General features: G+C 43.9%; 1 protein-coding gene and 1 long non-coding RNA gene across 7 annotated transcripts; both read left to right on the top strand.

The window, feature by feature from the left end:
• The first annotated feature begins 14,069 nt into the window (after positions 1 to 14,069).
• Positions 14,070 to 56,424, top strand: LOC140695113 (uncharacterized). 6 transcript variants are annotated; one of them, XM_072958019.1, is made up of 9 exons: positions 14,070 to 14,318; positions 15,648 to 15,769; positions 16,206 to 16,266; positions 16,425 to 16,522; positions 16,800 to 17,024; positions 53,664 to 53,851; positions 54,050 to 54,248; positions 54,845 to 54,935; positions 55,824 to 56,424. In XM_072958019.1, exons 4-9 carry the CDS (start codon positions 16,471 to 16,473, stop codon positions 56,146 to 56,148), a joined length of 1,080 nt encoding a protein of 359 aa, XP_072814120.1. In that variant the 5' UTR covers positions 14,070 to 14,318; positions 15,648 to 15,769; positions 16,206 to 16,266; positions 16,425 to 16,470; the 3' UTR covers positions 56,149 to 56,424. The 6 variants fall into 6 exon arrangements, 1 of the variants encoding a protein (XP_072814120.1); XR_012070799.1 differs by lacking the exons at positions 14,070 to 14,318; positions 16,206 to 16,266; positions 16,425 to 16,522; ... (2 more) ...; positions 54,845 to 54,935; positions 55,824 to 56,424 and adding exons at positions 23,561 to 23,687; positions 25,467 to 25,734 and having other exon boundaries at positions 15,494 to 15,769; positions 16,800 to 16,920; XR_012070798.1 differs by lacking the exons at positions 14,070 to 14,318; positions 16,206 to 16,266; positions 16,425 to 16,522; ... (2 more) ...; positions 54,845 to 54,935; positions 55,824 to 56,424 and adding an exon at positions 35,621 to 35,747 and having other exon boundaries at positions 15,494 to 15,769.
• Positions 56,425 to 61,459: 5,035 nt separating this feature from the next.
• On the top strand, positions 61,460 to 68,527 carry LOC140695115 (uncharacterized). The gene is made up of 7 exons (XR_012070802.1): positions 61,460 to 61,731; positions 63,462 to 63,590; positions 63,934 to 64,066; positions 64,454 to 64,507; positions 64,782 to 64,978; positions 66,747 to 66,856; positions 68,253 to 68,527. It is a non-coding gene; the product is annotated as an uncharacterized lncRNA (long non-coding RNA).
• Positions 68,528 to 71,076: the final 2,549 nt, after the last annotated feature.

Raw genomic sequence — 71,076 nt, 5'->3', positions numbered from 1 at the left:
ATAAAATATTTAAGGAAGTCTTTGGTGTGGTTTCTTTGCTTTCTGAGCTAATGTGGACTTAGAGCCTTTGTATTACTTAATAGCACATCCTTGTCAGTATTTAAAGAGCTGTTAGTGAGCACCCCAGGCCCCACCTCTCAAAGAATCGTTAAAGTTTGCTCTGAAATAGTGAGGTCATAAACGTCTTGTTTTCAGAAATCAAAAGGTTTAAAATACGCACCATAGCTCCATTTATAAAACAATAATAAGTTCAAAATTAAGAAAATGGAGGATAATTGATTTTTTTAAAGCCTAAACATAAACTTTCTTGTGCTAATTTTGCAACTGGAAATTTTGAAAAGAAAAATCCTACTGCAATATCATCTACGTGGTATATATATATGAGTTTCACGTTTGAAAAGTAACTGCGCAGTGGTTTTCAAAGTCAGGAGCATTCCAGCTCAAATACTGGCAGTGGTGGCTGCTGGTTTTCAATGGAAGAGCCTAAATTTGCCTTCTTAGCTTTTTTTTTTTTTTTGTACTGAGAAGGTTGAGTAGTGCTTTGCCAGCATGATTTTCGGGCAATTTGAGGGCAGATGTCGTGTTCCAGCAGTGAGATATTTCCATGCATTTTATTTTCTGGACATCACCAGGGCACATGTGGGGTTTGTGCCTGCAGGCTGGAATGCTGCAGGACTCCCTAATCCATCACCATTATGTCCTGGTGCTGCTCCGGTCAGTGAATGATTTTCTGTGACTTGGAGGTAATGTGGTCTGATGGTGATGATCAGACGTGCAGTTAAATGCTATTAATTGAAATAAGAGTAACCTAGAAACATTGCTCTAACAATACAGGATGAGGGAGGAGGATTGGCTGAGCTGCTTGCAGTGGGATGTCTTCTCAGGTGACTCCCTCACCGTGATTCCTGCCAATATCCGCCCCAGCCCTGCATGGTAGTCCTGCCGAAGCAAGCAAGCACTTTGCTCAGAAACGCACTGAATTTCCTTGCGCCTCTGTTTGTTGGCTTTTTTTTGAAAACACATTTTGCCCTTTGCTTAAATGCCATCCATGCTAGTCACCCCTTACACTCATTCTTCTGGACCTCGTCCATACATAGCTGCTGAATGGATGAACAGAATGTAGTATCTCCATGTAGTGGAACATTATTCACACGTAAGAGTGAATAAAAAAGAAAAAAAAAAGAGGAAAATGAAAAATGCCACCTGTTTTGGGAAGTCCACCCTGACTGTTCAACCCACACTTTTCCCTTTGAAACACAATCACTTATGCTCCACTCTACTCTTTTTGATAGTACTTACCACCTTCTAATAATCTTTAACGTTTCCAAAAAAAATAAAAAATAAAGAGATGCTGATGCCACTTCAAAATATACAAGCCTTGCTAACAGCATGTTAATTGAAAGGAAGCAGACACAAACGGCCAGATATTGTTGATTTCAGTGATCTGAAAAGCCCAGAAAAGGCACATGCAGAGGCAGAGAGCAGGTGATGGTTGGAAGGGGCTGGGTGGAGGGGGATTACGGAGTGAATGCTAGTGATAGGGGGATTCTTTTGGGCTGATGAAGTGTTCTGGAAATAGAAGGTGTTGAGGGCTGCACAACTGTGATTGTGCAGAAGACTGCTGAGCGCTGTGTCTGGGAGTGCCTGTTGTTGGGGCATCTTTATTTTGTTCACATCCTGCAATGTGAAGGGCCATCTTCTGCTGTGGTCATTCTACTCCTGTGAGTGGTGAGGGTCAGGACTTTGTAGAGTCCTGTTTCTTTTCTCCCTCTGGCTGAGTGTAGGCAAAAAAATTTAAGCCTGAGAAAGTGCTCCATCTACAGAAATGTCTTTCAGTTTTGCCTGGTGTAAAAATCTTGAGAGCTTTTAACCGTTGAGGCTAGTCTGTGGGGGTAAATAGCCTATGAAGCCTGGGTGAGCCCGGGAAGAGCCGCGCTTCCCTCCCAGACACGGGTGGGGATTTCACCCCCTTTCAGGCAGTGAAGGGCCCAGACCCGTGGGCAGACTTGACAATCGTGAATATTTACGTGTATCCGCTGCTTCATCTTGGATATTAATTTCAAGCTGAGTCAGTTTGTGACGGCAGCCTCATCCTACATCAGGAATTTATAGTATCTGCTCTTTGAGGTGAAGACCTGACAGACTTGATTATTTAACAGTCTGCTTTGAATTGATATCTCAGATTCCTTTGTCAAAAGCAAAACAGCAGAAATACAGACGTCCTTTAATTCCAATGTGGCCTGGAACGGGTTTAGTGTCTGTGCCTCAGTGGCCTTATCTGCGGGTGGGGAAGATGATAACAGTGCTTCCCTCAGAGGAGCTGGTGAGGGGAGAGTGAGAAGCACAAATGGAGGACTTACACGAGATGCTCATAAATGACCGAATTTAGTGCTCTCTGCCTGGTGAGGCCTTAGGGGTAGAGATGTCAGAACAGAGCAGTCCTAGCCGGAGCTCGATACGTGATGGTAGCTGTTATGATCAGTATCACCACTGTGGGTTATCAGGTAGTTTTAAGACTTGGTAATATGATTTCATGAATAATGTTAAAAGACTAGACATCTCAGATCCAGTTTACATAGTCCTCAAGATTTCTTCTGAGAATTGGATGGTTTCTTCCCTATCTTAAATCTGAGATGAGTCTCTAAAAATTTCCGTATTCCTCCATCCTTTTGCTTTAATTCTCTATTTCTTAAAAAACAAAGTTTTTAGATGGAGTTACTGGGGACTGAATTGAGGGCCTCATGCATGCTAAGCACATACTCTCCCAAATGAGGTATAATCTCTTCCCTGATATTTTTTTTAAATTTACATCTTAATTTTCAGAGGTTAGAGGCCTCTAATTATTTTTCTGGAGACTTGTCCATGAACCTGTAAATCTACAATTAATGGACAAAATTTGGTTTATTAAAAAAAAATCTATAGAATATTCTACAGTCCACCCAAAAGGAAATACTCATGGACTTAAAATGTTTCTCCTTTAAGGTGATTTCTCCTGTTTGGTCGAGCTTAATTTGTTAACAGCCATCCTCATCATCATAATGACCAAACTCGCTGTGAGTGGACGCCTAACTGAGGCTAAAATGCTTTGCTCATATTTTACTTCATAGCAAGTGTTTGATTGTAGGTATCAGTGTCTCCTTTTTTGTAGCTGAGGGATTGAGAGATGGGTCAGCTTGCCCCAAATGACACGCAGCTGGCGGTGGCTAGCTCGATGCTGGAATCCAGGCTGCACAGGATGAATTCTCAATTGCTCCTCTAATCAGCTTCCCGTTGAGTGTTTTCCTGAACTCCTGTGAGCCCATAAATGACCGATTTTAGCTATCTCAGCCTGATGAGGTCTTCAAAGGAGAGACACCAGTGAGAATGAGAGGCAGAGTGGCATAAATTAAAATTGTACATTTTCACAAATGTTTTATTCTCAGGTAATGACTGTAAAGGAAATAGTTTTTTAATTTAGTGCTTTGTGAGAACTAAAAACAAAACATTTAAAATAACTATTGTGCAAGAGAGAAGTGGTCTTTGAAAGTCCAACTGTTGCTAATGATGTTACTTGTTTTTTCTAGTGGTGCTTATTTACTGAAAAATTTCCAAACACTGAATTTGTTTTATGTAGTCTTAGTATGAAAGAAAACTTTGTCAGTGAGTATTGTAAGTAAAATCCTTACTCTTTTCTTTCCTGATGATGAATATCTTAGTTGTTTACATGGCTTAAGTATATTTCATCATTTGTGAAATTTGAGTAATATGGTTTACCTTGTCTGACTGTGAGAGCTGGACGCCTTGTATACAAAGCACCGTAGAGGTGCTTAATAAAAATGTGCTTTCACAGTGACTGATAGTTTAGAAGTATCAACTCTGAATACTAAAAAGGGTAGCTTATTTCTGATGCATATTCAATATGTGTATATATGATATACATTAATATGGCTTAAAGTAACTAGGATTGTTTTTTTTAAGTGCAGTATGAAGCTTTAATGAAATCTGTGTCATTCTAGTGAGACAGGGACTACTTAAATTGCCTTAAGCAGACGACCTTGAAGATTATTTACACAGAATGTAAGCTCAGAATTCATGTTGCCGTGTAACCATCCATCAGACATTTAATTTCTCGGGATTCTGACCAGAACCATTAAGTTTAGAAAAATCCACATTGATTATTATCAGGGAATAAGCTTCTCTCTTTTGTGACTAAAGAAAATTTTGATTTTTTTCTGCACTCTTTTCAGGTTTTAAAATTTCAAAATTTTGATTTGACCTGTCACTTTTTTAATAGAGAGAATAAAGCTCATGCTGTTTTAATATGTAAATAAATGTTTTTGTATTTCAATACCCTTCTATGATTTCCTGGCTCTTTGAGAAGTATTTTGCAAGATACTTAGATTACCTACTGTTGGAAAAATACAGACGTGACTTTTATGAATATAGGCGTAGTACAGTTCTGTTGGTTTTTACTACAGTGCAAGACATGAGACCTAGGAGAGCTTTGCTGCTGATTGCCAGGAGGACAGATCTCAGGTCTCAGTCTCCCCTCGTGTAAAATGAAGTGGCTGGACTGGATTCTTTCCTCTTCTAAGATGAGCTTCCATGAGCCTATGTCTTTTGTTTATATTTAGGAGTATTAGCAATATCAGATTAAATACTGAATACCCCTCCATCCCCCCGAAGCAAAGTGCAGTATATGCTACATAAGCTTCTAGTTATCTGATTCTCGTTTCTCATCTTACAGTCAATTTTTGTGTTGCATGTTTCCCGGCAACCTGGAAGGTCTTTTTAGCCATAGGTGGCGCTGTTGCAACTTTTTACAGTCTTAATTTTTCTGTTTGTAAAATAAGGCTTAAACAATGTGATTTTATTTTGATTCCTTTGCTTAATGCTTCAGAATAGCACAACGTCCATTATGTCTTTCTACCTGGAAAATTTTTTCTGCTTATATCATAGTTTTATTCTTTTATCTCGCTGTGAACATTTCAGACTTGCTGTGCAAACAATGGCAAAATCGGGCTTTTCTTCTAGTGTTAGAAACCAGTGAGCCGGGATATTATAAAACAGCTAGAAGCTGCCTCTGGAGCACCATAAAGCTGAAAGGTGTGTTGAGTTCCCTGAGTATTGACCCCGCCGCTGTGTGTTAATTGGTGGGAGTTGATTTGGTACATATATGATGGGGTGTAGTTTCTTGACTTGGGTTTGCCTGCACGTGCTGACACTGAACCATGTGATCCTGAGTCAGCTCGTTCTGAGTTTTCCCCTCGTCTGTGAGAAGGGGACACTCATATCTGCTTTGTAGAATTGTGAGAATTAGTAATTATGTAACATGTTTACCACAGTGGGTATGTCAAGAGAGCTCATAAACTTTAGCTGCTGTTTTGTGTGCAGCCATCATTTTATAGTCTTTGGTAATTACAAAGAAACAAGAAAATAAGAAAAGCTGATTTTATGATGAAAGATATTTGAGGACGTTCCATAATTCCTACACCCATAATTTAGCATCAGCAGAGTCAGAACTGTTACACAGTCGCCCTGGACCAACGTTAAGCCACAGAAATTTTTGTTACTTCATATATGTTGGGGCCTAAGGGGAACCAATACTTATACACATGTTGTCTCCAGCAGCCAACTGAGAGATGACACAAAAGAGTAGGCAGGCGATAAATGTCTTCTTTGTTACTGATGAAGCCACGTTCTCCATGAACTTCAGGGCTGTGGATAAATGAGTGTCATGATACTGTGTCCCAGAAGTAGAGACTCACCCTGTCCCAGGTATCTCTGGGCCACAGCAAGCCTTCCCTTGAGAGAATGAGCCCCATCATGCACAGGGCTGTTCTGCAATGGAGCTGAGCATCCAGGGTGCTTCCCTAGGGTAGTCAACACTGGAGGGAAAGGAAGGGTTTCACATGCCCTGCTTGTCTCCCCGGAATCACAACTCAATCTGTTAATGTGAGGAGGGCTAGCTGTGGGCCAGGGGTCAGGGCTGTGAAGGGAGTAGCACTCTGCATGGCCCAGAGGAGTGGGGAGGAGGTATCCCTTCCATCAGTTTAAACAGGTGGTGGGATGGAACAGAAGGGTTCATCCCATGAGTTTATAAAAGGAGAAATAAGAATTTCCTTTGGGTATTAGTCTAGCCAGGAAACACAGAAGATGATTAGGAAGGAGACTTGTAAACCACTGTAATATTAATTTGACATTTGTTGAGCACCCAAAATGTGCTACATTCTTTTCTGAGCGTTTTACAGAAATGAATCCTTCAATCTTCTCAACAAGCGAGTAAGGAAGGTTTGATTGTTATCCCAGTTTCACAGTGTGGAAATTGAGGCACACAGAGGGTAAGTTGACCAAGGTCACAGAACTAGTAAGTGGCAGAGCAAGTATTTTAACCCTGGCTGTATGGTATTGTGGCTCCCAGAATGGGCTTTGGGTGTTTAGATGTATCTGCATCCCTCGATTTCTGTACGTCTGTGCATCAATTAGCCCAGAAAGGACAGGGAAAGGAGAGTTACACAGGTGCTCACAGTCGTGTCTCGGCAACTGTCCACGAAGAGTGCACCGTGATTAGAATTAATTGTTTTCCAGGCAGCAGATCTGTTGGTATAACAGAAATTTAGTCCATTGAATTCATCTAGAAATCCTTCCTGCTCTGCTTCTGTCCACACTTGCCATGTGACTGCCTGCCCGTGTTTGGGCCGTGGAGGAGAACATATACTCATGGTTGAACTCTGATATTGCAGTCTGGTTCATAGTTTCACATCTTCTGTTACATTAATAAGTTAAATTTCTGGTTTTCTTGCATCAGTGTCTCATGAGTTTGGTTAATGTGAAACCAGTCCATGGGAGCCCAGGGGTTATGATGGTATAAATTTTTAGCACGTTGTGGCACTTCTAGCCATGCAGACATGACTGGGGGATGTACGCCTTTCTCACTGATTTCTCCCAACAGCAGGGTCCTCTCACGGATGTGAGGCTGGGAGCTCTCTGAGTAGCTCAGTCAGAGGCCAAGTCCACCAATCCGAAAATGATGAAGTACCTGGAAGTGGGCTTCCAGGTAGTCCGATGGGCTGTTCAAGAAATTTGGTGAAAAGCTGTCCACTGTCTGTGGTTTAGCTGCTTCTTTGCTATTGAAAAGTCTGGAGTAGATGAAGGGATTTTAAAAAGCAGAAAGGAGTGATTTCAGGTGGTACATCCACACCGGTGAGAAGTGATGGATGACCGCCTGTGTGAGGCACAGACAGAGTCTTACAAACTTCATAAAACAGCTTCAAATGCTCTGCCATCTGAGTGCGCTTCATATGGGGTCCAGTTCATCACTGGTCACGCTGTGAGGACAAGTAACTGACGATGGCAGAAAGGACACGGAGGCATCAAAAAGGTCTCACTCATGTTCCCTGTTTAAAGAATGTGGCACAGTGTATTATATTTGAGCTGGTTTTTCACTGAACAGTTTTTAGTGTTTTCTGGGACTCCCCAGTGCCCCAAGGTTCCATGCAGCTGGGTGTCCCCTCATTGCAGCTCCGTCAGCGCTTGCCCTGGGCTGATGTGGTGTCACGGGAAGCAGGACGGTCAGCGTCCCCGGCTCCTCTGAGCTCCGTCTCCTCATCTGCAGAGCCTGGTTTCCCATCCGTGTCTACTTAGTAGGGTTGCTGAGAATCACACGTGATGGTTATCAGGTGTGATTTCTGGTTGTCTCTGCGATTGGCAAATAGCCAATAATTGATAGAAACTCTTGTTTTTTTTATTGTAATTGTGTCTCCTAGATTGCAGTGGTTTTTAGTCTGCATTTTTTTATAACTTTACTCATTTTTAAATATGCCCTTATTTTATTTATTTTTTTTTGAGGTACTGGGGACTGAAGCCAGGACATTGTGCATGCTATGCAGGTGCTCTACAACTGAGTAATACCCACCCTCCTTTTCTGCACTTAAAAATAAATATTGCAATACACAAAATAGCTCTTAAACTCCATCATGGGACCTGGTCTCTGTATAGGCAAATGAACACGTATACTATTTCAATAAGAATAAATGCTGTTGAGACATAAGTTTCTGAATCTGTTAATGTGCTTAAAAACGATCATAGCTAGTGATAAACACGAGACTTAGATCCAGGACTTTTTAGGGTATGTTTTGCCATCATGGGAAATTACATTCTACCGAGAAGGCTAATTGGGTCTCTTTGATATTTGGATGGTTTAGCAGGTGATCAAGGCTTTCCAAAGCTGACAGTTTTGTATTTTAAACTAACTACAAAGTTATCTTCTAGAAGATGGAAATCCTAAGCTTGTGAATTTCCCAGTAATCCAGGGGGTATGTGTCTGTGTCTGTGTCTGTGTGAACGTTTGTGTGTGTGATTTCAGGAATGTAGAAATAAGTTCCATATAGACTTCTGATATCTTTCTCTTCCAGTTCAAGGTTTAAGCATATACTTACACAAATAAATTGATTTTCTTTTGTCATTTGGCATATTGGCGGGAATAAGAGGTTCTCATACTTGTTTCAGAAGGGTTGGGAAGCATGAGCTTAGAAAACTGGAGGAGAAAGAGGCAGGGAGACACTTCACACTTTGTGCAGTATATGAGAAACGGTAGCTTTTCTTTTCTCTTTTCTTCTAAAGCAAACTGGCTCTGAATTGTAACACACTATTACTCAGAATTGCTTTTCTAATCAGATACAAGTGCCTCAGATTTTTCAAGGCAACATGAATGATGAAATGTGTTTTAGCATTTATCTTTAAAAGTAGTTTTATTTCTCAAGTAAAAGACTATAGCCTGTTTCTTCCAGCGTCTCAAGAAATTCTCATTGATCTATGTACATGTTCTATGTGCTTATTTTCTTTTCTTTTTTTTTAAGTGCTTGTTTCATTGTGGTGTGAATCAATGTTTAAAATTTCTGGATTTTGATCTTTAGAAAATGCTGATATATCAGAACTGTTAAAAACCTGATTGTTCTTTGGTCCTTGTTTGGTGGGGCACCCTATTGATTACTCTTGTCTGTTAAAGAGAGAAATTCTTCCTCTAGCCTGCAGATCATTAAGTGTATGGTTTGCAGTATGCCTTTAAATTTCATTGAATGCATTGAACATGATTGTCCAGTGAATTTTGAGTTGACTCATAGTAATGACTTTGCTTTGATTCTGTGGCTTTTGCTCCTCTCCACAAGAGCTTGAATTCTCTGTTGCATTTTGTATACGTGTTCTTCACAGTGGAAGAAATTTTGCATTTTTTACAGAGGTGGTTTTTCCTAACACCTCTGAATGCCTTCTGTAATTGATACAACAAAAATCTGTTATTTCAATGCTTAATTATTTCATAAACTAGTTTTTGGCTTAATCAGAAACAATGACAGAGTGATAATAAAAAATAGGAAAACTTTCCTTCCTTTGAAGAATAGAAATCAGGTGGTCAGGCTCACCCATGCTTTGGGCCTGACACACTTAATCTCATGTCATTGTGTATCATGATTCGGAGATGGAGTTGCTTCAGGTTTATTGATTTTTGTTTTAACATTTGTGTTGAATTCTTTCTCCAGGCTTATGTATCCTGTTGGGTTTGTTGAAACTGTAGAAGGGAAACAAAAGCTTTTTTTGGTTTCCGGAGGCCTGAGTTGCTGATGATAAGGGTTGAGGGTGGGCTGAGGAACAGAGTGACACTCCCTCTGCTCCCAGCTGAAATTGATGAACAATGAAATCAATTAAGTGTATCGGTATTTGACCAATAGAAGTTAGCGAGCCCAAACTGGCTAGTTATGCCCAAAGAAAGTACTGAATTCACCTGCAGAATTAGGTGCTTTACCAAGAAGAAGCAGCTTAGAGCAATCAGAAAAATCAGTCCTATGATGAGATATAAAGTAAATATAATATCTTTTATTTCTGAAACTTTTCTACGTTAAGTTGTGTAGAGCTAAAATTAAGTTTCAAGCACCAGGAGTTAACAGTGTGGGTGGTTCTGTATGATCATTATTCAGGAATGTGCCTAGACTCTGCTAGAGTGGCTGAAGCTGGCAGGAAAAGACCCAGAGCCAGGATTTGTCACCTTAGGGTGTCCTCCATAATGGTTCCATGTGGGAGCCCATGATTGGGTTAACAAATTGTAACAGACCCCAGCCGCCTGTCAAATTTAAGAAGAAAACGTATGCTTAGTAACTGCTTTGCAAGCAAGTGCCTGTGCATCCTCACTCCTGTCTCCTTGCCTTAAAAAGCAGAGATAATGCTTTGCTTGCGTAGATGATGTTTTAGATAGCACTCTGCTCATCGCAAAGCAATGACCCAGGCCCACAGCTATAAAGGCTGGGCTTGTGTGCAGTTAGATACTCTATTATCCCCCAAGCAAGGACCTAGCTGGTCTGGTGGTCTGCTTTGTAATTCACATGTCTAAAGGATGTATCTTATTCCCCTCACCCCATGACTTACCTAAAGATACACTAAGCCTTTGTACTCATGGTGGATTCTACAATCTCTGTCTCATCCTTCTTTCCCCAAGTTCCTGCTTACTATCACACAACTGTTAATGACGTTTTCCTTTGATTATACACAATAAATATGGGATCATTTGAGAGGCTCGTGGAGTTGGGTCCCTACGCCCTCTCTCTTTCGTGACTTTTTCCACAGAGTCTTGAGTATTCATTCCCTGTACGTAAGACTTCTGCCAGCCAGAACCCACAGTTCCAGGTGAGAAGGATGCAGGCTTTATCTCTCCTACCTCTAGGGAGAGAGAGTAGAAAATTGAGATCTGCTCTTCCGTGGTCCCTTCCTGCCCCAGGTCTGCTCCAGTTCACCTGCAGCCTTCTGGCCTCTGCTCACACTGCCTCTGTCCCAGGACTGACAGCAGCCTTTTCTTCCCTGGTAAACATTTCCTGTGCCTTTTAGAAGTTGGTCTCTTCTCTGCAATACAACCCTGGCAGATGTGATGGTGGTAAACGTGCTGGAGGGCAGTCACTTGGGGACTGCCAGGAGCCATGCTGATTCTCCTGAGTCTCTCATTCGGGGTTACAGAACTGTCGAGCAGCAGAGGAAGCCCTTTAACGTGAGGCCAGCTCAGCATTGCATCACTTTCATTTTATTTTTGAATTTTCAGTGGAGAAATTATTTGTAGCAAACTGTTCCAGATTTTTGGCTGCCTGCTTTCCTCACCACCATTCCCTTGTTGGCTCTGGTGCTTGTTGTAAGAACCAGGTTTCTTCTCTGGTTATTTCTAGCAGCTGGGCTTGCCGAATCCTTGATCTGCCTTTGAAGCAGAATGCTTCTTCGTGATGTCAAGCTGATTTTCCTATTTCTGAATATTTCGTGTACACTCAGCAACTCTTTCAAGTGAAATGCTCTTGTCCAATTCTGTTAACCCATATTTGCCGATCTCCTGCTTTCATGCTGAGGGCAGTTTCTTCTTCCTGTAATAAAAGTTAGCAATTTGCATTTACTATTTGAAGGTTCTGGCCCTAGGTGCTTTTGTCCTTAACAGTTTTAATACAATTCACCCATTAAAATGTGCAGCGGTTTTTACTCAAAGCCCAGAATTGTGCATCGCAGTCAATCTTAGAATATTTTCATCCCCCAACAGGAAGCCCTGTATGCACAAGCAGTCATTCCCATCTTCCTCATCCTCCCCCAGCCCCAGGCAGCCATTGTTCTCTCTCTATGGATGTGCCTGTGCTGGACATTTCATGTAAAACAAGTTATTTCATGTAAATGGAACTGTCTATTGTGACTGACTTCTTTCACACTGAGTAACTTTTTCAATGTATTTCCAGGTTGTGGCCTGGGTCAGTACTCTATGCTTTGCTATTGCTGAATTATATTCTACTGTATATCTGGGCCCTACTGTTTACCCATTCATCAGGTGATAGTCGTTTGTGTTGTGTCTGCTTTTTGTTTGTGAAGAGTAATGGCGCCGTGAATACTCCTGTAGGAATTTTTATGTGGACATTTGTTTTCAGTTCTCTTACTTGTGTGACCAGAGAGCAGAAATGCTGGGTCATTCATAAACCAAATGTTCAACTCTCTGAGGACCTGCCAGGCTGTTTTCTAAAGTGGCCACCCTGTGTTACATCCTCAAAAGCAAGGGCTGCGCGCTCCGCTTCCTCTGTGTCTTCATTAGTGCTTGTTACACATTTTTTTTATTATAACCTATTGTAGTAAGTGTGAAGCGGTTTCTCCTAGTGGTTTTGACTTGATTTCTTTTACAGCTAATGATATTGAACATCGTTTGATTGTGCTTATTGGCCATTTGTATATTTTCTTTGAAAAATACATTTTCAGATACTTTATACACATTTTAATTGAGTTCTCTTTTTCTTGTTGAGTTGTAGGAGTTTTTTCTTTTATTTGAAGATACAAATACTTAATCAGATAAATAATTTGAAAAAATTTTCTCCTCTCAGATGTTTTTTCACCTTCTGGATGGTGTCCTTTGAAGCAAATTTTTAACATTTGATGAACTCCAATTTATCACTGTTTTCTTTGTTCCTTGAGCTTTTGGGGTAATATTTAAAATCTGAGGTATTTTATTTAAACTTTTATATAAAAAATAACTTAATTCTTAAGACTGTTCTAGGAGATGGGTGCTGTGGCTGTCCCCAGTCTATGGATAGGAGACTGAGGTGCAGAAAATTTCACTGAAATATCAGTGTCACAGCTACCCAGTGCTGTGGGATTTCAGACCCTCATGTTTGTCCCCAGCATTTGTGATCTTCACCACCATGCTCCACTACTGCCTGGAATCATTAATGAAAAAGTTTTCCTTTTTTGATTTCTTGATTGTTTGTTTTCTCATTGGGGAACTCACCTCTTCATTTTCCTTGCAGAGATCTGTGTAGGTTTATTTTAGATCTCATGTACTTATTTATTACACAGGCTCCAGCGATGATTGTGCCTAGTTGATCTAATCAATTCATACTCAAGTCTTTCCTGCTCATGACACTAAAAAGAGAGTCATGATTTACATAATGCTCAAAGAAGAATGTACTTGAGTGATTTTATTTTTCTAACCAATCAAACAAATCAAATAAAAACCCGGTGTTGGAACAGATTATAAGCCCTGCAGAATAGGGTCACTGTCTTCCTTGTGTTTCATTTGATTTGTCACAGTGTCTGGATAGTGCCTTGCTGTCCAGCAGTTTTGTGAGTATACGGTGCTTGTGAATCATTGTAAGGAAAGAATTTTGACAACAGACTGTGTTGTTCATTTCACAAGGGAAAAGATCATATAGAAATACTGCTCAGATTTATTTTAAAATTAAGCTTGGTGTTTTGAGAAGGGTTCAAGAAACCATACAAAAATCTTTTTCACTAATTTTAAATCTATCTTAGACACATTATGCATACATGGCAGAGTAACTTATCAACTAGTTTTGACAAGTGGAGTGTATTATTGATTATCTATTTTAGTTGAAATATTCTACCTGGGATAAAGTAATCAGTGCCCATAAATGAACAAATATGTTTGTATTTCTATGCAACATGGGGGCAGACTTCATATGTTTTTATATAATATATATGACTGTGTGTTTTAATCTGTCTGTCAGTGTTTTTATAGTTTTTCATCAATGTTGTAACTTTAGAATTCTTCTATGGAAATCACCCCCAATTCTAGTGCAGTTTGTACTGTGTATCCTGTCTTATGCATGGGATTCCACTGTCCCCTCACTGAGGAATTTCCTCTCCTATTGAGTTAGTAGCAGAGTTAAAGGAACTGTGATTTCTAGGCCTTTGCTCTCCATGTGTTTGCAGTTGGCTGTCAATCAGGATTTTGTCTTTCGTGAGTTTTCATTGTTCAATTAGAATTTTGGAAATAACAATTAATATGTTGCAACACTCTCCCTAGAAACTTGATGTGTTTGTGCTTTTCAGTTTCCAATTTACAAAAAATGTAAATGCACTCTTGTTTTTAAATAGTCCTTTTTCACTAGATATTTGTTTACTTCTTTATAGTCAAAATATTTTTTTCCCAATGAATGAATAGGTTTGCATGTTTTAAAAGATACCTTACTTTTTAAATTTCTTATTCTAACAGGTATATTCGTTGTACAGAATTTAGAAAATAAGGATAAACACAATTATAACTTAAAAATGGCCTCTAATCTCACCTGGAGATACAGTTGTAAGGTTTGAAATTGAGAATTACAAGTCCTCTCAAACTGTTCTTCTATTTCAAGTACGGTTTGGTTACTGAGATCCTCGAATTCCCATATGAATTGTAGCAGCAGATAGTCAGTTTCTGCAGAGGAACCCACTGGGATTGTGATCGAGTCCACGTTGAATATATGGATCGCTCTGGGGAGCACTGCCATCCCAAGAATGCTGTCATTTGATTCAGGAATGTGCGTGGTGTGTCTGTCCAGGTATTTAGGTATTCTTTAATTTTTTTCAGCATTGCATAGAGTTTACATTGGATTATTTTACTATATATTTTGCCTTTATACTGAGGACAAGTGTGCAAGGTACCGGGATCAGAAGTGTATTGGAGCTCCGCAGCTTGCTGCCACCATGGACGCTGTGCTCTTGCTTCGCCCACTGTACAATGTTGCACAAAATAGGACCTAAGTAACTCTCTCTTGAAAGAATGATTATATGATTGCTGGATGATGCTTGAGAGTCCTTGTGATGATGTCTTTTTCCCAGAATTTCCCCTCTTCTTTACTATGCCCTTTCCCTTCCTTTCCTCCAGCCTGTGTTTCAGCCTGCCTGTGGCATTGATTTTCCTTGTCTGTGGACTCTTCCTTTCACTAGTTCGTGATAATGTTACATGTGAGATGTGGAAACTTGCTAGATGTCAAGAAAGAGGAAATCCATTGCATTCTAGTTTTTTTAGAGTGTGCTATTGTATTATCGATTGAAATGAAATCAGGCTGACCCATTGAGCCATCCCCTGAGCTCTTTTTGCCTTCCTACAGGTGATACTGCTCTCGTTGCTGCATGTGCCCTTCCCCCAGACTTGGTTTTGGGGTTGAGTAAGTCACCGTCACTGGAGCCCTCTCTTTAAATGATGAAGAGAACATTTGCTCTTTCTCCCTGTTTGGGGACTTGGATGAGATGAGGCAACAGATAAAGAATGGAGCCCCACCTCATTCTGACCCCCGCTCTTTCCGTTCCTTTCTCCAGGGGAAGAGTACAATTCAAAAATATAAAGATTGTGAACTAATGAGATAGACAAGACAACCGATCATTTATTAAATACCCTTTCATGCCAGAAACAAATGTATTATACACACAAAAAGCACATAAAATACGGTAGTACTGTGGTTACAAACGTGGGTCCGAGTTCGAGTCCTGGTCTGGAGTGACAAGTCCTGTGAGATGGAGAATTGGTAGGTCGGCTTAGCCTCTCTTGGACTTGTCTTCTGTCCTGCAGAGATGGGGCTCGCTAGGCGTCCCTCCCCCGTAGAGGTGCTGAGGGGTGTAAAAGACACGTGTAGGCAGACCGAGCACAGCTGCTCTTTCCTCGTAAGTGCAGGATAGCATCGCTTTTGCGGTGATGGCTTTATGACTGCACCGTGTAGACTCTCAGTGCTCCAAAGGGATGCCTTGCAGATTGGAGATGGGATTCTCACTTCTGTATATACCCAAGGATTGTGTTATTGGGCCTTGCTAATTTGACTCTATTCTTTAGAAAGTACATAATGTAGATATATTTTTCAAACATGCATGATTTTTTCTTTTATTATTTATAGTTCTACCCTCTCATCTCTTGGTGTGACTTTTCATGGAATCCAGGAAACAGTCCTAAGCAACCTGCCTCTTCACACTTCTCCGTGGTGGTTTCCTTCCCTGACTAGAAGAGGGTTTTGCATAGGTAATTTTGATTGCTCCCCTTCTCTTGGAGACTCTCTGTTTTTCTGCCCATCTCTCACCTGTCCATCTGTCCATTTCTCTACCCACTCATTCTTCTGACTTGTTTCAATAAGCATTTCAGGCAGCTTACAGAAGAACAGGTACCAAATAAACAGGTGAGAAAATGGGGCCAAGTTCATACAGTGAGGCTAGGAGTTGAGCCTGTGTGAGAGTTGCCAGCGTGAGACACACGCCTCTGCCTTGTGACTTATAAGATAGACAACATCAATGTGCCTGAAGCTCCCAGCAGACACAGGGAAACAGGGTTTGTGGGAGATGCTCATTGGCTGTGAAATAAATAAGTGGCTTAGTAGAAGCCCAGCCTTTCCAAGTACTAAGGCTTAGGAGAATATTTTAGTGTCTTCCAAAATCAGATTATTGCATCTTTTCTTTTTCAGAGTTTTATGTATAGTTGGTTTACATTCTATACCTGGAAATTTCTCCAAAACTTCTGCCCACGTGAGTCCCATGACTCGGGAATGGGGTGGTTCTGCTCATTGACGGGTGTTGGCCAGAAACGGAAAATGACAGCCTCAAAGGAGCCTGGGATTTATCAGTTATGTTTTGTCAGTGCTGTAGATTTCAGAAAATGCTTTCACCTTTTCTTTCCATCTGAGGCAGCAGCGTGCTCTCTTACCAGCATCAGGAGCTCAGGGCCACGGGATGGTGGGGGCTGACTGCACTGCCGTCAAGACAGCTGAGCTAGTCACTGCAGGTGTGGTTCTTTTACATACTGCAGTTCATGCTCTTTACTAGAATGTTTCAACAGGGAGTTAATTAACTGAGTTAATTAACATTTTATAAATATGATGCTTTGTTGAAAAGACAGTCATAGGCAGAATATAAGTTGTGATCACTTTAAAAATGGTTTCATTACTGAAATTTCAGTAGGAAAGATCCAGTTTATCTTATTTCCGCCTCTCTTTAAAAGTAACAAAGAAACAAGACAGAAAAAGCAGAGGATGATTTCTGTTCTTCCTCTCGGCTTGCAGGTGCCCTCACCTCCAGTGGCATCCATCCAGACACCAGCACTGACACTGGCCGTGCTCAGAACTGCCTCAGCCCTGAAGACACATCTGACAAATGGAAGGGGGCCGCGCCCTGTTACAGCAGGTGCTCTCACTTTGTGGGTCCTTATGTAACTGCGCGGTGTTATTCAGGATCGCCCTTTCTACACTTTGTGACGCTGCTGCGGTGTCTCCTAGTTATTTGTTTCTGTAAGTACTCGTGTAATTTTCCAATGTGTGGTACTAGACATCTAAAAATGCATTTTTCAGATGAAAAATAGTGTGTATTTAATATAAATGTATGAAAAAAGGGTCAAATGGATCTATCCTGGTGCCAGTACTCAGAGATAATAATTAACACATTAACATCTATTTTCTGTTCTTTTCATCAGTGTGTATTACCTCTGTCATAAAAACCAGCGAGCAATGTGTGCCTGTATACTGTGTGGAGACCTCCATTTTCCATTCGGCTTATTACACATTTCTCTACAATATTCTATCTCCCCTGGCATGATTTTTAATGACTAGTATAGCATTCTGTCTTGTGGAGTCCTCGTCCATTTTACTTTGGACTTAAATAAACTTTTAAATTCCAAGTATACTTAACTGAAATTCTGAAAAGAGATCTGTTGTGGTACCGAAAGTCCCCTACATCCCTTCCCCTTTTTTCCTGAGAGTAAAAACTGCTGACAATGTGGAGTATATATTTCATGACCTTTATGCCTATGTCATATAAATAAACACATACATACACGTATATGAGAAATCTATGTCTATGTGTGTGTATATATGCTTTATTGAAAAATAAGGCCATACTATATGTTTTCTGCAGCTCGGTTTATTCACTCAGGTATATATCACAGACGTCCTCTCTCTCCAGACTCACCCGGTCCTTTCAGATAGAGTAGAGGGTTTTCCTGATATGCAGGTTTGGTCTCTTGTGTAAGGACACCTTTCGTGGGAGCGTACTGTGGACAAGGCCTTGGACCACGCCGAAACACCGGAACTTTAGTGCCCACAGCTCACCGTGATTTACCGCATCATTGTCTTGATGGTGGACACTTAAGTTTTCTCCATTTTCCACTGTCAGAAAGGGTGTTTGACTGGCATACTTCTTATACAAACATTCCTGTGATCTTGTATGAGTATTATTTTCGTTAAGGTTTCTGGAAATTTAGTCCTTGGATGTGACAACTACATAAATCACAGGCTCCTTTCAAGTGAATCAAGAAATTCCTTCTCCTGTGGGGCATGAAAAGATGTAGAATAACTTATGTAACCAATTCTCTATCGCTGGATATGATTTCACTTCAGCTTTTCTTCTCACCATTGTAAACAGTGCTGTGTAAATGCTCTGATAAGTACATCTTTTTGAACTGAATTTTTCTAAATGAAACGATTCCAAAATGTGGAGTTCAGCCTGTGTGTACACACGTTTTTCAGAGTTTACATATCCATTGACATGTCATCCTCCAAAAGATCGCTCACAGTTTGTTCTCTCAAAGATGGACACTAGCTAGAATATCTTTTAAAAATATGTGCCAATATGATGAGCAAAAGTACTTTTTCATTGTTTTAATTTGCACTTGATGACCAGTGAGGTATTGAGCATTTTTCACTCATTAGCCATCTGACTTTTAAAAAGTGAATGATCTCTTTTGTCCTTTGCACACATTTAAGTGAGGCAGCTTCTTGTTGCTTTGTGACAGCTCTATGTATATTATGAACATTAACCCCTTGTCTTCATCAACATGTATCAGAGAGCTTTTCCTTGTCATATTTTGCCTTTCATTTTGTTCAGTAGGTTCATTTTTGTTGTGGCCCAAAATAATCTTAAGATTGTAAATGTCTTCTTTTTGGGTTTTATTCCTGATATTATTCTTAGAAATACTTTCTTATAATGGTATAAATTTCTTCTGTAGGTTTTTTTAATCTCTAAGATGGAGATGATGATGGTACTTGTTATAGTGAAGAGAAGTTGAATTAATATGAGCAAAGAATTATATTCGCTGTTATTAGTACTTTCTAATATTCACATCACATTCTGTAATTTTTCTTGCGGTCATTATGACTGGAATAGAATTTGTTTTTTCCAGGGGATTCTCTGATTGTCCCAAGACAATTATTGAATTCCTACTTTGCTTTTTAACTTGAAATCCCACCTGTAAAGAATACTTGTGTACACTAGAGTCTCTTTTTGAGCTCATGGTTTATTTTTATCAATCTTATTTTCTTACACTAGCACTATATCTTACATATTGTAAACATTTATTTAATATCTGACAGTGCGATTTTTTGATTCTCTTTTCGATCCCAAATTTTCTTGGTTAGTATTATGACTTTATTATTCCTGAAGAATTCTAATATAATTTTTCAAGTTAGAAAAAAAAAGAAGTGCTCTCGTGGGATTTTTTAGTACTTTTGAATTATCTTTAGGAGAACGTACATTTTTACAAAACTGCTTTCCTGCATACAAAATGTTGATGTCTCTACTTTCACACCTCTTACTTTACCCCACAGTACAGTCCTGTACTTCCTCCATGTACAACATGGGCATTGTTTTTGAGTTTATTCCAGATTATTGTTGATGTTTTTGTTAATTATTTAAGTCAGAATTTTTTGCTATTGTATAATTTAACTGTTAAAACTGACACCTAGGAAGGCAGATTCGGTTTGTAAATACTCACTTTGTAACTTCTCATTTAAAATTGTAAGTATTAAGTACTTGTTACAGAATCCTTTCTTTTCTGTTTTTAAAAATTTGTTTCCAAGATTCTCAAAATGGTCATAGCAAAGTAGTATAGGTGGGGACAGAGATGGAGAGAGGTAGTGTGGCTCATGTACAAACTGTGAGCACTTTCATGGCTGCGTTTACGCTGGAAAAGCCGCTGAAGAATCCAGGATAAAACGGGTGGCTTTGTATGCAGTTGAAAGCCAGCTTTCTTGCCTGGTGAAGCCTGGTGGGCGTGACAGGTAGATGATCAAGGTCGAATGGAGGTTATTGGCTGCACAGAGCGCTGTGTCTGAGAACTGGAGAATATCGCCATGGGAAATGCTTGCTGCCAGGAACAAAGCAGAGGAGCTGGGGACCCTGTGTGTTAAGGAATTTCCAGCCCTCGGAGTGGGAAGATCAGACTCTGCATTCAGATCTGAGTTTGAATTCATCTTCTTTAGTTTACTTGTCCTCTGACTTTGGTCAAGCTATATAACCTCTTTCACTTCTGTTTTCTTATCTCTCAAAATAGGAGAATTACAGCCTGCTGCTAGATTGTTTGATCAGGTTAAATAATTAGTGTCTATAAGATGCCACGTACAGTCACAAGCTCAGTGAGAAATGGGCTGTCACCTGTTCTTCTGCAACTCAGTGCTTGACAAGACATGTGGGAAAGCCAGTCCCTAATTTGTGTGTGATGCAAGTAGGAACAAAATTAATGTCTTGCCTTTCCCTAGCAGTATACTTACAGCTTTGCTTCATTTACTTCTTTCCTCCTTTCCTTTCCCCTTTCCCATCCTCCACCAAAAGATCCTGAGACTCTCTCAGAATAGTAGATTCAAATTACTTTAAAGGTTGGCTCATCCTCATGAAATGATAGTAACATAAAAAAAATCTGTGCACATCCCACAATACATTGTATTTGATTTACACACACACGTGTGCACACATACACACACACAATCAGGCTACCTTCCACTTGCAGAGGGATAAGGACCACTTTTTCTGAGTTTTCACTCACTGAGCTTGAGAACAATGTCTCTTACACAGACTTTCACCAGGCTTCGTGCATGGTGTTTTTAATTGAATTTCGGCTTTGTGGCCATAGATATAGTCTCCTAATAGAAGAGAGAAAGTGGAGACATAGACATTCCGCTGAGATATTGGTGTCATCATATTTTAGTTGGAAAGGACTTAAGACAGCATAGAGTCGTAATATTATATGGGTGAGAATCCATGATGTTGTAACTTGGACAAGAACATGGACCTTCTGCCGTCTTGTCCACAAAGGTGAAGAGGCAACTGGGCAGGGGATGGTAGGGATCCTTCTTGCTTGAGTTCCATGTTCTTGCTAGTTTTCATTGCTCAGTTGCCTTTAGTTTATGTCCATGAGGCCTCTCATGGGAAGGTCACTCTGTCCTGATAGATTGAGTTTCTTATCAGCAAAAAGCTCTGGACCCACTCATATTTCCCAGAGTTTTCTGCTGACCTGCTGACACTTTATATAATTGAGACCTAAGAAACTACTGAATATAAAATCCTTATTGTTATTGTTTGCCCTCGAGTTCCATAGGAAGGGGTGCTGTCTCAGGCTGTCTAAAGCCAGATCTGAACAAAGATAGGGTGACATGCTGTGCTGCTGGTCCTCCACAGTTGAAGGGGATTTCCAACTTAGCTTTATATTCAAGGCAGATGAGTTCAAATCTTGCCTTTACCAGTTATTATCTTTGTGAATTTGGGGAGAAACTGTACTTTTTTGTGTCCAAATTTGTTTATCTGTAAGTAAGTTCAGTATTTATTTTAAGGTTTCTGTTTTAGAATTGAATGAGCTAATACTCTCATTTATACCTAAACTAGTGATCTCATGGTTCTATGCTGGTGCCTTGGTAGTTGATTACTAAGGGACTCCGCAGTGAGATTGGGGGTGGGGGACCCTGGATAATAGAGCTTATATTCCAGGATATGCTTGTAAAAGACTGGATGTGCAGTGGATTTTTAGTAAATATCTACTCCTTTCCTAATCTGCATTGATTGTGTATATATCTTTATACTAATATATGAACAATTTTTATTGCAATTTAAATATCTTTGTAGTATTTACAATATCTAGTTATAAAAATACGTGAAATAAAAAGATTTGAATTTATTTTCTTTTCAATAAGCAAAACAAAATAAAATAGAAAAGAAAAAAGTTTTGAAGGAGTAGAAATAATTTTATTTCTGTGGAATCAATTCCTTGTAATAGGTTTTTTGTTCATGTTGTTAAAAAGCATATAAAATTGATAGGTGGTGAAATACTGGAAATGAGGAAACAGTGGAGACATACTACCTCTAAGGCAGTCAATTTGTTACCAAGTCCAAACTCGTTCTGCTTGCTGCATGACAGGCCGATTAATCGGGAGATGAGATGTTGGAGTAAGGAAAAGAGACTTTATTTGTAAAGCTGGCAGACCCAGAAAATGGCATATTGTTATCCAGTAGAACTCTCTTCCCCAGGGCAGAATTCAGTCTCCTTTTATACTAAAAAGCGGCAGGGATGTGGCTGGTTGTTGCAAACTTCTTGCTGTATGAATTGTTTGTCCTTGAAATCCTTTGTTCCTGCAGCTGTCCATGTGGGTCAAATTATGGTGCCCCTGTAAAACCTCCAAAAAAAAAGAAAGGTTATTCACTATTTTACAACTTGCCATCTATACATAAGTGTAGAAGAGCAAATATCCTTAAAGATCAGAGCCCGGAGAATAGGCCCTCCTGGATATTTCAGGCTAAAGGCAACTTTCTTTTACAAAAGGTGCAGAGATAGCAAGTCTGAGCCTAGAAAACAAGGTACAGGATTAAAGCCAAATGAACACATCTAACATGGAGTGAAATTTGTTCTTTCTATTACAATTTCTTTTTCTCCCTCATAAATAATTTTAGTAAGAAACATGAGCAATTTTTTTATTTTTGCTTCTTAATAAAGGACTACAACTACAATTTAGTGAGCAGGGATGCTGTGCGTGCCTTGGTGTCACAGCAAACTCTTGTTGGTGGTGCAACATGCCTGATGCCCCGTGAGTGTTGGTGAGGGTCCCCCTAACCAGGGGCTCTATTCAGGAACCACCATATGCGCGTTGACCTCTGGCACCTCTTTTTCAGCTGCAGGAAATTTTTTCAGATTCTATGATAGAAAAATCACTCCAGCTAGGGATAATCAGGGAATAAAGGAAGAGGAAAAGGGCTTGAAGTAGAGTAGAAGAGAAAGACAGAAGCTCAGGGAGCCTGGGGGCTTGGCAGCGCTGCCTCGGGAGAGAGAGGAGCAGAGGTGTGGATGGGACCGGCTACGGAAACAGCTCCTGCAGCTTTCCCTGCACCCAAGCCACACAGCTTTTAATAGGGCCCAGGACTCTCTCCTGGCTGGATGTCACCCTGGGCAGAACCTTGAGAATCGAAGGTAAGGGGTGGGCAGCACTCACCTAGGGGGTCACTGAGGACTTTGGTCAAGTCCACATTGACTTTTCCAGTCAAGTGCCTTCACCTGTTCTTTATCTCAGGATCTGAGAAGCAGGAGCAAGGAACTCAGGGAGAGATGCAGGAAGATATCTGACTGTGTTAAGAGACGACAGTCACAGTGACACTGGGAGCGAAGACACTTGCAGCAAAGTAAAATAACTTCACAACTATTGCATCAGAGCTGCATGTGTGAGAGAGCCTAAGCCTGTCTCAGAGTGCAGGGGACAAGCGGAATGGAATGGTAAAATTAACACTGACAATTGAAATTTTGTTAAATAGCCTGCTACTTTTAATTTTATCACTTCAATGTATGCAGGTGTATTTCTATGAGCATTTATAGGTTCACACAACCCCACCAGCCCCTCTTGCCCCCATGGGGGATGGGATTTCTCAAGCACAGTGCCCCTCCTGCTTGCTTGGGCCACGCTGCGGGTCCTCACCTGGGGCCGGACTGCTACAGTACACTGAGTCCCCGAGGCACGGCCTGGGATACATGACAGGAACAACTGTGCTCTTGGCTGAGGGCCTCCATTTCCCCCTGCAGTGTAAGAATGCCGGTGACTCAGTTAGAAGCATGCATCCAAGCCGTCCTTCCGTGTCATCACCATCTAGAAGCGGTGCCTGAATCTTCTGAATTTCTGCAGAATGTGGTTTACAATCACCTTGAACAAGTGAGTGTGTGTCCTCTTTCAAGTGGAGGAGTTACTGCCGTTTTCCTGGAACTTACTCATCACTAGTCCATCTGATTTTTCTGTGCTAGGATTCAGTATGGCCTGCTAATAACTCTGCAGTCAGATCTAGAAACCCTGATGAAGAGGATTATTTATTTTCTTTCTTTATATGATAGTATTTTACTTTCAAATTTCTGAGTTTTCAGTTCTTGGAGGAATTTTTTCGGGGGTTGGAGAAACAACTTTGCTCTTACCATCTTTGTGACCTGTTGCTATATGCGTCTCACCTGTCTTCTGTCACTTGTGAGGCGGTTCTATTTTTGACCCTGTCCGGGTTGTTCATATATTAAAACATAAAATCTGTAAAAGTACAGTCCCTTTTACTCTGAAGACATTCCACAAATACTCCTTTAATCTGGGTATGGTTTTAAGAAGACACAATAATTGGAATATATACTTGCAGGTTGCCAGTGCAAAATCCCCAAATTAATAGTCGAGCTTAACATCTAAAATCTTTCTAATCTACCATGGATTTGTATGGATAAGTGAAGTAGTTTGCTAAGAACTCAATCCTCCCAAGCTGATGCTCTGCCAGATGGTGGAGCCGAGGGACGAGGGTGTGTCCTGCCCTTCCTGAGCTGACAGTTTCATGGCAAGGACCTTCACCAGGTGAAGAAATTGAAGTTTCTTCTAAGAACAGTGGGTCTGAAATGAGTCCAAAAGCGTGGGAGAGACACAATCACATTTGTCTCAAGTAGGGGAGAGTGGCTGTGGGGCCACTTGGGAGACTCATGAGTCCAGGTGGGCAGTGTTGTTGGCTTCCACTTGAGCGGTGGGACGGTCAGTGGGTAAAAGCGAACAGATTGAAGGCATGTTTAGATGGTAAAGAGGAAAGGATCAATGATTTCTGTGAAGGTAGGATGGAGTAAGGCCCAGGTTTCTGGGTGGATTAATGAGTTAAATAATGGTCCTGCTGTGTTCTGAGGAGGGAAAGCAGCAGAGGGAGTTCTGGGGGAAAACTGATGAGTTCAGCTGTGGGTAAAGTGAAAGGCTGTTAGATGTGTGGTCTGGGAGCTCTGGTGAGAGCCAGTAGTGAGTAGGGGGCGGGGAGAGAGACTTTCAAATCATTTTGTCTTGTGAAAATACATACAAGAATGAGTAATGACACAACCCCTGTATATTCTGGATTTAAAACCCAGTAACATTTTGCTATATTGACTGCAGGGGTTCTTAATTTTTTAATAGAAATAAAATAAATAGAAACAAAATAGTGGAGTTAATGAATATCTTAGAGTTGATGTGTGTCCTTGTATGTATTTTCATACCTCATCTGTTTATAAACATAATCTACAAAAAGTTAACTTGCTTAGCATTAGAGTTAAACAGAGGGACGTGACACACTCTGTTGGTGGTTCAAGGTGATTTCTTGGGCAAATTATGTAGCCTCTCTGTGCCTTAGTTGCATCTTCTGTGACTGCCCCCATGCCCCTCATCACAGCTGATTTCCTAGACTAGAAGTTGGGAGGGAGGCTGCTGAAGGGAGTAAGAGGTGGCAACTGCTAGGGTCACTGAAGAGAGAGACAAAAACAGATTAAAGCCGAGAAACTGAGTGCTAATACCCTCAAAGGAGAAAGAATCCCTTAGTTTTTTGAGCCACTTAGCCTAAGAGAACGAAAATCATGTGGATCCAAAGCTCTTGAGCATATGAGTATTGTGGGTGGGAGGGTTTCATCAGAAAAGGGTTGAGAAAAGGCCTTTGGTTTCCCTTTACGTTTCCAGTAAGGATGAGGCGCAGAAGAAAAACCACCCGTTTCACAGTTGAAGGTGCTGTTTTGTGCGAAACTGACCGAAGGTTGGAAACCATTCATCAGTGGTGCTGGCAAAAGAAGAGACTTCTGGATTGGGTGGGGCACTTGCTGTGACTTCCAGGTGACCTGCTGGCTGGGGGCTGTGAGGCGGGCAGTAGGTTTGCAGTGTGACCTGGGTATAATCCCTGGCATTGAGGCTGCTGATCTGACTAGCAGAGCTGGGCAGACACCGTCCTAACGGGGCTGCTCGGGATGAGGCCTGGGACACCTGCCATGCTGAGGGCGAGAGGAGAGCTCCCCTGAGGTTGTGTCCCTGTGAAGATTAGAAACGTCCTCCTGCAGGGGAGGAAGAGCCTCTGAGCAGCGGGCCGGATGCACAGGCAAGACCAGCCTGAGCACGGAGATTTCAGGAAGCCGGAATTCATACAGGCCCGAACAGCCTTGTTCCTGAGAAACTGGAGGGAAAAGATGCTGCAAATGCAGGCTAAGTTCAGACACTATTGTGTGTCATGAGTGATAGGAAAAGACTGTTCAGGTAGCCACGAGAGAACCCTGTGGTTGTCCCAGTTGGGCGTCACACAGGAGGGAGGAGCAGAGTTATATACTTTGCCACTTATTAGCTGTGTGACTTTGAGCAATATCACCCCACTTCTCTCTATATATATCTACATCTGTAAAGAGACACAGTGACAAGCTCGTGTCATCAGAATGCTTTGTTTAGCTCTGATCCCCTTTGTCCAGTCCTGTCAGTGCTGCCCTGCAAGGTTCTGCAGCGGCTGCTCTTGCCCTGTGATGGGAGGGCATAAAAGGGCATTGTAGCACCCGAGGGCAGAAAGGGGTTGCTTTAAAAGCAGACATGTAGCCTCCTGCAGCTGCAGACCTGCAGGCAGTTTGGTTCATGGTCGTGGAGAGGACTTTGGAGGCCTTAGCGTCGTCTTAAGACTTGTTTTCCCTTGGGGACCTGATTTGCCTTTGCAGATTAATGTTGAAGATTTGGGCTTCTGGCAAAGCTGTTTTCAGAGATGGGTATATACGTAAAATATCATAAAATAAAATGATTTATTTAACGTGAGCGACTTTGCAGCTGTTGGGAAGAGCTGTGTTGGCCTGGTCTCCACGGGGGACACCAAGGGTCAGCAGAGCGTGCGGGAGGGAAGGCAGCCTGCAGTGCTTCTGCGGGGGGTTCTCCCCAGCATGGTGCTCTGCTGAGTTGACTCTTCTCTGAGTTTGGTTGCCAGAGGAGCAGACAGCAAAGTAATGAGTTCTGGAGGGATTGTATAATGACAGGAAGAAATAGGAACCTGGAGATTTTCTGGACTAAAACACGCTTTTGGTTCCTGATTCTCTGTGTTCCATTACAGAATTGATGAGTTGTGTCTATTCTGGGACTTCATTGAAATAAACGTTCAGCCTAAATGTTAAGGGATTTGGTTTATTTGGCTGGAGGACTCGAGCCGGGATGACAGCCTCTCAGATCACTCTGAGGGACTGCTCCCAAGAGGTAGGGGAGGAGCTAGGATAAATAGAATCTTTACAACAAAGATCAGGTAATTGGAACAATAAAATATTGCTTGTTATCTAAAGAAAACCAGATATCTCAAGTTCAAGTATTTACTGCTTTTCTATGTATGGTGGGAAGCAAACATTTGCGTCATTGAATTCATTCCTTTGGCAAGCCCCTGGCTATCTAGGGCCAGTATCCTGTCCTTTCTTACTCTGAGTCTGCTCAGAGGGCACCACTGTGAGTGGCTGAGAGGCCGGGCTGTAGGCATGTACTCGCTGGGGTTTGGCAGCAGCCGCTGATGACTCGGATTCAGCATTCTTTGTTTACTGTCATGGTTGCAGTATTTTCATGCACATTGTAGTATTTTCATTCACAGTGTTCCCCCTTGGTCCTAAATTCGACCAATATTTTGAGAGAAATTTCATGACCAATTTTGTCCCACATTGCTAGGATGGCTCATTCCTAGTTCAGGTGAAGAATCTTCTGAGTTGCCATTCAAGGTGTTAGTTTTTTTTATCAGGCCCTGTTGATACTAAAAGTTCTCTGGATCACCTGTCTTACTACTCTATTATGATCCAGGAAGTGTTTAACCTTCTTTGCTCATTCCCATACCTAGAATCACACTATTATATTTATTTTATTCAGGGTTATAAATTTTATCTGTTTCTTCAAGATGTTTAGCCATCATCAATCTTGTGGGCCTAGTTACATATTGGGAAATGTAATAGACAACAATTTTGTAAAATAGACAGGATATAAGTAATACAGCTAGTAACGTTAATAAAGTCACGAGTAAGAATTTAATAGTCGAGAAGTTGTATTTTTGGGTTAAAATTTTGCTTGTGTTTCTGAGTTTGATCCTATGAGAAAGTTCATATTTATGGTCAGGGTCAGAGCAGGTATTAATTGGCCAGTTGAAATCTCCCACCTTGTAAGATCAACAGTGGCCTAAACAGAACTATAATTTCTTTTTAGAATAATGTTTCTGAGGGCTATCTAGTTAGAGCCTTGGAGTAGGGAAACCCACCAAGGTAACACAGAAGTACTAGACATAGGTAATTTATCATAAACTTAACAATTGGAGTAGTTCATAATCAAAGGTTGGAGAAATTATCAAAGTAATTGGTATACAGTCCTGGTCCGGTGTCTTGGGTCAGCAGTCTAGCTCAGATGTCGTCTTCTTCTCATCCTGGTATGGAAGCTTTTTCTCCATTTGGGCATTGTTTTAAGGTGAGCAGCGCTCTATAGGCCAGTGCACTGCAGGGGCTGTTTCAGATAGGAAATGAATCCGAGACTCCGTTTCCTTCAGCTTTGGTGTGTATGGTCTAGTTAAGAGTATCTGAAAAAGGGTCTTTCCATTCAGGTTGGAGACAGTTCTTTAAGTCATGCCTGTTGCAGTATGTATAATCCCCTGGCTGCAGGTCATGGGGCATTGGAATTTTACCCAAGGATAGATTACTGAGCTTCAGAATCAAACCTAGAGTATTCTTTTCATAATTCAATTAAACTGTACAGCAGTGTGACATAACAGCAAGGAATGATCTGGGAAGTGTCTTAGTAAATATGGACCTCAATTAACAAAACTAGAATTTAATATCGACTAAAATATAATTTTTTTCTCTCTAAAGTTACCCTCAGTTTTCTCAAATATAGCCAAATCAAGATTAATTTCTTTACAAATTAAATCTGATTATTTGATCATATAGGCTTTTTAAATTGACTGTGTTGGAAGTTTTAATACGGAGTCTCAGGGTAGAATGTTAATAAGGTTTTCTAAGGCCAAGAAAGCCACGTCAAGGCTTTTCATGGATTTTTGCCTTACAGATTTAGGTAAATTCTTTTCTCTTTAAAATCCTTAAAATACCTTTATACTCCTATATCTCTTAGGAGATGATCTCCCTAATTTGTCTGATAGAGCCACTGGGGACCTAAGTATTTTTAGTCTTTTGAGGGATCAGATAGAGAGAAAAGATAACTGTTCCAAGTCTGTATACATAGTTATAATTTATCAAATTGCTGTGAACCATAACTAGCTTAAGGAGAAGAGATTCTTTATGTCTGGGAAACAGGTTAAAAGGCAGTAGTATTTCAAACAATATCAAAAATTATAACCATATTCAGCTGGTTAATCAGTCCCATGTAACTAATTCTTTTAATGAGAGTTTTCATTAGAACTTTAAAATGTCTTACCCAGTTTAGTTCAGTGCTGTAGTTTGAAATTTATTAGAAATCAGTAAATCTCCTTGAAGAGAAAGCATTTTGCAAAACCATCAGAAGAAAACAATTAACTGTCTATAAATGACAAAAGATTTAAAAGCATGGTTAAACACCGTTACACTATAATCAATAAAGAAACCTGTTCACTATACCCATAATTATCACTGGTAACATTTCAGATAAACCAGAATTTTAGGGAGTCCATATAATTTCTACAATACCTATATTAATAATATTTCTCATTCAATATAACCTTAGAAGTTTTATGATTCATTTGACAATTCCATGTTATTTAAAATGCCAAATGAAACTTTATAGTTAAAAATCTCTCTTTGGGATGTTTCAGGGGCCTTCTGTAGCATCCCAAACTTAACTGGAGATTAAAAGAATTTTAATTAATTAAATTAATTTTTATTTAATTAATTAGAATTTTATATTTGGGGAGCTTTTTGAAAGATTTCAGAACACTTGATCAGATAAACATATAGATCACTGTAATGTAGTACTAATTCATTAACAAGAAAATATGTCAAATGTAAAGGCAGAACAGATCAGCTAAGTGGTATAAGAAGTTTTACAATCTGTTACTGAAGGTGGATTAATATTTTAAGAAAAATTTTTCCTCTTAACAGAGAGAAAACCAAATCTAATCTTGTTCCAGCTAACTTCTAAGATTCATTTACGTTGCCCAATTTGATTCTAAACTTAGCCAATTCTGACCACGTACAAAACTTTCCTCAGGGTTCCTTTTCCACAAGCCTTCCACAGCTTTCTATACTTATATTAGTGTGTCCCTTATTTTGTCTTCCATTCAGAGGTAACCAGCTTCAGGAGAAAGTCACTATTTTTCATTAACAAAGTATTATTCCATTCTTACATCTTCCTTTACGCATTTATATTACTTTCCTAGGATACTGAGATCATTCCCTTACTAATAGAGACTATTTCTGTGTGATACCAACCATTTATTAATATTTCTAAACACCTTTAGTTTCACTGTAAGAGGAAGTTAAATGTTAAGTAATTCATATTTCAATCTTATTTTATCTGAAAATGGCATAGATATTTAATAAAATCTTGTCATTTAACTTAATTTAGCACAACTCTAGAATTTAAAGATATCAAACATTTAGAGATTATTTTAAGCATACATTTTAAAAATATATTTTAAATATTTACCCAAAGCTCTCATCTCATTTGCATTTAATTTACTTAAAATTTTACCACAGCACATTACTGTTATTTTTTTTTTGACAAATCTGCAACAGATATAACAGGATCTTATTTGACTTTCATTAAACCTAGGTACAGTAACGGTATTATAGTTAAGATGGATGATTTTAAAGATGTCTATATTTATTAGAACATACTTAAACTAAACAATATCAAATATTACTTTAATACTGAATATTTTCCAATTCACATGACACTGAAAGTCAATTTGTTAAGTTTTTATTTTAAAAATACTTAATTTTTAAGCTCTTATATTTTTACATCAATTAAGCAGAGCTCTTTGACTTGGAAATTTTTTTTTTTAGCAGTAGAAATATCTCACTTCTATAATCTGTATGCAGGCTTATAAACAGACAAAAGCTAGAGATCTCATAGCTTCACTTTAAAACTTACTTATATTTATAATAATAGTTGGAGTAAGCTGAATTTGCTTGCTCAAATCACTAAGGCTTACTATTTATGAAACAGATAATTAAGATTTCCTCACAAAGTCTGAAGGACCCGTCAGAGTTCTGAGTTCTAAAATGCCAAAAATTTCATGGCCTCAAGTTTTATTTCGTTGAGCTAATTAGGCTCAGTCCTAGGTCACTGTTTGTTGTATTTATATTTCTGATCTGCAAGACAAAGACACTCTCTTCCAGGTCCCCAGATAAATGCTCTGTCACCCAGACCCAATTTTATCTCCTTAATTGGCATTTTTGTATCAGTGAGAAGAGCTGTAAACAAAGAATTCCATGTTTTAAAACTAAGGTTTTCTTTATTTTGTCTTCCAAAGCTTGCATAAGACATTTATTAAGGTCTCTTTTCCTTGAGTTATAAGTTAAACCCAGGGTAAACCTATATTTTTTTTTTTAGCTACTCAAATTACTTTTTAGATTTACGTTATATTGGACGTCTCAAGTAACTATATTGGTTTCCTTTAATTTGTTCAATTAATATTTTCAGAGGGATAGACATGTGCCCAGCCTTATAATACCAAGAAGGGGAAGCGTTTTTCCACTGAAACATATCTATCCCACAACATAAGCAAAAGGTTTATATAAAGACCATCTAAATATACCAATTTCACAAACTTTTATCTCAATTTTATTAAATCTTATACCTTTAATTTTTATATTTATTAAGTTTAATCAATAATTCTTATTTCTAGAAGGAGTGACAGAAACCTTTTTTTTGTGGGTGTACATTGTATATAATTTTATAGAAGTCTCTAGGATGCCCAAGTTTCAGCCTAAGAGCTTAGGCCCTTCTCGATTTTTAATTTCATTAATTGGTCTGTTGTCCCAATCCTTGATCAAGTATTTCAGTCTACATATAAATATATTTTAAACTGTGGTAAATAAAACGGACTTGTTTGAACTTTAATGTTGGGGGGGAGTAGGTGAACTCTTTGGCCCTTTTTTTTTAACTTTACGTAGTGTAGTATCAAAACCCTGTATGTAAATCCAAAAATGTCCATTTTATTTATCTCATTCAAAATAACCATATAAAAATATTTATCCTTTTGGGATAAGCCACTTATCTGTTTTTTTGACATTTTTACAATCCTTTTTCCAGTTATTCAACCTAATTAACATTAATTATACTAAGTTTTTATTAGCATCTCTAGAAACATTTATCAGAAAGGAAAAACAAAAATGTAGCTTTTCAAACCAGTTATATTTTTATATCTGAGTTCTTAGGTTAACCATTAGATATATTTTTCTGCATTTAAACTTTATTTTAATAGGTACCAATAAAACAGCCGTTTATAATGAGATCTCTTTAAACTTTCACCAATTTAAAAGTTTTTCCAAATTAAAAAATCCATCATATGGCCATCAATTTATATATATATAAATAAATATATATATATATATATATATATATATAGTGATTTTAAACCAATAAGATGAAGAGGCCCTTCCACATGAGAGTCAGGGTGTTGCCTAAATAAAATTCAAAGGTTTACTCTCCAAAAGCTTAAAGCCTTCGTGGTCCAGGCTGATGCAACAAAGTTTAAGATGGCAAAATATCTGAAAATTGGTACAATCAAAGAATTGCTTAGAATCCCAATTTATTTGCGTGGCCACCGTATGTACACAATACTTGAACTTTTGTATGGCAGAGTCCAAGGTTTCCTTTAAAAACTAAACTAAACATATATATACTTACATGCACACACTTAAAACATCTAGAGAAAGATAAAACGTTTACATTTCAAGGACACAGGAAGAGAAATCCAAGTTCCCACTAAAGGGGATTTTGTTTTTATAAGTTCAGAATGCCAAAAAATGTTTTTATCAGGCCTGGTTATTTCCAGAGTGAGTTTTTTTTTTTCTTATTCCCGATTAATGTTGTAAGTTTTGTATGTACATAAATCTGGCTGGGGTTTTACTTGGAGACTGGCAATCTGTCATTTCTTTTTCTTTTCTTTTCTGTTCTTTATTTTTTTTTTGAATGTTCTATTCCCCATTGTAAGGTCGGGTTCTCAGAATAAATTTGCTAGTAAGATTTCCCACAGGGACAACTCTGTGGCATGAAGTCTTTGTGTCTACCACTCCTGGAAGATTCCCTGTCACCCGAGAATGCTGTTACCAGCCAGGAGGATGGTCCAAAATTTGGAGTTGAAAGTTTCCTCATAAGAGTTTTACTTTTATCCTGAAAAATTCAATGGAGGTAACCAAATTGAGGAAAACATTAGACCAGCCTCTTACCTAACCACTCAGTCCTGAACCCAGTGTCTTTCAACTTGGACCCACTCGGGATGTCTCCACTGGGTGGGTAATTCACCTCAGTTTCTTTCAACTGGAGGGCCACGTACCTGGATACACCACCAGATAAAACTTAGGATCATCAACCAATATGTGAGATCTGAGAACCAGGAGAGACTCAGCCAAATTCATCTGGACCCCCCGAGGAGGCGGATGAGCACAAAGGGCCACTGCTGGTACCAAGGCTCTGGTTACTTGGAGAGTTCAGGTGGAGAGAAATCTGCTGTGGTGCTTCATGGTGCCCAAAACTGTTGACTGAAATAAACGTGCAGCCTAAAAGTTAAGAGTTATGTTTCATTTGGCGGGAGGACTCGAGCCAGGATGACCGTCTCTCAGAACTCTCTGAGGGCCTGCTCCCAAGAGGTTGAGGAAGAGCTAGGATATATAGGAGCTTTACAACAAAGACCAGGTTGTTGGAACAATAAAAGATTACTTGTTATCTAAAGAAAGCCAGGTATCTCAAGTTCAAGAATTTAGTGATTTTGTATGAATGGGAGGAAGCAAATATTAGGACTCACTGAATTCATTTTTTAGACAAGCACCTAGCTATCTCGGGCCAGTAGCCCGTCCTTTCTTATTCTGAGTCTGCTCAGAGGGCACCATTGTGAGTTGCTGCAGTGGCTGGGCTGCAGGCCTCTCCTCGCCGGGGAGTGGCGGAAGCCTTTAATGACTTGGTATCAGTATTCTTTGTTTACTGACATGGTTGCAGTATTCTCATTCACATTGTAGTATTTTCGTTCACAGACCGAATATGGATAATCTGCAAACTTGGAAAGCAACTGAGATGGAATTACTGCAGATACCTTCTGCTTTAATAAGCCGTGTGCAAACATAAACACGGAGGAAGCATACACTTGGATTTGGAGGTGTAGGAAAGGGATCCTGCACATTGCAGGAGAACGCAATGCAGAATTCCTTAAGTCCACCTTTCTTTACTGTAGTGGTTTCTGAGAACAGTTTATGGTAATTAAACAACATTGACAAACGGTGGCACACATTGCTTTTAAGGGATGGCCGGCTGCAAACTTTTATATTGGACAGGTGGAATTCATAGGCAAGTGGTCAGGTGGATGGGAGAGAGATGGAGCCAAGGCCTGGGCCCAGATTCCGGTTTAAATTGCCATTTCTTCACCATAGGGCCTTGGAATAGAATGCATACTCTCAACCTGTTGGTGAATCTGTGAAATGGGCATGATAATATTCATTTCTTCCTGGGATTGTTGTAAGATCTAAAGAGTATTATAGCACACATGAAGCATTTAACACCCTGGCACTTAGCAGTGTTCACTGTGTGGGGCCGCCCCGCTTAGCGTGCGTCAGAGCCGTAAAGGCAGCATTTGTCTGTTGAGGATGCACTTGTAGCCCCTTGGCTAGGTTGTGAATTTGTTGATTTCCTTTAATACTTGTAACTCTGTGTGACATGGGCAGTTATTTTCATGGACAGATGAGGAATCTCAGGGTAAAGAAGACTGTGTAATTTGCCCAAGGTCAGACCATAATTTTGGGTGCAGGCGCCTCAGTTCAGCATGGGCCCCTGGGCCTTCTGCTCTCTCCGTTCAGCACCAGAGCCAGATATGGAGTTGGCTGTTTCCCTGCCCAGAATATCCGGCAGGACCCAAGACACACCTGGCCCTGTGCTGCTTGAGCAAAAACTCCGGAGGAGAGGGAGTTACAAAAGGGATAAACATAAAAACAGACGACAGCAAACTGTGATCAGCTCTGAGAAGGAAAGGAACACGTCTCGCCGTGCAGAGCTGGGAGCTTTCCCGTCTGGGCTGCTCTGGGGGTGTTCATCTCAGCTAAACAAGTTCTGCTGTTGCAGCAAGGCAGGAAGGCAGGGCGCATGTGGGCAGGTAGACAGGGCCTCATTGATCGTACTCATTCCCCATTAAGCGGCAGCTTTCACGGGCACTTACCTAGTAAACATTGGCCATAATCTTCACGCAATTTGCTTGGTAGTTTTATTGACCCCAGCTTTGAGATGAGGTCATTGAAGCTGGGGAGTTTGTTGCATGCCCGTGATTACCTTGCAAATACCCCCACTGGTCTTTCAACCTAGACTGGTGTGGCTGTCATGCCCCATCCCTGTGAATGGCATCGTGTAGCTTCTCCCAAGTGGCCCAAATGACTGACATTGATATGCTTAATTCGTAGGAAATGGTATGTGGCAATAAGAGAAAAAGATAGTAAGAAATTGTTTGGAAAACAAGAAAAAAACCTATTCTTCCCCAGCTGGGGGAGCGTAACCTGTATCACCCACCCTAATCACTGCCTGTCACCTCCTCCCTGAGGATTCTGTGTTCAGAAGCCACTCTGAGCCTTGGGAGAACATTTTTCCTCATGACACTTTTGACTAGGACCCGCGACATCTCTGTCCCTGGTTAACACTCTCTTCAAAGCCGTTTAAATTTTTTGCAGGTTCCTCCACTCTGATGTAAGAATACCCTGTATAACTTCTTGATGCAGTTCCTTAATGAAGATCTTGTGATGGAAACCTAGCCAAAACTGGGATGTATGCACATAGTGACTGCAACTTCAGCACATTGTGAGTTCATAATCAGAGGGGTGGGTGACTCAGGAAAGGCTTTTTTAAGGTAACAAGGGGAAAGTGAAAGGACGCTTGCTGTGTGAGAAAGAAACATCTCCGTCACAGCCAGCAAGACACCTGTGTTCATGATGGGGTGTGGCGAGTGCAGAGTTCTCACAAAGAAAGAAGTGATGTGATGGGAGGGAGGACAGTTGGGTAATTTATTGGGGAGGAAAAAAGTGGGCTGAACATTTCCTGGTTGAACAAGAGGATTGTGACATGACGTGCTTGTATTTTGGAGAGAAGGGTTTTGTGGGGACAGGCCTAGGAGTACGCTGTATGGCTGGGGAGTCAGCACAACAGAGAAACACAGAGAACCGGGCAGACCCCAAGGCCCAAGCTGGGGGAGAGGCTGCCCGCAAATTGGAACCCTGGAAGCTGGTTCTGTCCCTTAGCTGGGGCCTCAGACGTCACTTCACAGCCCAGTCCTGTTGATACAAGAATAAAAAACGTTGGGCATGAGAAGGGCTGTGTCCCAGGCTTTCGTTGAGCCCCTGGGATGTGCCCCACCAGATTTTGTTCTTTGACTTCATGCAGTAAAGAATTCAAGAGCAAGCCAGTGTTGAGTAAAGGTATATATATTCAGACAGATACATTGAAATGCAAGAGAAACGTCACGAGGTGTGGGGGTTTCATGCACAGATTAGAAGTAGGTACACACCCCACAGACAGAAGGTCTGTCTTCTCCAAAGAGGGACAGAGAGTGGTGACCGCGAGGTGGCGCTGTGTTGCTTGTTTTCTTGGGCTTGGTGGTTTCATATGCTAATAAGTAGAAGGACCAGCCTTAGGGCAAGGGGCTAGGATTCCCAGGGAGTTGGCCATTTCCCACCCTTTGACCTTTTGTGGCTATCATTGGGACTGCCATGGTGCCTGGGGCATGTTATTCACCAGGTTACTATTACAATGGATGTTTACTGAATCTCAAGATCTGCTAGAAGTTAAATCTCTTCATCCTGAGCCTCAAGGCCTATTGGGGGTTGAATCCTTCACCATTTTGATGTCAATTGCTGCGGCCTTCCTTGAATGGCTGTGCTCTTCCCCCTTCCATCCTGTATCACTGTGATGACACAAAGACAGCAAAGGCCGGGCCCTAACCGTGCTCCTGCATTTAACGGCAGGAGGTGTGGTGTGGGCTTATGATGACTCTGAGTGGTGAGAAGGATGTTTCAGATTTTCCCACGTGAGACATGGCGACTTACCAGCAGCCTCCCCAGATTTATCTCACGGGCATTATCGCTTGTGTTGTTATGGAAACAAAAGGCCAGCCAAGAAATAAGAATCACACAGAGGGTTGGAGTACTGAGATTTATTACGCTGGCGGGCTCAGAGGGGTTTCATTTCCAAAGCTCTGAGCACCTCCAAGACGTGCACATGAGGTTTTATAGGGTTAATTACAAGTATGGGGCTAATACCCAATAAGGCTCAAACAACAAAAAGCAAGGAATCAGTACACTGAAGCTTATCAATTTGGAACAGATCACGTTACTGACAACTGTTGACCTTGGATTTTCGGGGTAGCTTATTAGCCCAGTACACTGACACTAAACTTCAGATTTACCAGGTAGCCCAGCAAAACTTAGATCAGGAAACCGACACTTATCACACTTTGATTTGTGACTTAGCTTGTTAGGCCAGCTGTGGTTTTCCTTCAGTGTCACTTATCTTTTGAATTTTTCTTTTTTTCTTTTTTTTAATATTTAATCCAAATTTAATATCAGGGTTCTTTGGGAAAGAAATTTCTCTTTTACTTTTCTTTGGTGATCTTTTAGGGGGGCAGTTAATTAGATGTATTTACCTGTTAGTGGAAGCCCTGGGGCTTCAACCCAGGACCCCGTGCACGCTAAGCACACGCTCTACCACCCGCCCCATCATCTTTTCTTTTTGGTTTCGCTGCCAAGAATCCTACAGCTGAATTTCTAGTCAGCCTTAACCCCTTCCCTGACTTCATGGAATCCATTTTTATGAGTTTATCTCCCCCTGGTTTCATTTAAGTATTGAATCTCCATTTTCTCTTCACTCTCCGTTTTGCCTTTTGTTGTTATGGTTGTTAAGCTGTGTTTAACAGAATTGTTTAAATTCTCTTTTAGCAAGAGGCTGAATGTAAATAAATATGTAAGCAAACAGCACAATTAAATGCTTTTATACATTCTGAGCTGTTTAGTAGTAACTTAAAAACCGAATTGAATATTAAAGTGATAGCATTTTAAAAATATTTTTTAATTTTTCATAAAAATATAGCTGATTTAAAATATGATATTAGTTTCAGGTGTACAATAGATGCTCCATTTATAGTTACTGTAAAACATTGTCTGTATTCCCTGTGTTGTAAGATACATCCCTCTAGCGTGTTTACATTACATGTTGCAGTTTGTATAAGAAAGTTGGGTAACGCAGGGTCTGGAACGTGGCTGTGTATGACTCAGGTTCACGCTCACCCTGCCTGTCAGAGCTCAGGCCTTCACTCCTTTCTGCAGGGGAGCGAGTGGAGGCAGCTCTCATCAGCGCTGTCACCACCCTCTGAGTGGCAGTGACAGCAGTGACTGTGTGTGGACGTGCAAATTGTTTTTCCAAGAGCTTTATATGCGTTTCTGCATTTAATAATTAAAGCCCTCCTGTGAGGAAGCGTTTTAAGTTTTTAATGCATAATACATTTTATTTTGATATTGATAGATTTCAAACCTCTGGAAAATTTACAGGAGTAGTACAATAAACGCTTAGATACAGTTCACTTTAAAGGGCACTATTTGGCTTTCTGTGTCTGGCTTATTTTAGCATAAAGTTTCAAGGTTCATCCATAATTGTAGCCTGAATCAGTACTTTATTCTTTTTGCTTGATAATATCCTTTTCCTTTGTTTTCGTTTTTGGTCTATTTAAAAATATTTTCATTGAAGTCTTGTTAGTTTATAATTTTGTGTTAGTTTCTTGTGTACAGCACAACACTTCAGCTAAATAGGAACCTACCTGTATTCATTTTCATCCTCTTTTTAAACATAAGATACTATAAGATATTAAATATATTCTCCTGTGCTATACAGTATAAACTTGCTGTTTATTCTTTACATACTCAGTATCTGCAAATCTTCAACTCCCAGTTTATTCCTTCCCACACCCTCTCCCCACTGGTAACCATAGTTTGGTTTCTATGTCTCTGTGTCTGTTTCTGTTCTGTAGATAAGTTTATTTTTTTGTTTCTTTCTATTTTTTTTTTTTAGAGTCCACATGTGAGCAATCTCATATGGTATTTTCCTTTCTCTTTCTGGCTTACTTCACTTAGAATGACATTCTCCAGGTCCATTGATGTTGCTGCCAATGTCATTATTTTATTATTATTTTATGGCTGAATAGTAGTCTATTGGACAAATATGCTACAACCTCTTTATCCAGTCATCTCTCAGTGGACATTTCGGTTGCTTCCATGTCTTGATATTGTAAATAGTGCTGCTGTGTACATTGGGGTGTAGGTGTCTTTTTCAATTAGGGTTCCTTCTGGATATATGCCCAGGAGTGGGATTGCTGGGTCATCTGGGAGGTCAATTTTATGTCTTTAGAGGAACATCTATACACTTTTCCACAATGGCTCCACCAAACTGTATCCCCACCACAGTGTAGGTGTGTTCCCAATTCTCCGCAGACTTTCCAGTATTTATTGTCAGTGAACTTCTGAATGATGGCTATTCTGACTGGTGAGAGGTGATACTTGATTGCAGTTTTGATTTGCATTTCTCTGATAATGATAATGAATATTTTTTTATGTGGCTACTGGCCATTTGTACGTCTTCATTGGAGAAATGTTTCTTTAGGACTTCTGCCAATTTTTGAATTGAATTGTTTGTTTTTCTTTCTTATTAAGTGTAAAAGCTGTTTACATATTCTGGGAATTAAGCCCCTAACAGTTTCATTTATTGTAAATATTTTCTCCCATTCCATAGGTTGGTTGTCTTTTTGTTTTGCTTACTGTTTCCATAGCTGTGCAAAAGCTTGTAAGTTTAATTAGATCCCTCTTGTATATTTTTGGTTGTTTTTCTATTGCTTGAGTAGACTGCTCTAGGAAAACATTGCTGAGATGTATGTCAGATGTTTTGCCTATGGTTGCTTCTAAGAGGTTTATAGTGTCTTGTCTACATGTTTAAGTCTTTAACACATTTTGTATTCATTTTTGTATATTCTGTGAGGGAGTAGTCTAACTTCAATGATTTACATGCAGCTGTTAAGTTTTCCCTACACCATTTGCTGAAGAGGCTGTCTTTACTCCATTGTATGTTCTCACCTCCTTTGTCAAAGTTTCAATGACCAAAAGTTTGTGGGCCTATTCTTGGTAAATGTGTTTATCCGTTCATTGATGGATGGATATTGTTAGTAACTTTTGGCTACTCTGAATGATACTGCTATGAATATTGATGTGAAATTTTTTATGAGAATATGTTTTCATTCTGTTGGCTGTACATTTGCCCCGCCATATCTGTAGTTTCCACTACATGAATCCAGATGGTTGATTGTAAAGGGACTCGAACATCCTTGGATTATGGTATCCAGGGTGTGGGGTTCCTGAAACCAACCCCCCAAGGATATTGAGAGATGACTCTATATGTAGGAGTGGAATTGCTGAGACATATAACTCTAAGCTTTTGAGGAAATACCAGACTTCTCCAAAGAAGCTGCAACATTGTTCCTTTCCCCTGGCCGCATATGAGGTTTCTCTGCCTCCTGAACGACATTTGTTATTGTCCATGTTTTGGTTATAACCATCCTAGTGGGTGTAAAATGAGATCTCATTTTGTTTTTGACTTCCCTAGTGATGCTGAGCATCTTTTCATATGATTATTGGCCATTTGTATATCTATTTAAATTCGTGGTAAATTTAAAAATTGGGTGTATTTTTTTGTATTGTTCAGTTGTAAGCATTCGTTATATATCCTGGATACTACTCTCTTATTAGATACATGCTTTGCAAAATTTTTCTTCTATTCTGCACATTGTCCTTTAACTATATTTTTTTAAACATTAAAACGATTTCTTTACAAGGGAGGTAGTTTGATGTAAAGATTTATTTTATTTTTTTGCAAAGCACGCACTCTCTGACTTGAGATACCCTTTTCCCCTGTCATTTCACTTTCTTGATGATGTCCTTTGTAAGAAAAAGGTTTTAGTTTTGAAGAAGTCCAGTTTATCTGCTTTTTCCTTCTATCACTTGTGCTCTTGGTTTTGTATCTAGGAAACCAAAGCCTATCCTAGGCCCACAAAGATTTATACTGTGTCTTCTTTTAGAAAGTTTATAGGTTTAATTTTTACATTTCTGTCTGTGATCTATTTTCAATTAATTTTATTTGTTATATAAAATATGGGTGTTCAGATTCCAGATTGATTCTTTTGCCTGCAGATACCCAGCTGTCCCTGAACCATTAGTTGAATAGACTATTCTTTCAATGGAGTGTTTTTGGCCCCCTAGTGGAAAAGTGTCTGTAAATGTAAGTTTTTCCCCGTGGGTTTTTATTGTGTCTCTTAGACTTATTTATCCAAACTTATGCCAGTATCATACTGACTTAGTACTATAGCATTTTAGTACACTTTAAAGTGAGTCCTCCAACTTTACTCTTCTTTTTCAAGGTTGTTTTTGCTGTCCTGGGCCCCTTGCACGTCCATGTGAATTTTGGGATCAGTTTTTCAATTTTGCATAGAAGTCAGCTGGAATTTTGATAGGGATTCCACTGAATATATAGTTCACTTTGAGGATTCTTAACATTTTTAATAATATTGTCAATCATTCCATGAAAATGGGATGTCTTCCATATATGTAGATCTTTTAAAATTTATTCTGGTGATACTTCAAAAAGTTCAATGTACAAATCTTGTAAATTTTTGTTAAATGTATCTCTCACTTTATTTTTAATGCTGTTGTAAATGGAAAGGCTGAATTTCTTATGGGTGGGACTATGTATCAATCTTCTTATTTGTAGAATTCCTTCACAACAAATACCCTTGGTATATATTTGCTACATAAATCTATCCACAACTATTCCCCGCCCCGTGTTATAAGAAACCAAGACCCAAGGTAAGCTACTTGAAAACACCTATGTGGAAGTGAGAAATGAGACCCTTGGGTGGGTCTTTGTGCAGATGATACTGAGAGCTTATTCTGAATGGCTTCTTCTTAATTACTTTTAAACAACCCTTTCAGTGTATTTAGTCAGATACATTAAGATTATGCCCTTTTGATGTGCGGAGTAGCTAAGACTATAATTTTCAAATAAATTCTAGTGAGAGTGTTGTACTTGAAACCTAATTTGCATCAATCTTTGAAGATTTATATTTCAGGAGCTTTGACTAAAGAACAACTGTCTTTATTCTATAATGAGAACTAAATGCTCAAGCAACATGTAAGAGTTTGAGCAAACTGCCCCCGCCCCATAGTGCTGGGTGGCTGCAGCTGTAACTGGAGTCAGCACTTACCTCTCCCAGTATGCTTGTGCTGATCTGCTCAAAGTGGTTCGTCCAACAGTTTGTCAGTAGTCTGTTGGACAAAGTCATAAAACATTGATTGAAGGTTGCTAGAATGCAATATATTCTTATTAATATTAAGTAAGCACATATTGAATGCTTACTGTATGATGGAATTGTCCCTCAGCCTCACATGAATATTATTTCTCTTGAAACCTCACATATTTCCTTGTTATTCTCACTTTACAGATAAGGAGACTGAGAATTAGGTCTTCTCTCTTTTGGGAGGAGCTCATTATTAATGATGGGCAGTTGTAAGGAAAAAGATATTGATTCATCATGAGAAAACATTTTTGTGAGAGTCAGCAATGAAGAAGATGAACACTGAAGAAGGTGATCATTGTTCGAGTGAGACAAGCCCTGGGTTGTGCGGAGTCAGCATCCCTGTCCTAGACACGGCACGTGTAGAGCTGCGTGGTGGGTGAGGCGGCGCGGCCGTGCAGGGAAAGCGGATGCTGGGGCCTTAGGCTGTGCTCAGGCCTGGTTGGGCTTTCTCCTAAGGGGAGTGAACCATCATTGACAGATTTTAAGTAGGAGAGTGGGGTGCTCTCATAGTTCATATTTGTCTTCTAGAATGTTTGGAAACATTTAGAAGGCTTGGCAGGAGATGATGTGATGAGTCAGAGTAGGGTGGCTGCGAGGTGTAGCAGTGTCCAATTTTCAAGTGGTTTTCAGGCCCAGGCTTGTGGCTTAGTAGCCGTGTCAGTTTGAATGACGCACGCAAGGAAGTGAAACAATTTATCTAATCAATTGAAGCAGTGATGTACCCAATTCCCAGGACTATTGTGGAGATCCAGTGAGATACACTGTGCAGTGTGCAGCGTGGTCTCCAGCAGAGGGTCAGTGCTGAGTGAGTGCCAGTGAGTATCTGGTAGGTCAGTTGAGGGTAGTGGGACTCGGAGTCTGAGGATATCTGGTCCCTGAAGGAGGGGTCCATTCACATCTGTGAGTGATGGGCCTGAGTTGGGAGACGCAGGGAGACCTTACCCCCCGACCAGGGGCCCTGGTAAGGACGGCTATGGGAGGAACACCGTGAAGTCAACTCTTTGCATGTGGAGTTGGAGCTGCCTTTGAGACAACTAACTGCAGTGTCACGAGCTTAAAGAGGAGATCTGGGCCCAGGTTGTGCATTTTCCTAAAATCTCAACTCCTAAGGACGCTGAAGTATTGATCACTGAACGTGAAGTCATACTTTAAAGGACAAACGAATAGTAGTATTATCCCTGTCATCAAAGCTCACGTCTATTTATTCATCACTCACTTTGCTAATTGTGTACTTACAGAGCTCACTTCACCGTCCTCCCGTGGGCTCAGGCTCCACAGAAAAGAGCTGGTGAGACTCCCTCTTTTCTAGAATAAGACACATTTAGCTTGTAGCCTTCTGTACCTCGCCAGACTTAGGATATTAGTTTGTTGGTTTAATTATATTTTCTGTTGGCCATGTCCTGACAGGAGAGAAATTTTACCTCATGGTCATGTTTCAATTAGCTGTTACTGAGAATTGCTGATCTGATACATAGTGTATGTATTATATTAACTTTGTAGAATAGTTATCATTTTTCTGTCTTTGCCCGTTAATTTGTTTGCCCCTTCAGTGTTCTATTCTTTTTGGGGCCTTATTTTTTTTTTAATTAAAAAATGTCTGTTAGCAGTTAAAAAAAAAAAGCAAAGAAAAAATGCACATGAGAACTAAATTTAGAAAATGTCTAGTGTGTTTTCTGTCTCGGCAATGGAGGGTTCTAGAAACTCCTGAAAACCTTCATTACACAAGTTCCTTAAAACGCTGATTGAGAAATAAAACCTTCCTTCCTCATCTTTCAAGCTGCACAACTCATTGTCAAGAAAGTGAGGGAAAATTCTCAGAAGCCAAGACAAACGAGAAAGCAGGGTTTCTGAGAGATACGTGAGCGTTAGAAGCCGTGGTGTGCTGGTTGGCTCCTGAACTGATTTTCAGTTGCCTTGACAGGAGGGAAGCAGGTGAGCCCCAGACCTCTCACACTAGGAGTTGGATGGGTGATCATAAAATGGGCCAAGCCCATCCTGAGAATCTTGCTTTACTAAAGGGTGAAATAGGAAAAAAAAATTCCTCAAGACAAGAAAGTAAGAAAAGTCAATTTTGTTGGAAGAGGGGAAAAATAACAAATCCAAATTAAGGATATAGTTTAAAGCTGTTCTGGCATGAGAGTGACCACAAACACCTGGCAGAAAAGCACAGCTACTCCTTGATTGATAAGTTGTGTTTTGAATGAATCAGTGAACAGCTATTCCGAAAAAGGCCTCCAGAGTCTTGTGGATCAAGATACTGGACAGCAAACACCTCTCTTCCAAGGTCTCATTCAAATAACCAGAAAGGTTTTAAAGGAAACTAACAATAATCTGAGTTGTATTTATTGACATTACTATATGCTAAGAATTCAGAGGTGACTATGGAGTTGTCTCCTCTTTTATGGACCTTATTTTCTCTTTGGGGAGAAAAATGACATAGTTGGGTATCTTGGTGGAGGGAGGAGTTAGTCTGTTGCAATTAGCCAGAAGAGGAGATTAAGAAAACAGTGAAGGGTGGGTGAACTTTTTAGCTGAGGACAGTCTTGTTCACTTGGCTTTTAATTGCAGGCTCAATGAGCTGTCACTGGAGGGAATAGATCTTACGGAAGATGGACATAGCTCAAGCCTCTTTGGAATGGACAAGTGAACCTGGAAAAAGACAGTCAAATCTGTGCAGACATTAAAGTTCACTTGAACGTGCTCCATCCCTGAGCCAAAGATAGGACAAATATGCAGCAATTCTTGAGGACAGAAGAGTGGTTTTTAAGGTTCTCCAAGAATGAATCCCATGGAACCGAGATGGCCAGTTGTCAAACTGAGACTTTGTTCTTTGGACGGTGTACCCAGCAAGGGTATTGGCCTTTTATATGTTTCCATTTGTCTTTAATACATGTCTGTTGATGAGGGCATGGGCACAAATGTTTGACACCTTGTCGAGGCGATTTTGGATACCTGCCTAGAAGCACGGGCACAGTTGCGGCTGCTTCATACATCTTGCAGCCCATCCCTTTCCCCGGCTCCGGGATCACGGCAGAGTGATTCCTTGTTGACCTGTCCGTTTCCTCTGTGACATCATAACCCATGAAAAGACCGGAGGATATTAACTTGGCTTTGTTAAATTCAAAGAAACAGATCAAATATGAAGTCAGATTTGTTCTTTCCTATTTCAGTAGTACCATGGAGACGGCAGTTTGGGCAGCTTTTTGTAGTGTCCTGGAGGCTTTCTCTCTCAGCTTCTGGGCGCCTCTGTTGAAAACACTTCATAGCTCTCTGGCCTGCTGGAAAAGCACTCTGCCTGTTTTACCCTGAAGATGTGTTCTGTTTATAAACTCATCTCTACTCCTTGGAAAACAACTCAAGAAAAACTCGGTTGGTTTTCCACCAGCCATGGGCAGGGGTGAGGTAAACCGTGTTATTATTTCATAAAATAATAGTAATAATAGTAATAGTCATAGTAGTAGTACTTGTAGTAATAGTAATAATAATAATAATAATAATAATAATAATAATAATAATAATAATATTAATAGAAGTCTTAAAACAGGACAGAGCACATTGGAGAGAGTCAAAAAATGCTTTCTGGCTTAAATCAAAAGTGATGACTAGTGATTCCATGGCTGCTGTATTTGCTAAGCTAATTACTCCTTTGCTCCATTACACATTTCTTTTATCTGAAAAAGAAATACAAGGAAATGGTTTAAAAAAAACTCAGAGAACAAAAATACACAAGTGAAAGAAGTTTTCCCTCATCCTCTGTTCTTTCAGCCCTCTCTGGAGATGCCTCTGTTTACTATCCTTTGGGTGCTTTTCCAGATATGCTTTGCACATTCCCACCTATGTATGTAAATTCCTTTAAAATTTTAGTTATTTTTAACTTAAAGGGGTTTAAATCCTCAAGTGGCATCTGGCCGGGTAATATAACAGAACAAATCTGACTCCATATTAGATTTGTTCCTTTGAATTTAACCCTATGCTCTGTCACCTAGGCTTCACCTTGCTTGTAAAACAATGTTGCCTAGAGCCTGAAATAAACAGGAGACCCTATTCTGAAGGCTCTGACCTTTAAGGATATTTAACACTTTTTCATTCATTAAAAGATAGCAAATTGCAGAATAGAAAATAATGTTTCTTTTGTTGGAGGTTTACAGGGATCTGACCCACGCAGATAGCTGCAAGAAGAAAGGATTCTAACAAGAAGGAATTCCTACACTAAGAAGTTTGCACTAACCAAGCACATAGGAAAGGAGCCTGAATTGTGACTTGGGGAGATGGTTTTCCAGGACATTAGTTTGCCATCTAGGTCTACAGAAACTTGCTATTCCATGCCCCAACATCTGGTCTCCCAACTTATTGGCCTGTCCTGCACTGAGGAGAATTAATTTCGACTTGGTAACACTCCTATCTACCTAGAAAGCTGGGCACTGGAGCTGAGTGTTATGGAAACAGGCCAGCCAAGACAAAAGCACCAATCGGAGTGTTGGAGTACTCAGAATTATTATGCCGGTGGGCTCAGAGGGGCTTCGGCTCCGAAGTTTTGAGTACCTCCAAGACGTGCACATGAGGTTTTAAAGGCTTAGTTACAAGTAAGGGGGGATTAGCCAATAAGGCTCAAAGAACAAAAAGCAAGGAATAAGTACACTGGAGCTTATCAATTTGTAACAGATCACATTACTGACACTTGTTGAGCTTGGAATTACGAGTTAGGTTGTTAGGCCAATAAACTGACACTAAACTTCATATTTACGAGATAGCCCAGCATAATTTAGATCAGTAAACCGACACTTATCACACTTAGATTTGTGACTTAGCTTGTTAGCCCAGCTGGACTTTTCCTTCACATGAGGACAGCTCTCCCACACCCAGGGAACTACTGTGAGCCCTTGATGTTTCCACTAGGGTGGGGTATGGTTTACCCAGGAGGGATGGGGACTATGCACCAACACTCAGGCAGTCTGCTCTGTCTGGGGCTCTGATCTTGTACCATCCCGCTCCCCGCCAGCCCAACACCTGGGACAGTGGAGCTAAGGCAGAGATCCTGCCTGCCTGTTTCCCAGCGTGTAAAAGGGGAATATGTGCTCTTCCCAAGGTAGTTCTGAGCGACAACACCTGCGGGTGCTTGGTTCTCAGAGCAACAGAAAACCCAGCTCCGCGTGGGGGCAACGGGTGTGATCTCCCTAGGGTTTCTGCAGAAGCATCGGACGGAGGGTTGGATCACGGTGGTAAAATTGAGCTGCGGGGCTTGAAGGGTAACAGAAGGGTACAGAGGCAGGTCTGGCGCCTAGGGGTGCCCCAGAGGTAAAGCTTTTTTTCTCCAACTCCTCTAAGACCCTCCCTTCTCCAGATCCCTTCCTTCTCTCTGCTCATCCTGTCCATCTGTATCCCTCCAATTTTCCCGTCCTCTCCACCCGCTCCCATCTTCTCCCTCCCTCGCTGTCCCACCTTCTCTCACAGAACCCAGAGAGGATCGCTGGCCCTCCTGCGCATGCGCAGTCAGTGCCAAGTGGTCCGCTGGTTGGGAGCTCCATATCCGAGCCGGGGATCGGGCCCAAAGGCTTCTCAACTACGTCGCCCGGTAGGCCTTTGGTTCCTGCCTGGGGTCGGGGCCTCTGACTGTGGAAGTGCAAGGTGGGGGGCTCCTGGGAAAGGGGTCAGGCGGCTGCGGGAGGGCGGTCCGCCTGTCACAGACCCCAAGGGCGCTAGTCAGCCCGTGTTCAGATGAATTGCTCAGGCCAGACCCCTCTGCCAGCGCCACCTGCCCCGGCGTCCCGGCCACAGTGTCCAGGGCCTGGTGTGCACCTGCCATCTCTCACCCAGCCGGGATCCCCTCAGTCCGCGGCTGGCGTCCCCTTCCCCTCTCCCTCCCGCTAGTCCTCTCCTCCCGGGCTTCCTCTTCTCGTCCGGCGGCCCGTCCCCGCCCCTGGGCGGGCTGTGTCCCGGGCGGGCGGGGTCTGCGGACCCGGACGGGGGCGGGCGCCTGGGACTGTGGCTGGGGCTGTCCTCCGAGCGAGGCTGCAGCCCGCGTCCCCCTCCCCGCTTTGTCTGCCCCGCGACCCCGGGGCTGCCCTGCTCTCCCTTTCCCGCTCCCTGAGGACCAGCTCTGTGGCGTGGGCGCTGCTACCTGGGCTGAAAGCCTCCGGCTCTAACGCCCAGCTTCTCCTGGTGGAGTCGGGAAAAGGGAGCGTCACTGCTAAGCGAGGTTCTGTCTCCCCCCTCCATGTTTCTGCCTCAGGTAAGTACCTTGAACACTTTCAGGTGTTATGATGGCGGTGCTTGTTGATGTCACGTGTTTTTATAGTGAGAGGGATTGCAGTGGTGAAAGCAGGGCTTGGTTCTGTTAAAAATGTGCTGAAGGCATGAGGCTGTGACATCCTCCTTCCTTCCCTCTCCCAGGGTGAAAGGAGTGATCCTCGATTTTCAAAAGATAGTTACAGTCCCTAACTAGCCCAGCCCAGCTATTGTGCGTTAACAGGAACAGCACCACCAGAGGCCTTGGAGACCCAGGGATATTGCAGTCCTAAAGTGCTCCTGGCAGAGTTTGGCTTGTTTAGGTTTTTTGTTTTTCTTAAATTGTGGGACAGACTAGTGTATAAACTGAAAAATAATTGTCAAGAAATAATTTTCATAGGACAGTTTTATTGTGATATAGTTCACAAACCATGAATTCCATCCATTAAAATGGTACAATTCAGCAGCTTTTTGCATATTCACAGTGGTGCATCCATTATTATTCCAGAACGTTTTCATCACTTCAGAAAGAGCAGTGGAAATGAATGACCTATCCACCCCTCCCAAGTGGTGGTTCTAAAGAAATTTCTTGGCTATTCCTGACCATAAATTAACTTGTTATATTCCAAGAAAAATCTGGTAGGAATTCTAACCAGAATTGAAATGAATCTGTCTATCAAAACAGGAAGAATTTATAACTTTATGGCATAAACTTCTTCTACCCATGAATATATCTGGGACCCTATCTTTTCATCTGACCAGAGCCTGGCCCAAGTGAAGTCCTCACTACTTTTTGGGCTTGTGAATGATGAGATTCTATACATCGTTAGTTGCAACTGTAGCCTTTCACAGAAGAGAAAAGTAACCTCAGTGAAGCAAGTGACTCTCTGATGGTCAGAAAGAGTGACAGCCAGTGCTGGAGTGATCCAGTGGACTTGGTGTTTGCAGCTAGATTTCTCGACCACCTACAGTTAAGGGGATTAGAGAGTTCTTTTATTTTTTCTTAATGGCGTTGCATTTATTTTTACTTATTTTTTAAAATTATTTTTTATTTAAGTGTAGTCAATTTACAATGTTATTTTCAAGTGTGCAGCAGAGATTCAGTTATAAACATATGCATATGTATATATATATGTTTTAGATTGTTTTTAGTATAAATCACTACAAGAAATTGAATATAGTTCCCTGTGTTATATAGCAGGCCCTTGTCATTTATTTTATATTTACTAATTTGTATCTGTTAATCCCCCCTTTCCTGCCTGCTAAACACAGTTTGCATTCTATGTCCATGTGTCCATTACTAGGAGCACCGTTTTTCCTAGTAATATATGCTCTTTTGCTGCTTTCAGTTTCAGTAATTCCATTTTATCTGTGGGCGCTTTTCTTCTGGTGGCCTTAATGTGGTTTGCACACGTGGTAATAGAGATCTGTATTTGGGAGAACCCCAGGCCTCGTGTAGTCCCTGGTACAGAGTGCCCACTGAATTGATGCTTGAACTGGGAAAAAAGCACAGTAAATGTTGGAATTTCCACTATGGTTGAGAATTCTATAATCTCTTTTGACAAACTTAATATTGGCTGCACCCATTCTGGGTAATTTGGTGGAAATTCATGTTATGGTGGTGAAGAGACGGGGCCTTGTATGCTTCTTCTCTTTCTGTTTTCTAACACTCATTCTCCTGGGCCTTCCAGATCCTCCCCTAGAAGTGCCAGGTCTGGCTTGGTGCTGCACTGAGGCAATATTTGTTAATAAGGCCCTTTCCTCATCTCTTCTGAGCCTCCGGTTTTTTCTCTGCACAATGAGGGCTTAGACTAGATAACTACTTTTCAGTTTCTTTTAAAGCCATGTTTCCTTTGAGAAACAGAAAATGCAAATCTCTCCTCTCAAACCAACCCTTTAGATTTTGAAAAGTCCTCCAAGGAGTGACATAGCTCTTTGTGGAAAATGAATGTGATTGTGATTCCAGGTGACACAGAAAAGACTCTTCAGAGATTGATTGCAGGGAGAGGGCAGGAAAGGGGCAGTATGTCACACTTTCTAGTGTGAGCACTGGAGCAGGGGCTTGGATTTAAATACGGTGTCTGACGTGGCCTCTCTCTAATCTTGTAGAATGTGATAAACTTCTCTACCTCAGTTTCTTGATGTGTCAAGTTGGGGTGATAATATTTTAAGGCTTTTGTGAAACATTATGCACATAAGCCATTTGTGTATGGGTAGAAACAAGACCTGCTAGGGATTCAGGGATTTGTTTAAAAAAAAAAATCTTGTCCATAGCACTCTCTCTGTGTGTATTTAGTAGTTCCTGAAGGGTGAGGGTGAGTCTAAAGTCCATCGTGGGACAGGTGGCCCATGGTTCTCTGTGCCCATGAATGCCCCCTCCTCCCCAGTCCTCTTCCTCAGTCCAGGATGAAGTTCCCTAGTAGATTTACTCAGAGGTCTTGTGAAAATGGCTATTCATTTTATTGTTTCACCACGAAGGTCTGCCATCATGACCTCAGCCCTCCCCGGCCGCCACACCAACCCGGATCCCACCCCGGTCCATGTCCACTGGCCCCGCCAACGGCGCTGCCGTACGTTTACCGTCTGTGAGACGCCTCCCCAGAAAGGATGTCGGCCGCCGACTGACGCGGCCAGAACTAGTGGCCCGGCCAAGCAAGCCGCCATCCCCAGCAGCAAACACCGCCATGGTCCCGGGCAGCTGCACACTTCCGGAGCCCGCTGCCTGCCCCAGAAGCGCACGCCAGCCCGCGAGGAGCGCGGCGTCTTTATCCATGGCAACGCCGCGGGGCCCTCCCCTAGCGCTTGCGTCTGCGTCCTCCCGAGGCTAGACGTGCAAGGGCAGAACTTTCGGAGCCAATGGGAGCAAGGGCGCGGCCAGGACGGGGGTGGGGGGAGGCTTATGGGGCAGCTGGGCGGGGCCGGGGCGGGCGGGGCTGCGCGGAGGTCCTCAGCTGCAGGTGGCACCGGCCGGAGGCTGGGGCAATGCTGCCAACAGTGGGCGCGGCGGCGGGGCAGCGGGGCGGGGGCACCCTCACCTGTCTGTGTGCGGGGCTCAGCCTGGGCTCCGCGGCCTCCGCTTGCACCGGAAGTGGACCCAGGCTACCTGTGGGCAAGATAGAGGACTGAGCCCAGGCAGGCACGTCTGGCCAGGTAGGGCACCTGAAGTGCAGATCCGCCAGGCCGGCTGCCGGCCTTGAATACGCGCTGCTAGGCAGTTTCCAAGAAGACGGGATCTGTCCCAAGAGGGGAGGTAGGGCAGGGTGCCAGATGCCTGGTTGGGTGCGGTCTTACAGGAGAGCCACGTTGAGAGGGTGCAGAGCAGCCCCTGTGTTGGCGGGGCTAGGAATTTGGGGTATAGGGTGGGGATGATGTGTGCCATTCCCTGTGGTCTCCCAAAGAACTCGCACCCCCAAGCAAAGGACCCTGCTCCCTCCACCCTTCACTGCATCCCCTGCCTTCCCCAGCACCACCGCCCCTGCCCCCGGAGTGTCCCATGACCTCTCCCCACACCAGGCACCGTCCCTGTTACAGGTACTTATCTCCTGGTGGTTCCAGCCCAAGGGTGGGGGCTGTATCTAACCAGTTAGGATGCCTGGAGCCTTTGTATGAAACCTCAGACTATAATGCAGGCGTGCACAGAGGCCCCTCAAACAGGATTCCCTGCATTCCCTCCCCACCACGCACCCACAGCGCAGCTGCCACACCAGGCCAAGCCTGCTGGAGGACCGCTGTTCCCTCTCCACCTGTCCCTGATCAAGAGTGCACCGCCCACACTGCTGGGTATTTAGTGGGCCTTAGAAGAGCAGCTGGTATTTTCATGGACAAATATTTGCTCTTTTGGGAAGAGTTGAGTGCAAAGGGATGTAGGGTATGCCTTTTCTGTTGTCCTGGAACTGGTGACTAGGATGCAAACTTAAGTCAAAGCAGTTTTTAGAGAGAGCCGCAATATATCTTACCCAAAGATCACTGTTCCCCTACAAAGGCAACACCACCTGGCGGGTGGGGTCCTGGTCCCTCTTTCTGGAGGTTGGGCTTTGCACCCTCCAGCTGGGACAGAGCCCGAAACAGCTCTGAACACGCTCCAACAGGCTTTCCCAGCACAAACTGCCTTTATTTTGAATCTGGCTGAAGGAAGCAGCTGAGAAATCTGGGTAAATCTTCCTGGGTGTAACCATGCCTTTTGTGCTGAATGAAAGAGCGGCTCTCCACATGCTAACAGCTTAGAACTGAATGTGTGTCGAAGCCTTCATGCATGTAGCATGTTGGGAACAGCGTTTCATGGTGAGGGGAACTCTATAACTTACATGTGTATGGGGAAGCCCTCACTCCAACAGGGTTTTCCTGCACAAACTGCCTTTATTTCGAAATTGGCTCTTGCTGAGAAATCTTGGTAAGTGTTCTTAAGTGTAGCCATGCCCATTATGCAGGATGAAAGAGCGGCTCTACACTTTTTCACATCTCAGAAATGAATGTGTGTTGAAGCCGTCATTCATGTAGCGTGTTGGGAACACAGAATTTAGTGGTGAGAACTATGTAAATTACATGTCTATGATGAAGCACTCTCTCGAGCCGGGTATTCCAGTGCATACTGCCTTTATTTCGAAACTGGCTTCTCAGAAGCCTGTGGTCTCCACTGCAGGTCTGTCTCCAAACCCAGGGCCAGCATGGTAACTCTGCTCCCCCTGTCTATTCTGGAAGTTCTAGGTGTCCTCCATGGCCCTTCCACCATTATGTTTTTGGAAAACCCCGCAGATGGAATGGGCCTGAGAACAGGAGAGCTGGATGCCAGAAGCCACTGCCCAGTGTGAGGCTCCTGGGAGGGGCATCTCCTCTCCGTGGGCTCTGATCTAACCTCCCCTCTCCCCCACCCCCACCCCTCTCCTCCTGCATTTCCTGATTGATCCCTGGATAATGGTCCATACCAGGAATGCCCTGGGAGAGGTTTTATGAGTCTTTAAGTGGAAAAAAAAAAGAAATCTTTAGACAAGTTACTGAAAGTAACTTCCAGCTTTACCGGGAAAGACCTCATTCCAATGTTTAAGGCTAGTTGACAGGGTGTCAAATTGCTTAACCACTCACATCTGAGCAAGTGCTACCTCTCTCTCCAGCTCCCCGCAGCATCCACCTGTGGCAACTTGGCCAAAAGAAGGCAAGAAAGCTCTTTCCCCTCGCCAGCACCAGCGTGGCTTTGGAGTCAGTGGAGGCTGAGAGAAAGAGCCCCGCCCTGAGGTTTGAGGGGCCTCCAGCCACAGCCAGAGGAGCGGGGGTTTTCAGAGTGGCCCAGCAGGGAAACCAGGCAAGGCCACCTGGCCCAAGTCTTCCCTGCCCAGAGAGCCCCATGAACTGCTTTGGGCCACACTCCCCGTTTGGGCCCCCTGCAAAAAGATACCACGGGAGCCACACCTGAGAAGGCAGAAGGACAGCCCTTTAGCCTGGGGTCCCAGCAGGTGTGTCCTGTGAGACCTGTGGCCACATAAGTTCCTTGTCTCTCCAGGTCACTGAAGGGACTGTGCTGGGCATCTTGGTGGTCAGGGACATGGGAACACCTCTAAACTCTGAAGAAGGACAGAGAGACTCTTCCTGGAAGCAAGGATTCCAGGGAGACACCTTGCCCAGAACTGGGGGACTGTGTCCTGAGCAGACCCCTGGGAGGCAATGTGGGGCTGTGGGGTCCTCTTCTGAGAAGGGAGCAGGTGAGTTTTCCGGGGGTGGGGTCCTGCTTTGTCCAGATATGTCCTTGTGTAAGACTCATTTACAAACACCTCCAAGTCCACCTAGGGGTGGCCCCAGAGGTGGGGGTAGAGGAGGAGAGTGAAGGGTGCAGACTTAGGGCCCCCTGAGCCACCCAGGGAGCCAAGGGTCAGTGGGAACATCTTGGGAGTCTAGTGCAGGGGTGGAGGACGAGCACTAAGAGCATGCCAAGTCATGCAATAAAGTGACCCGTGACCACGAGACACAGGTGGCCGTACACCAAAAGAGGCAGATAGAAATTTAGACCCAGGATCTGAGAACCTTGAGAGGGGCTGGAGGGTCCCAGGAACCCTCAGGAACAGCTCTTCTAGGGGCACAGACATCCCAATACACACATTTCTCATGGAAGCTTTTTGGGGTGCAGAGTGAGTTACCAGGATCCTGAACTTAGTATGGAATCACGGTTCCTGGCAATAAATTGCTGTCATTTGTCCCTGGACATGCACAGGGGAGCTGACTGCCGTGGGGGTCACTGCAGGACTAGAATCTTCTGGTGTCTGCTCTGTGACCACAGAAACCCAGGGGGATTTCTCAACAGGAGAACCTGGAGACCATGCCTGCAAGGACCACCCTCATGGGATGGCCAAGGAGCTCGTGGTACCCAGGTCACCAAGTGACGAAGTTGTGAGGTTGCCTGGGGAATCGTGGGGGCATGTAGATTTCTGAGGTCAGCACGTGGGCCCAGCACTGCTGGATGGTCTGCACAAAGAGGGGCCTGCCCTCCTGATGATGGCTCTTAACACCTGCAGGGAAACTGCTCCCAGGGCTCCTGGAGGTCCATATTGAGAGTGTCCTGCCAGCCTTGTGGGGTCACCTTCCCCTGATGCAGAAGCAGACCTCTCTCCCTTGAGGCCCAGGGGACACCTGGCTCAGGTGCCACCTGTGTGCCCTGGACACGCAGAGCCCCAGAGCTCTGGCACAGCCTGGGGTGTGGTGGTGTCCGGGCAAGAAAGGCCCTGGGAAGGGGGTCATTCAAGGGCAGAGGCCACTCTGCAGGGATGCTGGACCTGGCAGCAATGCACTGCTTCAGTACTCCCTTGGGTTGGGTCTCCAACCTGTGGGATGGAAGGGCCACTCCTTCCTGTGTTGCAGTCGGGGGAACTAGATCCATCGTCAAGGTCAGCCCTGAAAATGGAGGCTGCGCTACCTCCATTCCTGGAAAGAAAATCAGTCCCCTCCAGTCCAGGTGATTCAGAAAGTCATTCAGCAATGTTCGGGGCCCCCACTTTAGGCTTTGAATTAGAGCTGAGCGGCTTAGGAGGCCAGATCCCTGACCGTGGCTCCAGGAGCAGGTTTTCTGCTGGGGGACAGGATCCTCACAAACACCTGTGTCTTTGTGGGACACTCCCCTCTGACAAGCTGGGAGGCAGGGTGCAGTTGTGGGAAATCGTGTTTACATGAGCAGAGGGCCACCATGTGGTGGGGGCACAGGAGACTGTGAGAATGAGTCCCACAGCCTTTCTGGAATCAAAAAACTGGCAAATGTGAAAAAGTGCATAATTTGTTTTATTGAACAGGCTGCTTATGTACGTTTGGAGGACCAGGTTCAAGGACTCAGCATCCCTCCAGGACAATAGCCTCAAGAGAAGAACAGACAGAGCAGGAGGAGATCTGGGGTTTCTCCCAGGAATGAAGTGGAACAGGGATTTCTGCAGATTTGCAAGGAGTCCCCGACCACTGAGCATGGGGTTACAGCCCCACGAGACCCCTGTCATGTTTGGCTTGGGCTCTGGTTCTGGCCTGCTCATGTATTCTTCCAGCAGAGTTCCAGAAACTCAGAGGGTGGACTTAGAGGGGCTGCGTTTGGAACCTAGTGAGGAGTTGGAGGGTCCTTTATATTGAGTCCCTTCATCCTAATCACCGTAGCTGAAGCCCAACACCCCCCAGGCCCCCATGGTTGCCGTGGAGGGAGAACAAGCCTGGCAGGCGACCTAGGGGTCCCACTACTGTGTCCTTCCCTTGTCTTCGTTCCCTTTCACCCCGGAAGGTGTGATTGTCTCGTGTCATGGTGGCCTCCACAATGTCCCTCCCAGTAATCTCTCTTCTCCATCAGGTGGGGTTCCCAACCCCGCTCAGCCTTCTCTGCATGGATGCTGAAGGACCAGGCCCACCTGAAGTTCTGAGCTCGAGCAGTAAGGTGGAAAGAAAGAAACCAATGGAAAAAAGAAGCAAGTGATTGTGGCAAAGCTCCCCACCACAGAGAAGCTGCCCTGAGTGGAAGGGAGAGTGTGGGCATGCCCGTTTGTTTCCTATCTCCCAGTGCTCTTAGCTTTCTTATTGCCTACCTGCATGGTTACAACAAAATTATCTGCAAAACTGAAAATATTTACTCTCTTGCTTTTACAGAAAAGGCTGGCCAGCCTCTGGTCCGGTACCAGGCAAGAGATTGGAGTTCCTTTCCAGTTTGGAAACATCTTGGCAGGCCCAGGTTTGCAAAGGTCTTTAAGAGTAGTTACGGAGTTTTGCTTTTAAACTTTTTTACGGCTGTATATACTTGTGAGATGTGGTTGTGATGTATAATTCTGAGCCGGGATTTTCTCAAACTGTTTCTCACTTCTTATACCAGACATTCCTAAATTCCAAGTGGAACTGCATATTAAGGAAGCCATGGAATTTAGCAAAAGGATACAGATCTCATTTCCTTTTAAGCATCGGTGTACCTCCATCATGGCAGTATTTGTTATGTGTTATTGATAGGGGAACTAAGTAGTAAACAGATTAATAGAAAATAGGGGATTTTAGGTACACAGGTTCATCTTTTCAACATTGTTTGTAATATTTGCAGTTTAAGATGACCATTCCTGAGAAACAGGCAGCCTCTTAGAATGAAATAGCATTTCCTCTGAACCATAATTAATTTTTATTTTGTAGACAGCAGGAAGGGTAATAACACGTCACACATTTGGGGACGTCAAAGAGAAAATGTAACTTTCTGGGAGCGCACTCCCCCGCCTCCCCCTGCCCTTTTTACTGTCCCATTCTCCCTGGAAGGCTCTTTCTTATCTTCTGCTCATGGCTCCAGTAACTCTTTCTTCCTCCTTGTTCCTCAGCTGGTAAGGTTAGTTTTCTACTTTGAACAAGCAAACAAGCCAACAGAAGAGAAATTTCACAAGCAACTCCCAGCACATCCGCTCGCCTTCTGATGTCTGTGACCTCACTCTCGGTGCCCCACCGCTTATTAAAAGTGGCATCGAAAGCCAGTTCCTCCAAAAGTCCCCGAGGCCCCATCCCTCCCATCTTCTCTGGGTTGTCACTCCCAAAACCATCCTCTCTTTCACTGCCTCATCTATTTTGTTCTCCTGCTAGTTGGCACCATCAGTATATAAACGTCCATCCTCTTAAACCAACAGCACTCCTTGACCCTAATTCACCCCCACCAATTGCCACCCTGTGTCTTTGCAGCAAATCTTTAAGGAGTTGTTTAAACTCACTGTCTGCATCTTCTCTTGAGCCATCCCCTTTTACACCCATTCTGGCTTTTCGCCTGATCCCTCGCTCTATGGAAACTGCCCTGTCAAGGCCATCAGTGACCCCATGTTGCTAAATATAGTGGTCAATTTTGACTCCTCATCATGCTTGGCCCCTCGGCAGCATTTGACCCAGCTCTTCCATCCCTCCTACCCCGTGTTCCTGCTTCACTCAACCCCCAGCCCATCTCTCTGTCTGTTTCTGCTTTTGGCCTGCTGGCTGGTCCTTTGCCAATGTCTCCTGTTTTTTCCAAACATATACTGTGGGTGTTCCCCAGGGTGGGTTCCTGGGCCTCTCCTCTCTCTCTCTGCTATTCCTTTGGTGGAAGCAACCCAGCCTTGGAAATTGGCATGCCATCAATTTCTCGATTTCTCCAAAATTCCCTGATTTCCCCTTTCCATCTGAGCCTTTATCCCTGAGACTCACATCACATTCTTTTCCTTTCATTCATCTTGCTTTCACATTCATACATATGTTCTACTATGAAATTACTTTTCCAAATTTTGAATCAGTACATATATATCATGTAAAATGCTCAAATATGTATTATTTCCACTAAGATGCTAATTCTACCTTAGAACATTTCTGCACTTCTGTATTTATGTGAATAAAGCGAATAGTATTTCTACAAGCCTCATAGTTAAACACTGTTAGTTTGGGGCTATTATGTAACATGAAATAATGGTACATCAACATAGTCGTTTTTCATTTATTTTTATGTAACACCGAGATGAGGTTTTTGCCCTGAAGACTGGTTTTATTGAAATTTTACCTACGTTACGGACAGTCAGTTTATGTGAAAGCCCTCATTTCTCCCCTTTTTGATATATGCTCCATTTGGCTATATATAACATATAACTTGGCATGAAACAAAATTCCCAAATCATTCACATAATACAATTAATATGTTTAATTATATTTTTTAAATGTTAAAAAGAAAAAGAAAACAGATTCCTCTACCTATTAGGCACTTCTGTGGCAATATGTAACACACCCCTTAACCATGACATTGAAGAACTGAGCTGATACCAGCCCCTTTCCACCTGCTCAGCCCCACCTTTTCCCATCCCCTTTCCCATCCGGAGAGGACATCCCTCCCATTGTCCAGGCCCAGATGTTGGAACCATGTCCTTTCTCTCTCTTTCTTTTACACTCACAGACAGCAAATCCAGCTTGTTAGAAAATTCTGGATATTCTGTCTTAATTAAATACCTGCTCTCTGCTCCCCGCCCTCCTAAGAGCCACCTTCAGCCTTTCCTGGATACCAATAGCCTTCTGTTTCCATCTTTGCTTTCCTACAATCTCTCATCCACACAGAGTCAGAGGGAGCCTGTAAAAACATACATTGGGGGTGGTGGGTGTTGCTCAGTGGTAGGGCGCATGCTTAGCATGCTTGAGATCCTGGGTTCAATCACCAGCACATTCATTAAAATAAATAAATTACTTCCCCCCAAAAAACACAAACACAGAAGCATAAGTTGGACTACATCACCCCTCCCCTCAAAACTCACTAAACGGGTCACCATGTCATTAGGAGCCAAAGTCGTCACAAAGGCCTCAGGACCCGGCGTGCTCTGCCTCTCTGCCCACACTCTCCCCCTCACTCTGGGGGCCTCTGGCTCCGGCTCTTCCTTCTTCCTCCGGATCTATTCTGCTTCAAGTTCATTACTCCGTGAGATCTGCCAGTATTGCCTTATTCTCTCCTGCCTGCCTCCCACCCCACCGCCATCACCCGAGTTTGCTCATATCACTCTTTTTTAAAAATTTATCCAAACCCTTGCTACCCCAACATGCTGCCTGTTTCCTCTGCTAAAATTCTGAGCCCCCAGTGATGGGGAGTCATGTCTATTTTGTTGACTGATAAAGCCCGAGAGCCTTGGGAACGGTCTAGTTAGGAGATTCCCGTATGTAGTAGGAGCTTATACACATTTGCTGAATGAATGTAGATGCCCTGGTCCAATCCAATGGAGCACTTCTGTGACGTGCTCAAAGAATAACTCTCCTTTCCACCTGAGAGGGGGTGACAACTTCCCTGCTGATTAAAGGCAAGAACTTTTTGCTTTATGCTGTTAACCTTAGGCGGGGAGACTGGGGGATCTTCATATATATTTTTAAATTTGGTTCACTCTGCAGTTGGTCTTTGGTCTCTGTATAATTTTGAGAAACTCTTTATAAGTGATCATTCTTTGATCAGATTGAACAGGTTCCAGGGGGAAGGACCAAGCCTGTCCCATCAGCCATCCTTTGTGTCTTGTCCTGGGACCCAGTGGATGCTCAGCATGTAAGTGAACCGACAGGAGTGAGTGAAGAGATGGGAGCATCTCATTATTGTGGCGGATCTCTGTCCAATGCCTTGAGATTTGGGGAAGGGTTTACGAGTGCAGAAGGGAGAGCTCAGGTCCTCTGTGCTTTTCCTGAGTGCCCTGGCCTTACCCATTCCCCCAGCCCCCTCTGGGCAGCCAAGCCAAGGAGCTGGGCCACCAGGGGTTGTGCTGATCAATAATCCACCTTCACCCCAATTCCGGGGGTAGGTACACATGGTTGTAGACACTGGAGTCAGGTCCTTGGAGGAATTCCTCACCGAACTATGTTTTGGACCTTTTATTTTTCTCTAGAACCTCCAGCTGAAGAAGATTGTCTTAGACACATGAAAGTTGAGGACACCTTCTGTCCCCTCGCAACCCAGGTGGGCCTGGGAGTCTGCTTTTTCTATTGCCGATGGGCTCGTGTTGATTTGGGCATCCCTGTGCCTGAATTCCTGCAGTACACTCGGTGGTAAGGATGGGGGTGCCTGGCAGGGAGGGAAGCGGGTTGGGAGACTGTACAGCTGGGCTGATGTTAACCTGGGGTGAGCGGGAGCTTGCTGATGCATGGCATCTCGGGGCAGGGAACTCTCCACACTCAAGAGGGGTTCCCACTCCCGCAGGGTCCCTTTGATCAGGGTGCTGGGCTGTCAGGGGACCACAGGGGTCCCAGTGAGGATTAGGGTGCCTTCAGGCAATGGGAAGTGTGGGGTCCAGTGGCAATTGAATTAACTGTGCACCCAAACCCAGCCCCCACCTCTTTCAGCCTGTTTCCTAATCTGCAAAACTGGAATGTTATTAAACATCTCGCGGGGTCATTGATGGGCTGGGACAGACTACACAGTCAGGAGCTGGAATTCTTCTGTCCCCTGATTGTTTGCCTTCTTTCTGACTATTTGCTCTCACAAGCTCAGTCTCTCTGTCTCTCGCTCTTTCACTTCTAAGTTTCTCTCATGCTCTGGTTTCATTTGATTTCCAACCACCGCCCCTCCCCTCCGCCAAACTCCAGATGAGTGAACTTGATTTCTATGTGTCAGTTCCAAATTCCCAGGAAAGATGCTCTGTCACCCTCTGGATCTTCTGTCCAACCCATGAGTTGTGGCCAGATGAGCGAGTCCCTCTGGGACCAGCAGAGGGTCTCTGCCCAGCCCCCAGCCACCACTGTGGGAGCACATAGCTCTCCGTGGAGGAAGTACTGGCTGTGACCTTGTGTCACTAAGTGTGAATTTATGTCTTCTCTTGAACCACCTTCATCCTCCTAAACAAAGATGAAAATTAAACACTCCCGGGATTTGTGTCATGGAACACTCAGGGTGGGGGCTAATGGGGCTGGAATTTCTGCTGTATTTAAGGGGCTACAGTGAATCCCCAACGAGAGCCTGCAAAGGGAACAGCACCAGCCCCACCCGGCACTTAGGGCGCTGAGTCTGCGTGACGTTGAGCCAGGCTTCTGACCACAGCTCAGGGGTCTGGTCTGACCAGTTAGCCTTTGAAACCAACCAGCTTTGGATTCCTCAATCCCACCCTGAGGTTTTACCTGAACCATCAGCTTCTGTATCTCTGAAGACAGATGCTGAGGACCCTTCACGTAAGCCGTTCGCACAGCCCTGTTCAGGCCTTTGTGCTGCACGGTCTGCCCGGCGAGCTGACCGAGGTTGGTATTTTACTGATGTTAGAAGTAGTCTGGTTTCCCGATGTACTGTTTCACTGAACAAGCAACAGAAGCCACTTCTCGCTGATAAAAGCAGAAAAGGGACATAATGAAAAGATACTGGGAGGGTGTGTGGAGTGGCCAGGACCGGAGCCAACCCAGGAGCTGTAGGAGGTGTTAGGGAGCCCCAGGCACCAGGCTGGGAGGGGTGCTACCGGGCCCCCTGCCACCCCAGAAGGGACCCCCCTCCACCCGACCCTCCACCTCACTCACTGCAGGTTCATGTCCCGGCAGGGCCAGGTCACACTGAAGCCACCAGCACACACCTCAGTTGGGGAGCTGGCCCCGTCTGAGCTGCGGGCGTGCCTGGTGTGGGGAGAGGCCCAGTTAGAGGAAGGCAGTTCCCCTACTGTTCCGAGTTAAGGTGCAAGTCAGTGCCCATCACTCAGGAGAGCCAGGCTGGACGGACCTCATTGTGGTGACTAGGCTGTCTGAGTTCACTTATTACTTTCTACGTTTGAAGGCCCTGGAGGGAGAAAAAGTGAAGGTTCTAGTACTTATTTTGTGTTTCCCACGTACCAGGTGTGGTAAACAAGCCACTTCAGACAAGGCCCGGAGCAACCACGTAAATAGGCCACGGAGCAAGTCGTGCAGTCAGGCCTCTGTGGTCCCGAAACCCGTGTCCCCATCGGCTCCATAGTTACCAGTGGAAACTAGGGGGATTTATGGGACTGTGTGCTCCTGTGAGGGCTGGGATATGTGTGTTTAAGTCCACATCTTCAGAAACTCGGCTAGAACCACAGCCACTGATTGCACGGTGGCAGAGGAAGGGAGGATTCCAGCCTCTGGTCCAGCTCGTGTGGAGCTCAGAAGTTCTTCCTCCTGTCCTGAAAATAACACCAAATCTGAGGGAGCTGCAAACCCACTGCTCTTCTTAGATCCCAGAAGACTGAGGGGGAAAGCTGCTTCCAACCCAGAGAGGTTGCAAAGGGAACAGCGGGCAGGCTTGGAGAGTCACAGCTCCCAAGGCAGAACCTGCTTTTGTAAGAACCCCGGGGGCAGGCAGATTTAACAGGTCCCTGAGGCCAGCAGGAGGCTCAGTGTGGGGAAATCAGAGTGTGACAACTCCAGGGGGCCAGTCAGAGGGGCCCCATGCTCTTTTTCATGTATTTTACATCCAGGACCGTGTCCTGTTCTCAGAATGAAGGTCAGAGGATAACTCCTCATGCTTCCTGCCTGGAGAGGAGAAAATAACTGTATTGAAATACACCCAGAACATTCTGTTTCATTGGGGGAAGTTGTTTTTTGTTTGTTTTTTTAATGAGAAATTATTTTACCAGAGCCTAACCAACCTGGGAGAAGGGAAATCCCTTCTGTGTCACCCAAATTGGGGTGGGGGGAAAGAGACACACTTGTGGAGGTCACAGCTCAGGGCACAGGCTCAATGAGAACTAATCACAGGACTGCAGATGCCCTGCTCTGTCCCGCTCCCCCAACACCTTACCTCCATGTCAGTAGGGCCCGTGTGTAATAACAGGAATAATACTAACAGAAGTAAATGTCTCAGGAGTGTCTAGGGAAAACCCAAAGACAGCGGGGAGATGAAAACAAGGACACACAGGCTGTTTTAGCCTCTCACACCAATAGCTGTAGCAAACTACACACAGCCCAGCCCCAGTAGATAAACAGACAACCTCACAGAAGAAATTATTTATTTTGGTTCTCTTACCCAGTGCATTCCATGGTGCATCCTCGCCTAGAATTGAGTGGAAGCAAGTCCATCTCAGAAGGGACATAACTGAAGAGGGATGGCTTCCCAGACTCTGAGGGGCAGAGAGAGCACCAGCCTGGGTTAGAGAAAGGTGAGGGGTGGGGTAGGGTGTGGGCTGCCTTCTTCCCCATATAAGGAACCTTCCTGAGGCCAGCACAGTAGGAGGGAGGGCCATGGGGTGGAAGCAGCCAGACTTCATCCTGAGAACTGTTGGGATGCCTCAAAGGGACCATTCAGGTGCCCAAACTGGGCCCTGATTGAGGGAGCCAGTCGGTCTGACTCAGAGCCCAGGACTGAGGTGGGCTCACAGCAGGCCGGTATTACTTGGCCGGATCCATTTCACTTCTCCGAAGCCCTGTGTAAAACATGAAGCGTGGACGGCCTGGTGAGCACAGCTCTGCCCTCAAGACCGGTTTCAACTCCTCTCTTCCCAGAGAACAGCATCTCTGAACCCGTCCTGGGTGACCTCACAGAGATCACCCTAGTGGCCCAGGCTAGTGACCAGGAACATGTACCTTCCTGCAGGCAACCCCTGACGTCCACTGATGCATCATATACTGGCAAAGAGTGAGTCACTGTGCATTGGTCTAACAGCAGAGACTCTGCCAAAGGCCCAAGAGGTGGTGTGTGGGACATGCAGGGGTGCAGGAGTGTAAGCAGTGCAAAAGTGTAACTGGTGACAGGGGTGCAGGGGCTGTGGAGGGCGCAGGCATTTCAGGGGATGTGGGGGTGGAGGGATGCAGAATTGCAGAGAGTAGCAGGGGTGCAGAGGTGCAGGGAGTGTAGGGATGCAGGGAGGTGCTCAGGGACCTGGCCAGGATAAGAAGGCAAGTGCACATCCTTGCAGTCAGCCTGACCCCGGTAGGCTATTGCAATGCTTTTGGGCTGCGGCGGCGGCGGTGGCGGTTGGGAGGCTGCCCGGGCAAGCCGATCGATTTCTTCTCTTCCCTGCAGCCTGGCCTGGGGTGGGGCTTGGCCGCCGGAGATTCGCCAGATGTTGCACTCCAGGTAAGCTTGCTCCTGGGAGGTGGGGCGGTTAGGTCAGAAGGCAGTGGCAGCGGCAGAGGGGCGGAGCGGGTCTACCCCTGGTGAACGGGTGGAATAGCTGCCTTGTCCCGGCTGCTGGGCCTGGGAGCGGCCTCTTCTTCCCCAGGTCGCCGGACACTCCTGTCCCACTCAGCTTGCTGAGTGCGGAGTGGGGGCGGGGCCGTTAAGGTGCGGGACCCACGGGGGGAGGGAGGCTGCCGCGGGGGAGCCGATCAATTCGCTCCGCTCTCCCCAGAGGCGGAGCCAGGGGCGGCTTCTGCTGTCCTAGAGGTGGGACGCGGGTCTCCAGATGAGCTTGCTCCTGGGAGGCGGCGGCGGAGGCGGCAGGGGCAGGGGATGTGTTCCAGGGAGTTGCTCCATTTCTTCTCTCCCCCACGGCCTGGCTTGGGGGCGACGTCTGCCGCCGGAGATTTGCCTCAGGTCCGACTCCAGGTGAGCTTGCTCCTGGGAGATGGGTGCGGTGCGGTCAGGGGGCTGGTAAGGTGGTGGCTGCAGGCATAGGGAGGCTGCCCCGGAGGAGACTGTGGATTAGCTCCATGTCTGCACCGCGTGGCCTGAAGGCGGCCTCTGCTGCTCCAGGTCCCGGGACACCCCTGTCCCACTTTGCCTGCTGGGGGCGGGAGGCAGGGTAGTCAGGGTGCAGGGGTGGCGGTGGTCGGGGGCCTGCAGCGGGGGAGCGGACCATTTGCTCCCATCTTCCCCGCGTCTTGTCCTGGGGGCGGTCGCTGTTGCCCTGTGTTATGAGACGCGTGTATCCTAGTCGGCCTGACCCCGGGAGTTGGACTTGGTACTTTGGGGGTGGTGGCAGCAGCGGCAGGTTTTCCCATGGAACTTGTCCATTTGCTCCCACTTCCCCCCATGGTTTGCCCTGGGGGCGGTCCCTGTTGTCCCAAGTTCGTCGGACGTCCATCTCCAGGTCAGCCTGCTCCCTAGAGGAGGCCACTGTGAGATCATGGGCAAGAGTGGTGGCTGCTGCGGGGGTAGGGGCTGCCTTGGGGAGCTGGTGGATTGGCTCCCGTCTCCCCGATGGCCTGGTGTGGGAGTGGCCTCTCCTGCCCCAGGTCACCAGACGCACCTGTCCCACTCAGCCTGCTGGGGGAGGGGCGCCCTGGGCGGTGCCTTTAAGGTGCGGGGGTGGCGATGGCGGGGGTAGAAGACCTGCAGCGCGGAGCCTGTCAATTTGCTCTCCTCTTCCCCGTGACCAATCCTGGGGGCGTCCTCTGCTGCCCAAGAAGCCGGATGCCCGTCTCCAGGTCAGCTTGCTCCTGGGAGACGGGCCCGATGTGGTCGAGGGGCAGAGGCAGTTGCGACGGCCGGCTGCCCCGCCTAATGGGGCCACTTCTTCTCCTCTCCCCTGACCTGGCCTGGGGACGTCCTCTCTGGCGCAAGATTCGCCTGACACCCCACACCTGGTCTGACTGCTCCTGGAAGGTGGGCGCGGTGAGATCAGGAGGTGGAGAGGACAGGGGCTGCCCCTGGAGAGCTGGAGGATAAGCTCCAATCTCTCTGCAGGCCTGACGTGGGGGCGGCCTCTGCTGCCCCTCGTTCCCAGGTCACACTTCTTCGGGTCATATTTCCCCGGGGTTGCGGTAGGGTGCGGGGGCGTCGGGGTGTTGGCGGGGGTATGGAGCCTGTCACTCGGGAGCTGGGGGTTTAGCGCCCATCTTTTCCGCAGATTGGCCTGTGGGCAGCCTCTGTTGCTCCAGATCGCAAAGCAATTTCCCTGACAGCTTAGCCACCAGAGGTGGGCAGGATGGGCTGAGAGGGCTGAGGCAGCCGCCAAGGCAGCGACGGAGGGGGCTGTCCCTGGCCAGCTGGTCAATTTGTTCCCATCTCAACCTTTGCTGCCCCAGTTTCGCAGAACGCCCTTCTCCAGTTTATTCTTCTCCAGGGAGGTGGGCGCAGTGCATGCAGCCCGAGGTCTGGGCTCTCCCTTGGGAGGGGCAGAACTCTCTTGTTCTCCTTTGTCTTTATTCTTCAGCGAAGTGGTTACTGGACGCAATTCTTAATTCTGAGAAAGTGTAGCCTGTGTTATGGAAGAGCTGCTGGACAGTGAGGTTTCTGGGTGGATTTTCACATCAGCTGATGCCCCAGGCAGGCAGGAAAGCTATTACTCAGAGCTTCTTAGTCTGGGGTTGGGGATGGCCCCGCCATCCTTGCCATGCTTTTTAAAAATGTGTTACTCCCCTCTTTTTCCTAGGTGACATTTTAGGTTATTGGGTCTCAGATTGCTGGCACTCTCATCCCTGTTCTCAGACATCTTTTAAACTTGGGTGAAGTGATAAGTAGGGGAAGATGATTTACTGAAAGGTAAGAATACTTAAATTCGCATTAAAGCTACATTCTGTCAATCTTTCTAAAATGATTTTCCTCTGATTCTAAATCCACGACCTAGTGAATGTTGTACTCCTGTGTAAAATCATTGATCTTCACATCACATTTGTTGAGTGGTCAACGAGATTTGTTAATTAGATTATTCCTGAAAGGAAAAGTTCAGGCTTTTCAGAATTCCTTGTCTGATGTCACCCAGGCAGTCACAGTAGAAGACGGAGCTGATATAAAAATCCCTCAGCTGCCTGAACTGCAAAGCTTCTGGGATTACTGATCCCTGAAATGCAGGTGACTCTTGATGATAATCTGGGGGATGGTTTAAATGATCAGATTCTTCCAGTCCTATAAATGGGTTCCGTGGCCCCAGCCCCGGGAGAACTGGACATAAGGGCCATATCGTGTGTGGTGGGATGGGAAGGCAAGGTGTAAGAGCTGGAATCACTGAGATTCCACACTCGCTAAACACAGACTCCAGAGCCTAATTGTTGTCAGGTTCTGTTCTGGATTTGAGAGTGTGTTCATACATGATTCTTGCCCTTCTGGAGTCACTGCCTGGGTGGAAGTAACCTTTACATAGATCTGTGGAGGATGACATTTAAGTAGATGGGCTGTTATGGTTCTCAATGTGCCCAGGCTTGCTCTTCCAGGCACTCGTGGGACTAACGCGAGTCATGTTATTCACTCATTCACTGATTTATTACCCTTGAATTGATCACTCGTCCCACAGTAAGTGAAACAAGGTAACAGGAAGCTGAGTTTTGTCCCCTCTCCTATCACTGATTGTTTTTCAGTCGGGCGCCCTGCGTATGCATTGTGAAACGGTGGTATTTCGTGCCCAATGGGGCAGCACTGTCAGTTCTGAGAATCAGGGGAGACACATGGGTAGGACAGCACCCTGACACACATGGCACCCCCCATCCCGTGAGACAGAATTGTCGATGCTCAGGTGACCCGATGTAGACTGCGGTGCTAAACCTGAGCATGTTTAGTTATCCTGGTGGCTATGAAAATACAGACTACCAGTCGCTACCTCTGGAGACTCTGAGGGTGTGCACCCCAGGATTCTGCATTTTAAGAAGCACTTTAACGAATCCTGATGAAGAGATCTGAGTGTCCCACGGAGAAACACTGGTGTGCGAGGCACCAATATTGAGGATTCTCAGGGAACGATGTCTTTTTAGGATGGTCCATGGGCCCTCACTTTAGACTTTTGCCTTGAGTTTAATTGTATGTGTTCAGAAGTGATGTCTTTCAATTCCAGTGCATGTCAGCATGCTCTGTGCAGGGATTTACTCTCAGTAGATGGCAAAAACTATGATTCTTCAGGTCACCGAGCTACACTGTGAACGATATTTTATTTTGGTTTTCTTTGTAGCAATGCAGAGTCTCCCGAGAAGAGATTTAGACTCAACAGCTTTGTGTCAGACTTTGGAAGACCGCTGCTGCCCAAGGTGTTCTCTGGCAGTGCAATGACGAATCTAGGTCCCTCTTTCACTGCTACATCAATGAAGTGGACCACTTGGACAAGGCCAAAGCTGGTATCCCTACCATAGCCCTTTACAGTGTTATTCGGCTCCAGGAAGCCATCAGATGCAGCAGGTGGCCAGAGGAGGAGCCGAACAGACTCATGAAATGTGACATCCCCAACTTTATCAACACGGACCAGAACTCTGCCTTTGTGGAAGATGATTTCCTGATTTTGTAACTACCGATTGTTCTAGAAAATAAGCCAGTTGCCCAGAACTCACACAAAGACTTGAATTGAGAAACGTGCTTTCTCAGGTATCTTTCTGAAGATGTGAAGTCTGTCTTTGTATGGAAGGAAGTCCCCTTTCACAAAACTGAATGTGTTTGTGTCTGAGAGAGGGAAATGGAGACAGAAAGACGAAGAAGCAGAAGAGAGCCCCCTCAGAAGAGATCTAGTTAAGGTGAGTTTTTGTGCCTTTAAAAAACATTTGGGGTTTTAGGGGGAACAAAGTATTTACACTGTCTTATTCTCCTCATTGGAAACCTTGGCCCCGTCGTCAGAGTCAGCGGCCTTGAACGGGGGTTGCACGCTGCGTTTCATCTGGCACTGCCACTTCCACGCTCTGCCTTTAGCACGTTGCTTTGCCTGTCAGGGTTGCCACCCTTTTAACTGTAAGGTGAGGAGTCTGGAGTAGATGATCCACCCCAGCTCTGCTGTTTTGCAAATTTCTGATTTCGTATTCGGATGAGTCTGGGATACACCCAGAGCAGTATAAACCAGGCCCTACCTCCTGCCTATTGCTGGGGCATCCCTCAGGTCTGTGCCTTCTACTCAACCCTTTACTGAGCCCAGCTTTTGTCAGGAGCCCAAGTGCCTACCGGGATGGCAGGGGACTTGTCTTTCGTGGTCACGGTGGCCAAGAATTCTATTGGTGTGCTGAAACAACTCTTCTGAGATCCTCCACCCACCCCTGCTCAAACCTAATGACAGCACTACGGTTCCTTTCCTAGGAGGAGGATCAATCCATGGTGCATTTTATGACAATCCTGTCCCCAGGGATGCACGGAAGTTTATCAGCTGAGTGAGGGGAGGTGCCTCTGTGTCCCTGTATCTCTGTCTGCTGACAGTTCGCTGCCACCGGCTACTGAACAAGAAAAGTGCTATTCACCATGTTGTGTGTTTTCCAAATGTGTAGGTGATGGTCTTGTGGCTCGTGCGTGGGCTTTGATTTGGGATGGTGAAGGGCTTATAAATACCTCATCAACATGTATTCGAGGTGGCCTGGTGCCACACAGATTTGATTCATGAAGGCATCAAGCCTGCACACTGGTTTGGAAACAACTTGGTTTTGATCATTCACACTGCATGCATGACTCGCTGCTAATCTCTGGGTGGTTTTTTCATTTCAGATTTATTCACCCCATGTCTTGCTTAAGCTGAAAAATACATTTATTTCACCAGAATATTCTCTGATTCTTTGTTTACACACATCCAGTTTTTTTAATTCCTTTAAAAATGATTCTGTGTTTATAATGCCTCCTAATTTCTATCATCTCTATGTTGCCAGTGGCCTGAGACATGCACCAGATTTGATGCCGGAACAGTTCCACCAAAAGAAATCCCTTTGCCGTAATATCTTTTGAGGAAAATATTATTCTTTAAGGCTCTAACAGTAAATCGTAGAAGAAAGCATGGAACATTTCTTGTAGTTAATACATGTTCATGCGAAAAGAAATGATATTTTCATTAAACAATGTTGATTTTAATAACTTTTACAAATGTGAACATTATTATTCATAATTTAAGTAACCAGATAAAACCACAGTTATTTATTATGAAGATTGAAAACTATTGACATGGTCTCTTAATTAGAAGTAGCTTTATTAGAAGACTGAAGGGTATTTAAAAGATGGAAAAATACCCATGATGACACCATCATTTTTATTAACTAAATATCAAGAACTGTGCAGGGATAAGATTTAACCCTCTGCAAACTGCCAAGTTAGCATGAGGTAGTTTGTGGATGCTGCCAGAGGACAGGACACTCCCCCAGGATCAGAGACAAAGGACTCCCTGCCAGCACAGAAGGCAGCCTGTGGTTCAAGTTCATATTGGTTCCTGAGTTCCTTTCCTATTGCTGTTGTAACAAAGGACCACAGACTCAGTGGCTTAAAGCAATACACATTCATCTTCTCACTGTTCTAGGGTGCAGTAGTGCAAAGTCAATGTCAGTGGGCTAAAACCAAGGAGTGGCCAAGGCTAAGTTCCACACCTAGGCTCTTGGGAGGGATTCATCATCCTACCTTTCCCAGCTTGCAGAGGTGCTCACACTCCTTGGCCCAGGGCCCTGTGTCACTGTGACCTCTGCTGCCACTTTACATCTCTGTCTCTGACTATATAGATATAGAGGAAGAGTCTTCTACATCTGGTATGGACCCTTTTTCCTACATGGACATTGTATCCCTATTTATGTGCAGATGAAAACCCCTTCCCTCCAGGGTGCGGTGGCATCAGCTCACAAGATGACCACTCTGGGCTTTAAGTGTCCTCTTTGTATTGTCATCAGGGAACTTCTCTTTCCATAGTTAGCTCTGTGTTACTTTGTTGTTATATTTTACCCAGAATTACTGAAAGTTTTACTTAAAAGGGATCCTAATTAGCTCTGTTTACCTGTTTCCAGAGCTGAAAGCTTCAGTTCTAGAGTATCAGTTTGATTTTTCCTAAAAATACA

This window comes from Vicugna pacos, unplaced genomic scaffold (assembly GCF_048564905.1).
Source record: "Vicugna pacos unplaced genomic scaffold, VicPac4 scaffold_142, whole genome shotgun sequence".
In the NCBI taxonomy this organism is placed as follows: Eukaryota; Metazoa; Chordata; class Mammalia; order Artiodactyla; family Camelidae; genus Vicugna; species Vicugna pacos.
Note: the sequence above shows the minus strand (reverse complement) of the source record. Positions and strands in the feature narration are given on the sequence as shown.

Bases quoted from the DNA above. Each gene is read 5' to 3' on its own strand.
- LOC140695113 (XM_072958019.1), top strand. From the start codon at position 16,471: ATGGTGGGGGCTGACTGCACTGCCGTCAAGACAGCTGAGCTAGTCACT. The intron at 16,523-16,799 runs GTGTGGTTCTTT...CTCGGCTTGCAG, and splicing joins AGCTGAGCTAGTCACTGCAG to GTGCCCTCACCTCCAGTGGC. The intron at 17,025-53,663 runs GTAAGTACTCGT...CTCTCTCTCCAG, and splicing joins TCTCCTAGTTATTTGTTTCT to CTCCCCGCAGCATCCACCTG.